A 72,089-nucleotide genomic window follows, 5' to 3' on the forward strand; every position below is an offset into this window, starting at 1 on the left:
ATGGGAATACATAAATATAATATAATAGATAAAATGTATTGAGGGTTGGATTTAACAAAGATGATAACAAGATTTATTATGTTATCTATATAATCCAACAAATGCTATTTCTGTGATGGAGAAGTAAAATCATAAACAAAAGTCAGTATTCATTCTAAAAATCAAAATGTCTCAGTAGTCGCAATTTAGCAGAGGGCCTGGAAGTTCCCTGGAGAATCACTAGCACTATGCCAAAGTTCTAAGGAGCTGGTACTAAAATATACAGAAGATAGCAAAACATAATCAGAAGGAAAAGCAGCTAAAATGTTGCCCTCCTCTCTTCCAATTATTTTCCACCTGGAACAGCACATTTGGTTTGTGCTTCCCATTTCAGTGGGAATTTTTTCTACCTTCTGCTAATGTACCCTATAAGTCATCTCTGGAAATGCACCACGTACACTCCCAGAGGCATGACTAACTATTCCTAGACCTCTCTTCATCCAGTCAAGTTGTTGGTCAGATAGTGCAGTTTACTTTATCTGTACGTTTTACTCACAGTCTCCTCACCATATAAACTGTAGCTGAGCATGACCTTAGTTGAATGGAAGACGGATGAATGGCCCATAGCTCAACAAAATTGTCCCCAGGAATCTCTCAAATTCACAGCCTCTTTTTATACATGTGTATGCACATACATACATATACATAAAAATCCTCACTGCATAAATATGAGCTGTTCAGTCTGTGTAAATTGAACGTTATACTTCTTTTCGTGTTATAATGATCACCATTATTTTCACTCTGACCCTAAATCTTATTTAAATGCATCTTGAAATTTTTTAATTCTATTGCTACTTCTCAACTATTAATTTAAAACTTGTCAGCTTTCACTGTCACTAGCAAACTCTCTAGATGAATTTTCTTTAGATCCGCACTCTTAAAAGTACTTAACATAACTGATTTTTATTATATTTTTATCATATTTGTTAGGAATGTTCCTAACATGAGCCCTCTGCCGAAGCAAAAATCCCAATTAAGTCAAATGACAACAAGCCAAATTAAAGGAGGTCCAGGTTTAATGCGATTTCTGCTCTCTCAGGTCACCCGGGGTGGGGGGATAAAGGGGGAAACCACTAACTCAACCACAGGGGGGAAAAGAAAAGACCACAAAGAGACTTTCCTGGGAGCAGTTTAAATAGACTGGGGGAGTGGTCAAGATTTGGCAGGTTGCCTTGCCCCTCCTCCGAGGGAGGGGCCAAGGTTTTGGCGGGCACAGGGACAGGGGCGGAGCCTACAAAGATGGAGGCCAGAGACTGGGACTTACAATATTATATTTTAGTCTGGAGTATGGCCATATGTGCGCCACATTGAGCATATCTGGTACAGGTGCAGATCAGAAGGGAGTTTTGGATTACCTGTTACTGAAGTCACCGATGGTGATGAGCTGCTAGGTGGATCCTGCGAACTGAACTAAGATCCTCAGAAAGAATATAAATCCTTGAACAGCTATTTAACATAGTCGATAAATTAAAATTATCTTTTTATTCTTCTCTCATACAATACATCCCAACCACAGCTTCCCTTCCCTGACCTCCTTCAATCACACCCCCACACACTCACACCTTCTTTATACCCTAAATCCCTACTTCTCCTTCGTGTCCCTTCAGAAGAGAACAGATCGTGGAAAATAGCAACCAAACTTGGCATAACAAAACACAATAAGACAAGGCAATTACCTTCATATTAGGACTGGACCAAACAACCCAGTAAGAGAAAATAGGTCCACTACAGGTGAAATAGTCAGGACCACACCCACTTCCATTGTTAGGAGTCTGACAAAAATTACAAGTTAAAGAACAATAGTATGTATACAGAGGGCATGGTGCAGACACATGCAGGCTCCATGACTGCTGCTTTCATTTCTAAGACCCCGTGATCCCTGCTTAATTGATTCTGGGGGCCATGTTCTCCTGGTGTCCTTGACCCCCCCCCCCACTCATACAATCCTTCTTGCCCCCTCTTCCTTAGGGCTCCCAAGCTCCACCTAATGTTTGTCTGTGAATCTCTGTATCTGTTCTCATCAGTTGCTGGAGAAAGCCTCTCTTATGATGGAGAATTCTTAACCCCTAAGATAATATTTTCTTAGAACCATTTGAGAAAGGAGACAAAACATGACATTAAGTTTCCGACTCCTAGCTTTTTTTCTCTTTAGATACATTTTTTTAATTAGCCAAGAGTTTATGTGTTCATTTCTTGGATTTTAAGTACTTTTCTATGACTTTGTTGCTCTATGCTGTTGGGTTTTTTTCATTTGTTGTCTTCTGTAGTATTTAATAACTATACAACTGTACCCAGTCATCTTAGAGGGTTTCTCCTCTCAATTGATTTTGCAGAGGCCTGACTATTCCTTTAGTTTCCTGTTGTTATAAACTTTAATTAGGTTGAATTAGTGCAGAGCACTAATGGTCTCCCACCAGCATGACATTATAAACTGTGCAATGTTTAAATAAAGTTTGATGTATTTACAGCCTCAAATATTTATCACTTCTTTATATAAAAAGCCTTTTAGAATTTTTCTTGCAGATTATTCATTGCTATCTATAATCATTCTACCTTATCTACACGAAAATCGTTGCTCCTATCTGTGACTCAGAAGTCATTGGATAACATCTTCCCACCTTACCCAACACTTTTTCCTCAGGTAAACACCTTGCTAAGTTCAGTTCCTATGCACTCACTATTCTGAGATTAAAAGTGAATGACATCATGTGGTATTCAGTTTTCACAAGAAAAGTTAGTGCATCTGCTTACAGAAACCATGTATGGATTTTCATAACAGCTTTCTTTACAGTAATATAAAATGTAAATAAGTAAATATGTATCAATCAGTGAAAGGATATAAATATGATGTAATCTTTCTGGAATTAAAGTCTTATCAAGATATTAGAGGCTGTCCTCTGATCTCTATGTGAAGTCATAACACACACACACACACACATACACACACATGCATATATACACATATTAAACAGTTAACTAATTTTACATATGATAGGAACCAGACATGGTAGGTTAGAGCTGAAACTCCACCATAGTTGAATACAGTCATGTTAAGAATTACATAATGGAGTGTTTCTCTGGTGTAGGAGGTCCTTTTGTCTATGTGTTGCTTTTATCAGTTAATGAATAAAGAAACTGGCTTAGCATGATAAGGTAGAACAGAGTTAGGCAGGGACAACTAATATGAATGCTGGGAGGAAGAAGACAGAGTCAAGGAGAATCCATGGAGCCACCAGATACTGATCCTGGGAATTTTACCTAGTAAGCCACAGCCTCATGGCAATACACAGATTAATAGAAGTGGGTTAAATTAATATGTAAGAGTTATTCAATAAGAAGCTAGAAATAATAGACCAAGCAATGATTTAATGAATACAGATTCTGCTTGATTATTTTGGGTCTCAGCTAGCTGGCAGGATGGGAACCAAGAAGTGGGCCCTCTTTGCAACAAATTGGTCCCAATGTAGTGGACTAAATCCATGTAAAACCTGAGAGGGCTTAGAAAGAAACTTTAGACACACACACACACACAAAACAAAGTTTAGCCACTTTTTTTTTCAGCTGGCAGCTTGCCACAGAGAGGTTTTCCTGATTCAGCAGTAGCAGGGAAAAAAGGCATGCAGTTTTGAAATGCCAGCTTATTGATCCATGCTGCCAATATAAACTCCTTCAGGCAGGAGGACTGGCTACAGAGCATTTGAATGGAGTTTATGAGCAGACTGTTGGAACTTGCTTAATGGTGGCATGAACTGGCTGTGGGCCTGGGCAGGCTCTTCCATATTATTTCTAGGAGTTTTTAAGAAGCTCTTGGCATTTTGAGAAGTGCTCCTGGACAATAAAGGATTAAAGATTCACAATAGGACAGATTCAGACATAAAAACCTCTAAATGGGTCACAGTGATGGATAAATGTGTGAAGGCTTGGAAGAGGGAAGAAAAAGAGTATAGAAAGTTGAAAAAAAGGGTAAGTCTTCAAAGAGACAGAGTGCAGACAGTCATAGATTAAAGAAGTAAAGATAATAAAATAAATATTAAAAAGTAATGGAGTACAAACAAGCCATACAAAAATGAAATATGCACAAAGAGTCTGGATAATGTATATTATTGTGACTATGAAAGAGGTAAATACAGAGAGACATTTCGTTATATGGGCTGTTAAGATAAACCAGCATATATATTATTAAGGTATTTTGACTTTAAAATTTGAGTCTAAGGATATATTGCTTTGAAAAAAAGACTCTTTTTTCTCCATAAAAGATGAGAACCTGTGGATTGCTCCTAGGCTGGTGTGGTTTGATGGAACAAGAAACTGTGAAAGGTCACTATGAATAACCTCAAAAAAATCACTTTGCCCAACTGCCGACTGAGATGAACCTAGCACACAGGATACACCATGAATGACCTGATTAACAGCAACCCCAATCAGCAGAAGCTGTATGAACAGAACTATGTTCATATTCCCAAATATTGTTTATAATTGTTCATTTACACTTAAAGGGGGATATTGTATAGAAATGAATAATTTTCATTGGTATGAATCTTGGTTTATTGATACAAATTTAAGATCAATTTTGTTATATGTATATGTATTTCTTATCTTCATTAAGGTCTTTGTGTAGTTTATTTAAAAATATAATGTGTATTTAAGAAATATAAGTTAAAAATACTCATCTGTAATAGTCAAGCTTTTAGTCATGTTAGTTAGATTTTTCTAGGTGTATAGAGTTATATTTCAGTTAGATAGGTATTCTTCGAATCTTTCAGAGACCTTCAGACTATAGCATTTACAATTTTGCTTTTAATAACTTAGGGCCTTTCATGACAATGAAACACATTTGCTCCTGGCAGAATTAATTACTTTGAGAGGAAGATGAACATTGAAGAAACTCCTTAGCCATTTGGGCAAGAAACTGCTCTTGCCAGGACTGCTTAATGGACATGCAAGTCCCACAGAGAAATGACTGCTGAACTTGCCTAAAGGTGAGATGGTCCTTCAGGGTTCCTGCTTCATGGAAGAGTCTGATAGACATTCTTCAGGATACAGAAGAAAATGACTAACAAACTGCCAATATAGGTGGAACTGTCTTTGAAATTTCTTGCTTCATGGAAAAGTCTGCTGGGTATTATGGGCCTGTAGGCTGAAGACAGATGCCCCAACTGTACAGAAGGACTTTGGGTGATTATACAGGCAGCAAGATGTCTGTGTAATTTCTAGAGTGTTGGAAGTTGCTTACAATGCACATCCTGTTAACTGAGGTAATATTATATCCTTCTGGAGTCTTTGATGTAGCTGAAGAATTATAGCTATAGTTTTTCTTAGTTATGATAAAAGATAAAGTAGGTATAAATATTGTAACTGCAATTCTTGTTTGATACCTGTTTTGTTATATATAGTTTTACTATGTTAAAGTTAAAACCTTCCATTTTGTTTAAATAGAAAAGAAAAATGGTGTGGGAGGTCTATGTGTTACTTTTATTGGTTAACAAATAACAAAATTGGCTAGGCATGATAAGGTAGAACAGAGTTACGTGGGGAAACCTAAACAGAATGCTGGGAGGGAGAAGACAGAATCAGGGAGAAGCCATGGAGTCACCAGAGATAGATGCTGTGAATTTTACCCAGTAAGCCTCATGGCGATATACAGATTTATAAAAATGGGTTAAATTAATATGTAAGAGTTAGCCAATAAAAAGCTAGAGCTAATAGGCCAAGTATTGATTTAATGAATACAGTTTCTGTGTGATATTTTTCAGGTCTAAGCCAGCAGGGCAGCTAGGAACCAATAAGTAGAGCCTCCCTGGGACACTACTCAGAAGTGAAAAACAATAACATTTTGAAATTTTCAGGCAAATGGACAGAATTAGAAAAAAATCCTGAGTGGGGTAACCCAGACTCCAAAAAACAAATATAATATATACTCATGCATGAGTAGATTTTAGACATAAAGAAAAGAACAACCAGACACAGGCCACAATCCCAGAGAACCTAGGTAAAAAAGAGAACCCCAAGAGAAACATACATGAATCTGCCTGGAAGAAGAAAAAAAGACAAGATCTCCTGAGTAAATTGGAAGCATGGGCGCAGAGCAGAAGGTAGAAGAAGAGAGGGGAAGATGAAAGGGGAGTAGGGAAAAATGTATACCACAGTCCTATCCATACAATTAAAAAAAAGAAATGCCACAAAAACCATGGTGAGCTTACACAGAAGAAAGTAAAAGAATCTAATATCAATCAGTGAGGCAGTGGCTAGAACTCAGAAGTAAAACAGTTGTGTTTCATAAGTAAGACACTGAGCTGATTTCCCAGCATCCAAAAATAATCAAACTGATGGAGAACAGACACAGGAAGAAATTCCTATTAAGACAGAAATTTTCATTATTTTTACTATCTTTTTATAGGCTTTGTATTCACCAAAGATTATATACTATATATAAAGTTTATTCTTAAAATCACAAAATTTTATAAATCAGGAAGAGGGTCATGTGAAATGTGTGACTGTGTTATCAAAATGAAAAATCTAGACTACTGTTCAAAGTGACTTCATTTTCCTCCCACTGGCATTAGTCCCACACAAAGCATTCACTTTCAAGTATTACTTTTTTCATTTTGTTTCATTTTATAACCTAACCCTTTATAGTTATTAGGACAATAATGAGTCATGCAGACTCAAACAGTTTCTAAAGTGAGTAATATATAATGGAGACAATTAACTACCTGAGCAATCACCCAAAGACTCATTAGCAATCTTGAAGCAACCAACCTCAGCTAAGGCCTAGCATAATTGACAGACCATTTTCAGAGGCAGGAAATTTTTCAGAACCATCTTACCCTGTCTTAGCAAGATTTGAAAGACATTTTTATTGTGTCCTGATATCTATTTTTGGATATATATATATATATATATATATATATATATATATATATATATATGGGGAAAAATTCAAGAAGTTCTCATTATAAAGTTGAGTCTATCACCTTGGGGATAATTGCTATTACTTTCTCCTCCCAAAATTAGCACATGCCCTTTGCCAGTGTTCATTGTTTTTCATAACTTTTTTATTTCATCAGCAGTAAAAGGCACTATAATCCTTAATGAGTCTATACCTGCTAATTGACAAAGGCTCAATTTACCTTTTACAATTATTTCAGAGACCTTTTCCACGTATGTTTTTAATTTTTTGCTTGGTTTATATAGTTAAAAAGATCCTTTCTAAGATAATATCATCCCTCTGCATTAAAATTGCCATAGGAGAAATTCTGGAAGGCAATATCACTAGAATACAATTAAGATTTGGCTTCACCCTACCCACATGTGCCTGCTGTAATTTCTCTTCAACAATTGTCAATACCTTTTCTGCTTCAGCTGTTCTCTGGGACTATTTAAGTCCTTATCACCATCTAAAGTTTTATGCAAATGAACGATTAGATCAGGTGTTATCCCAAAAGCTGGTCATAGACTAGTGATGTCTTCTAATAATCTTTGAAAGTCATTAAGAGTCCACAACTGGTCTCTCTTAATTTGTGCCCTTTCTGTTCTAATTTTTTGCAAACCTATTCTGTAACCTTCATAATTAACATAATCTCCTCTTTGAATATTTTCAGGAGCAATTTGTAATCCACATTTAGGCAAAACTTTCTTTACTTCTTCAAACATCCTTTCTGCATTCAAATCAGATAACAAAATTTTATCCATGTAATGGTAGATTATAAACTTAGGAAATTGCTTATGTATTATTTCCAATGGCTGACTGACAAAGAATTGGCACAGGGTGGGGCTATTGATCATTCCCTATGGGAGGACAGTTCATTGATATCTCCTAGTAGGCTGGGAATTATTGTAAGTAGGCACCATGATGGCAAACTTTTCTCTATCCTTTTCTTTGAAGGTATAGTGAAGAAACAGTCCTTTTAATCAATCACAATGAAAGGCCATCTCTTTAGTAACAGAGAAGGCAGAGGAATTCCTGATTCTAGAGGGCACATAGATTGAATAACCTTGTTGACAGCTCTCAGATCTGTCACCATTCTCCATTTTCCAGATTACTTTTTAACAGCAAATAAAGGAGAATTCCAAGGGCTGGTAGATTCTTCACTATGGAGAGCATCTAGTTGCTTTTGTACCAGCTGTTTTATAGATCTTTGTCTATAATATCTTCTAATATTTTCCCAAAAATATAAGGGTTTGGGACCGCAAAAACCCTCATAATAGTGTAAGTAAGGAGGTTATTGAGACCTTGAAAGATTAAATTGTTTATAATAAATCTTACCTGTGGTTTAGTTTGTGGGACCCTGTCCTCCCTGATCCTTGAGGCCAAAACACTGGATGCAAATAATGTTTATGCTAACCAGCTAAGCTTCCTGCTAATTCTGTCCTTGGTTCTGTTTCAGCCTGGTACATTAGCCTGAGGGATCTATTTTACTTTAAAATGGTAATTTCTCAACCTGCCTCAAAGAAGCTCAGGCGCCAAGGCCCATTTAACCTGTCTGACATTGCCTTGAACCCTCGACCACCTGCCTGGGGAAAAACTCCCACAGAGGCCAGTTTCCCCAGCCCCCTCTGGGTGGGAGGAGTTTTCCTTTACTGGGGCCAAAGGTATTTTAACCCTGGATTTAGTTGAATAAAAGGGCATTCTCTTCTTGAGGATGACTGGAACTCTGTATCTGTGTGTGTGCGTCTTGTGCTTTAACCCCTAGGACAATATGGAACACGTGGGATGTGGGTGGCATGAAAGGACGACCCCTACATTAGTTAGCTGAAGTAAGTGCAATAACTGTTACCTCTCAGTAGGCGTTGTGCACTGGGAACCATGTGCTGGTTTAAATCTGATTTTTATCATTCAATGCTAAAAAATATGCTCAGATTAAAAACAGTTGCTTAATATAAATCAGACTGTGTGCTCCCCAGATGTTCCTGATTGGTCAGCGGTCACACAAACATTAGAATAGCAAATGAAGACAAATTGTTAGAAGTTGTGGAACAGCTGGCTTGGCCTGGGGAAGCCTGCATCTCTCCTGAGTTTCCATAGTGAGTGCTGGTGGAAGGCAAGCAGTGGGGTGATCAGGAACTTGAAGCTGCTCCGAAGCATTTAATGAGAAAATATAATGAACCCCAGCCAATCCATAGAAGAAAAGCTGCTGCATAAGAATTCTATATCCAAATGAACTGTTGGCTCCAGGCACAGGCCACAGCTGAGGTGGGTAAGACAGAACTCATGTCAAGCTGGCGGAGCTCCAAGCCTGGCAGAGGACATGCAGGCACTCAGAACTGGGGATGCTAAACCAAATGCTTGGGTGCCAGGTGATGCCAGAAATCACAAAATAATCCCACACTAGTTCACAATTATGAATATTAAAGATTTATTTATTCAAGGAAGACTTACAGATCACTGTTCTAGGTAATAGTCCTCTGCACAAATGGGGAACAGGAGCAGAATCTAGAAGTCAGAAGCAAGAACTGGAAGCAAGAGAGAGAGAGCATGTTTTACAGAGGCATTTATAGTATAAGAGACCATGCCCAAGTGGGCCGATATCTCAAAGGCTATTGGCTGAAAGAGCAGAAGATGCTCCCACAGCATCATATCTTAAAATATATTGGCTGAAGGAGTTGAATGTGCTGTAGGAATATATCTCAGCAGTGCTATGCCTACCATTTGAGAATTTATCACTTATTTCCCTTCCCAGACATTTTGAAAGGCAATCTAGGTAGAGGCAGGACTAACATTCAGGGGGAAGTCTGGGAACAAGCTTCCTTATCTCCCAATTTACAAATGCTCTTTGAGCTAAAAATGGCATGGTAGACCAATCCTTCCTCCAGAAATCCCTGCATTCCTGTTGTAGTATTCTGAGTACCACACTAGATTGAGGAAGGTAAACTACTCTGGTTGCCTTTTGGCTGTTAGGATTTCTAGTACCTGTATGAGGTAGATGTTCCTTCCTTTGCCTTGTTTCCTGCTACGCTATTTTCTCTTTTTTTCTTCATTTGTGGGGGCTTTTATAATTCTGAACAATATATATATATATATATATATGTGTGTGTGTGTGTGTGTTTATATGTATGTGTGTGTGTGTATATATATATATATATTTCACATCAAAAGCTTGTCCTTTATGTATGAAATGTTTTGCTGTGTAGATTTTTGTATAGTTATATTTTAGTAAACTTCTTCAATGATTTTTCTCATTTGAGGTTGTTATGGTCCTCAGCATTTAATTTTTATATTGTAAACATTTATAATCATTATCAACAGGAAAGTTAACAGGGATAATCACACTTTTCAATGAGTTTGGATAACTGTATTTACCAAAGAACCTAGCTTGTCCATCTATCCCAGAGTAGAGAGGAAAGCTTGGCTCATGGGCCAAATCTAATTCAAATAAAATTTGATATTATTCATGAGCAAATATTTTTATATGTCTCAAAGCTTTAAGAAGAAGAAAACAAACATTAAATTTAAATTTTAGTGTTCAGAAATAGAACTTTACCAGCTGGACTGGGACTGAACGAGCATGTGATCAAACCAGATTCTCTGAATGTGGCTGACATGGGGGGTGACTCCCCCCAAGGTCCAAATGAAGACTGAGAAGCCATTGACAATGGCACTGGGTCTTGTTTCGTCTGCATGGACTGGCTTTTTAGGATCCTGGCCTGTTTGAATGTTCACCTTCCTGGACCTGGAGGGAGGGGGGAGGAACTTGGATTTCCCACAGGACAGGAAACCCTGACTGCTCTTGGGAATGGTGAGGGAGGAGGAGAGGGAGTGGGGGGAGCAGGAGGGTATTGGGAGGAGGGGAGGAAGTGGAAAGAGTGTTTTTGGATACTTGAATAAACAAGTCTAATGGAAAAAAAAAGAAATAGAATTTTACTCAACACAGTCACACACCTTCATTTCAATATCATTTGAAGCCATTACCTCTAAAAGTTGAGAACTGATTGACTGCAGCAGAGACTTTGTGATCTCTACAACCTAAAGTATCTTCTAACTGGCTCTTTTTGGAATAGTGTGAGCTAATTCCTGGCATATACCTTCTCAGTGTTTTCTCTAAACATATGTAGTTGAAGACAAAAATTATGAAGACTATTTTCATATATCCATTCCTGGTATAATTTGTATCAAACAGAATGTACAAATGGTTCTGATGAGGCTAAAACCTAATAACACTTTCAAAGTAGAAAGCATTGTGTGTTGAAAATGCACTTAATATCACTATATTACAGAATATCAAAAGATAGACTGACATATCTTAAACATGCTCCAGAATTTGCATTGATTTATATTTGGGAAAGAATCTTCTAACACTGAGATTATTTTGTATTAAACCATTAACTGTGTCAAGGAAGCAATTGCATTCCATATCCACATGAATCAGAGAACAAAGCAAGGGTAAAGAGTCAATGTTTGCACTTGTGATCATGTGACTAGGATCTGCAGCTAGCTGCTGCTGCCTAGCAACACAAAGAACATTGTGACATTATTAGTCCAGGATGATACAAAAATTCAATGTTTGAAATAAAAATTCTACTAAATGAACATTGCCTTTGAAACGCGTAAAAATCAAACCATCAAAGGGCCTCTCTCATGTGTAAGGTTCATTTGACAGACATGAAAGTCAATGGCTTTTATCATCTGTCATTTTTTCTGTTTTTCTATTATGAATGTAATCACAACACATGAGTTTATGTTTTTATTCCTACAGCACAAAAATGATTTTATACTCTCATGCATAATACGTGAGAGATATCACTGCTGTAAAATCTCATTACTATTTGTGTTTTCATCTTTTTGGTGAATGCACAATGATATCTCCCTGTGATGAAAAATAACTTTTCCTTGTGAATACTGATACACAGAATAGCTTAATACTTTGTTAAACCTTGTATATTCTTTATCTAAAGCAGTATTTTATTTATTTCAGTTGTCTTTTATATTTTATTGTATTAATTGCTTGCAATAAATTGCAGAAGTACTTTATCGGGCACTTTGGTTTTGCATTTATGTGTATACATATTTTCATCCCATATCACATTTTATCCTTTAAAGATGATGTCTTTCAATGATTTGAAGTGCTAAATCCTATAGATCATGCTTATTATTTCCATGTATTCTGCTTAATAAAAGTTTCCTTCCTCCCAGACACAGTAATATGCTCTCCTATTTTTTCTTTAATCGACTTCTAATTTTGTGTGGTGGTAGAAGTGGTGGTGGTGGTAGAGGTGGTGGTGGTGGTGATGGGATGGTGGTGGGTATGTATGTGTGTGCAAGTGCATGCACATACGCATTGTTAGTGAGTGGGATCAGGTTCAGCTTTTATAGTGAGAATTCATCCAGTCACTTCCAAATATGAGAATGTCACTTCACCCTATGAACATGATGCACACCTTTCATTTATATATTTCCTTTCATTTTTCTCAAGGATGTTCTAGAATTTTCAGTGAAGAGGTTTTATTTATATATTAGGAAAAAATATTTTTAAGTAGTCTGTAATTTCATGCTGTCTGTTTTTTCACATTGCTGTGATGACATATTTAATCAAAACAATTTAATAGGGAAAGAATTTTTTCCATCTCACAGTTCACGGGACAATCCATCACTGTGGGAGTCAAATCAGCAGGAGCCCAAGGAAGCTAACAACATGACCACACTGCATCCATTACAAGAGACAGAGAGCAGCAAGAGAGTACATATTCATCTCCACTCTGTTCTCCACTGTATGCAGTCTGGACAGCCACCCAGGAGAAGAACAGGTCACAGATAAGGTGAGTTTTCCCATATCCGTTGGTGTAATCCCCCACAGGCATGCCCAAAGCTTATTTCTCAGATGTTGCTAGAGTCTGTCAAGATGACAAGTGACACTAGCCTTCACAGGTACCTTTTATTGTACTTGATTTCAATTTTTTTCACATATTTCAAACTTTAATCTTGCTAAATTCATTAGTTAATTTAAGTGGATTAGGGAGAAATGACTTTTAATGTTTCATGTATATAACAGTAGTAACTGTAAAATAGGGTAGTATTTATGTTTGCTTTCCCTTTGCTTTTCTTTTTGTTTTTTGTTTGTTTGGTTTGGTTTGGTTTTTTGTTTTTTAAGGCAGAAATTCTCTGTGTAGCTGACTGTCCTGGAAATCACTCTGTAGACCAGGCTGGCCTTGAACTCAGAAATCCACCTGCCTCTGCCTGCTAAGTGCTGAAATTAAAGGTGTGTGTGACCACAACCACTAGGCTCATTTACTCTTTATCATCAAGAAATTCCTGATATAATATTGACTATTATTAGAAAAGTGTATATGCTTACTTTTTCCCTAATACTCATAAAAATTTCAATGTTCTTATAACATTAAGCATATAGCTATTAGCTAGCATTTCATATTCTTCCTTTACTTGAAAAAATCCACCCTTTATTTCGTTATTATGGGGTCATGAATAAAGGAAATGCTTAATATTTGTTTACATTTAAAGGGGGACACAATGAATCTTGGATTATAGATACAAATTTCTGCTCTTAAGGTGTTGTTTGTGCAGCTCATTTAAAATGTAATGTATCAATAATGTATAGGTTATTAGATAGTCATCTATAATAGTCAAGTTTGTAGTCAAGTTAGTTAAGTTTTCTATATATAGAGAGAGAGATTTCAGTTATTTAATCTTCAAACCTTTCAAAGACTACAGAATATGGCTGTTAAAATGTTTTAAGAACTTAGGACTTTTCATGACATGCATCTGCTCCTGGCAGTTCCTATCTATTTCAACAGGATTAAGGGCATCAAAGAGGCTCCTTATGACATTGGTTAGCCATTTGGGCAAGAAACTGTTCTTGGCAGGACTGCTTGATGTTATACTGTATGAATTGGACATTCAGGATGCACAGAAAAATGACTGCTAAACTTACCTAAAGGTGAGACAGTCCTTCAGGATTCATGTTCCATAAAAGAGTCTGCCAGATACTCTGCAGGACACAAAAGAATGTGACTTACAAACTGCCAATATAGGTGGAACTGTCTTTGAAATTTGCTGCTTCATAGAAAATTCTACCAGATACCACGGTCTGTAGATGTGTGCCACAAAGACACAGAAGAACTTTGGGTGACTGTTCAGGCACTGAGATGTCTCTGTCAATTCTAGAATTTTGGAAGTTGCTTACAATGCACTTCCTATTTGCTTGGTAATATTATATCCTTCTGGGGTCTTTGATGGAGTGAAGAATAGATCATTTAAATTATAGTTGTCCTTAGTTATGATTAAAGATAAAGTAGATATAAATATTGCAACTATAATTCTTACTTAATACCTGTTTCGTTATATGTAATTTTACTATGTTATAGTTAAAACCTTCCTTTTTATTTGAATAGAAAGGGGGAAACAATTTAGGAAGTCCTTTTGTATATGTGTTGATTTTAATGGATATTGAATAAAGAAGCTGCTTTGGCATGTGGCAGGGCAGAGTAGATCTAAGCGGGAAACCTAAACTGAATGCTGGTGAAATGAAGGCAGAGTCAGGAGAAGTCATGTAGCCACCACTGGAGACAGACACACAAGAACCTTTCTGGTAGGCCACGAACTTCATGGTAAAATATAAAATAATGGAAATGGGTTCATTTAAGATAAAAGAGCTAGCTATCCATACACTTAAGTGATTGGACAAGCAGTGATTTAATTAGTACAGTTTCTGAGTGATTCTTCCAGGTCTCAGTGGCTGGGAACAAATGAGCAGCCTCAGACTACAAAAATTACCACAAATTCTTTAATATGAAAAGTAATTTATTAAGACAAGTGTGGGTTTCACATTGCCTAGGGATGCAATAAAAAAGGATTACAAGATTCTTAATAAACATCATTGACAGGGAGACAAATTTGTTTCTTAGTTTGAAAAATAACTTCACGGACAAATTATCTAATAGGTAGTAAAAATGTGCTATATGTTGTGTAATAATAACATACTGACAAAACTGTTAAAATTTTGATGGAAAAATGAACAAATAAGTCACAATGTTTTAAAAGATTTAAAAGATAACAGAAGTCTGATTTAGGTGTGATTTTAAAACCACCTGTACATATTTCTAACACAAGCATACATTTGAGAAAATGCATTGAACCCCAGAACATTCCTTTTAATCATAGAAAGTAGGTAGCTTGTTCTTTCTCACCATAAATAATATTCTAAGTACCAAATATATTGAGAATAAAATAGGATATTCCTCAAATTTGTAAAGAATAATGTGGGGCTTATATTTTAAAAAAATACTGAAGACAAATGCTTATTTTTGATTTTGATTAGAAAGAAAACTTGATCATCCAAATGATTTTTTATTTATATTATCGACAATGAATATGCTCAAAATACATGCTATACATGAAAGTATTATCTCAATACTATGTACAATTAATATATCTTATGAAATATTGATTAAAAACTTGACATTTATTATTGAATTATTATTAATATCCCCAAAACTCAAGGGATAAAGTCTTTCTGTTTTATACACCTCAGAGATTAAGAGGATGGCACTTCTATATTGCTAGCAGGAATGAACTTGATAATTATTTTTTCTTTAGGGTTCAACTACTCGCATGAGAAGCCCCTAAGGGGAACAGTGGTTCACAATCATCTCCTCAGGTACAAATAGATCCAAATGGAATTAGCACTTAATAATCGAAGATTGAGAGGCCATTAGATCAGTCTTCTTGCTCTTCTTAGTTGACTCCTCTTTTAATTCAGTCAAATCCATAAAATCTTACACCAGGTAAACTCCACTGTTTTTTCGGGTCACCATTGGAATCTATATTTTATGACCAAATTATCTGGTGTGTGTGTGTGTGTGTGTGTATGTGTTTTCATGCATATGCTTTATAAAACTAAAATTAAAATCATACATAACCAGCTACACTTACCCTGTTGATAATATTCAGGTGAGTCACAAAGTTCTACTTGGTTTGATAAAGTATTGTAGCTAAAATATAACTTTGGAAGATGGTTAAACAGTCTTATTATATAAACTGATGGAACTATTGTTTATATCCGTTGGGGAAGAAGGCACCATATGCTGCATGACAGAGGGCACAAAGTATAGTGCATAGAGAGCACTACTCCCAGGTACTCCATATCTGTCCTAACCCCAAAGTCTTTGCTTTCTCCCCTATATCAAGCCCATTTGTGTTAATAATTATTATAAACAGTGAAATTAACACATAGTGCAGTGCTTGGTGAGGTCAGAAATCCCTTTAACTAAATAGACATTGACATTAATGTACTTCTCCTACCCTTCCAGATAAAAATAGAGTCCATCCATAAACTAACACAAATATTCATAACTCTTAGCACACTTAATAAGCCGTGATACTCAATATCAGGAAGGACACCCTTCTCTACTGACAATGGAGAATTTGGAGTTAAAGTAATTTATTCATATTTGTTTTATGTACATTGATTGTTTAGCCATGAATGTTGGGTCCATTGGAGCTGGAGTTATAGACAGTTGTGAGCTGCCATGTGGTTCTGGAATCTGATTACAGGTCCTCTGGAAGAGCAATAGATGATCTCAACCACTGAGCTACTTGTCCAGTCTGGAATCTGGTGTTCCTAAAGATAATCTTAAAAAAATAGCAAATCATTTCTGACATATTTTTTTCTATCATTACCTTTCTCCCCTGATTTTAACTCTCATGTCAAATCACAGATGTTTTAAGAAAAAACTATTAAAGCATTTTCAGCCTTGGACACTATCCTGATCCTCATATTTCCTTTTCACAGGATTACTATGATCAGTGTTGCAAATATATTGAAAAAAATCAAATGATATTTTTACCTAATACCTTGTCAGGAAGAGAAAGTCTAAATCATGGTTGTCAGTGGCACAGGCCACATGAGAGTATGTTTTTAATACTTACAGAAGTGTTAAACTGGGAATGTGGTATTCATTCAAGCTTACTGTTTAAATTGGATGTGAGTGGAAGCCATACACAGAGAGACTCTGAAGGAAGAGGGAAAGAGAACAAGCCAGTGCAGGACATCCTTCTCCACTGTGCTGCATACTTTTTCTGGAGGCTTCCAGTTCTTTACAAAAAATGTCAAACTATCAGTAACTATTTTGAGAGTAAAAAAAAAAATGCCAAACTGCTACTCCAGACAACAGCCATTGGGAATAAGTCAAGATGGTAAATATGTAAAATGAATAGAAGAAAAAAGAGAAGAGGTTTGAAGCATCCTTACTGTCCATCAGAATTTATGTTAATAGCTGTTAAAAGCACTGTCAAAATAATATTGATAAGGAATGTCTCTATCCAGTCCCTAAGCCCCAAGTTTGTTCTGTTGATTCAGACAATCACATCCCCTCAGACATCTCGTTTGAATTCTAAACTCATATAGTTTCCTGCTCAAATATCCATTCAGTCTATGATAATCATCAAATTGAGTATGTTCAAAGCAGAAAAATTGCTCCCTAACCCCACCCTCCAAAAACATCTTTAATGTATGTTTATCCTGTATTTAGCAAGTGATGACTTCTTAAGCTCATACAAGTCATATATATCATCCACATCAAGTGAATCTCACCTCTTTTCTTGTTAACCATGTCTGCATTACCAATATACTGAAGTCACACCTTTCTGCATGACAAAACCTCTATGTGAGTCCATAGAAATATTCCGTGGCCCCTTAATGAATATTCTTGACAGAATAAGCAGAACCTGAGAGATCCTTGTGAAATGTCACAGAAAGTGAAATAGCACTGTAAACTTCCACACAGTGGCTATCACAAGCTGGAGTAGAATTTTTTTTAGCACATTTATGTCTTTATTTTTGTTTTGCCGAAGTCAGATTCTGGTATGCAGTCTCACTGCTGCCATGCCCCCATTTGTTCTCTCAAACACACCAGGAATGGCCTCTGGAAATCTTTGAATTGGATGTGCTCTCCAAAGCAAACTGTATCAAGATACTGCCATGGTCGTCTCCTTCACTTCATTTAGAACTCTATTCAACTTGAAGGCACACTGTAAAGCTCCAGTAATTGAAAGTGTCTTAGAATTGACAAGTAATCGATGGAACACAATGTGTACCCACATACAAAACTACTTTATATGAGCATTTGATTCTTTGCATGCTTGCCAAAGAAGTCCAGAAAAGAAGAGAACATTTTCAGAAAATAGGGGCATAATAAATAATGTGTGTTTAATGTAAATGAATACCAACTCCAATCCTATGAAAATTAATTTGAGAAAAGTCAGAAACACAAATGTAGCCATGAAACTATGAAGTTTAAAGAAGAACATATAGGGAAATAGATTCACTAAAGTTCTAAGCTGTTTAGGATGAAGATAGTTATAATTTTAAAAGAAAAAAGTGATGAATTACTTGTCATCAACAGTAGGTTTCATATCACTAAATATTTTAATCAAGAAAATTAATGAAGGAATTGTGGTAGGATTTACTATAATCCTGTTCAGTTAGATTGGTAATTCTAAAGTCTTTTATTCATGTAATTAAATACACCATTGTTTTCAAATGATTTGTTAGATTTAGAACTTTATTTTATCAAGATTAAAAATATATATTCTAATTTACTGAAAAAAAGAACTATACTCAAATCTCACTTCTTCCAGAGTCTTCCTCCACTAACCTTCTTAGATGTGGCCCAACGTTGTTTTAATTTTTTACAGTGGATTTCACTTCTCGATTCTAAATTACATGCTTCTGACTGTACTGATTTCCTCTACTAGAGGGTAGGATTTTTGACAGCATAATTTTGCCTCATTTGGTATTGCAACTATAGGTGTAGAAGCCTCTCAAGGGAAAGAGAGGACAAATGAATGGACAATTGCAAAAGTCACAAATTATAGAATTAGTCTTCCTTGTATATTAAAAAAACTGAAGTTTACACAAAAGAAGTGACAACTTCAAAATCATAAAGGGGAAGGTGATCACAGAAAAGGAGGTGACTAAGCCTGAAAGTAGATGCAATTCTATTTGACTTTAAACCTTGAGCCTATTACTAACATCATTACTAAAATATAATAGCATAAGAAAGTATAGAATGGATGTTATTAAAGAGTTCAAGGTAGACTTGTGGTATGTAAAAGACAAAACAAAAGAAATTTCATGAAATCACAAATTACCTGTGGCTGAGATGTTTTAGGTTGCTTGAAGAAAGATAAACTTTTGCCTGGTAATTGGATGGATATGAGAATAGGAATACTTTCACAATTAGAAAAGAGGAATCCTATAAAATATCAGCAAACTTTCCTTGTCAGAGATCAGTATTTTAGAATTGATAAAGAATAAGGCTTTTTACCTAATTGCTTAGTGATATTTCTCATAGCCCATTATCACTACAATGTTCTAGTGACCTGGACTTACACTTAGTAATTCAGATATATTTTATCTAATCTTTGAAATCAGAGGTCTGTTTTTACTTATTCATTTCAAAGGAGTAATGCTTCATTTCATATAATGTTCTGGAACTGAAGATGTTTGCATTCTCAGGTCACCATTGCTGTATAACAAGTTCCTAAGGTAGAACCCAAGGAACTTCTTGCCACGGGTTAAGTTCAGTATGGAAATGTATACACGTGTCTTCTCCACTACTGTTTTTTCCTACCTTAAGGTGATGTAAGGGTCAATGCAATCTTATTTAAACAAACACAAGCTTAATATGGTTTTAGTACTTAGCAAAGTGTCCAGTAAGCTAACATAATGTTGTGAGAGACCCCAAGAAAAACAGTATCAGAGGGAATTGCTGAGAATTATAACAATGAAATAATGAGCACAATGTAGAAGTTTCCATCCATTCTTGTCTCAGACTCAAAAGGAAACTGTTGTAACAGAGGTACATTGTTTTTTAAATAAAACATGCAAAGATATAGGAACTGAACTTAAGATTTCATAGATTTGAGAAATTTTATAAAAATACATGTAAAGTGGAAAAAATAATGATACTTTCAAACAACATTAACATTCTCTAGTTTCTACCTGTGAAACTGACCCCCCCCCCCGCCTCTCTCTTACATGTGTTGTTCTTCAGTCTTTTTTCACATGAAAAATGTTCACATGTGTGTCCTCAGCACACTGCCTGGCACACAAACACCAATTGTGCTGGTGTTTTTCTTTTCCCTTTCTCACTTTCCTTCAGCAAAAGACAACAACTCCTAGCTCACAGTCCTTTTTATCCCCCATTCTTCTCACATCTCTATGATCCATGAGTAGCAGCGAGAAAAACCTAATTCAAGACCAGAAACTCAGATTGCATATAGACAGATTAGAAGGAAGCAAAATCTTTGTGATTAGAACCAGGGACTGAATAAGCTAGGTAGAAGGGAAACTCAAGCAGCATCAGTAAGAAAAGTTCAGGTCCAAGACATCAGACACAACAGCCGATGGAGACCCAACCCACCAAATGAAAAACCATCTCTTAGTAGGTATGTGAATAACAGAGTTATTCTTCTTTTGCAGGGAAAGCTAGAGCTTCGTTGGTTGCAATACGACTTTCACACTTAAATGTCACATGAGGACAATAAAAGAGAAACCCAGTGGGTTTTACTTCTCAATGCATGGAATACAAATGAAGCAGAGTGAAGTGGAATCTTGATGGTAGGCGATACTCAAACAAGTACTACTAGATTGTTGAGTTTAGATTTTCAAAAATTGGTTCTGCTTAAAAAAAAAACATGTCTTTTGTCAAACTTAAAACTGATAAATACTGCCAACTGGTAATGTTTGCCTCTCTTCATTGAGTCATTCGACTCATGAAAGCTGGGAGAAGAATGAGTCCAGGAAATCACTCTACCTTATTTGTCCTTGAGGGGTTAACAGACAAGCCAGGGCTCCAGATTCCACTCTTTACCCTGTTTCTATTGATCTATGTGGTCTCCATTTCAGGAAACCTGGGGTTAGTCTTTTTAATCAGGATCAGCTCTCAGCTTCACACACCCATGTATTATTTTCTCAGTAACTTGTCATTCATAGACCTCTGCTATTCCTCTGTAATAATCCCAAAGATGTTGGTGAACTTTGTATCAGAGAAGAATTCCACAGCTTTTCCTGAGTGCATGACCCAACTCTTTCTGTTCTCTTTCTTCGGTATTGATGACTCCTACATGCTAACCGTCATGGCATATGATCGTTACATTGCTATTTGCAACCCCTTGCTCTACAATGTCATCATGTCTCACAGAGTCTGTGTGCTACTATCCACTGCTGTATATGCTATGGGGGCCTTTGGGGCCACTATCCATACCAGCTACATATCCAGCCGTTCCTTCTGTGGAACTAATATCATTCACCATTACTTCTGTGACATCCTCCCTCTTCTGAACATAGCTTGCTCAAGAGACTATACCAAGGAGTTTTGGGTGATGCTGCTGGTTGGATTTAATGTATTTGCAAGTGTATTTGCCATCTTCATCTCTTATGCCTTCATCCTTGCCAGCATCCTGAGAATACGCTCAGCAGATGGCAGATCCAAAGCCTTCAGTACCTGCAGTTCCCATCTTGCAGCTGTTGGTGTCTTCTATGGTTCCATCATCTTCATGTATTTGAAACCAGCTACAGGTGACACAACCCAGGAGAAAGTGGCTTCTGTCTTTTACACCACCGTGATTCCCATGCTTAATCCACTTATATACAGTCTTAGGAACAAAGATGTCAAAGAAGCCATAAGAAAACTTGTAAATGGTGGGTTACACGCTCAGTCTCTATAGAAAACATCTTAAAGCTAGCAATTTAAACATTCATTTTATCTTTTAAATTTTCTTGTGTAAGAATGCTATTTCAACCAGATGATTCATCTTAAATTAAAATGTTTGTGTGGTTTATTTTGGTGAGCTTCACTTCATCAGTTTAGTTTCCCTACTCCCAGCACAGTGGTTTTCACTCCCTTAGCCTACTTTATTACTTACTGGTAGACACATAAGTATACATATAAATGTATACGCATACATACATGTGTGTATATTTGTATTCTTACCAAGTACCACTAAGAAACGATAAGACAAATAAATACTTAGCAGTCTCATGTGAAAGAGCTAGGTATATTTTATAAATCCTAAAAATTATATTTATTGATTTGTGGAAAAAGGGGTGCCATGAAAGGGGCATCAGAGGACAAGATGAGAGAGTTGGCTCTCTCCTTTTCTTAGAGATTAAGTCTTCAGTCTTGGTGACAAGCATCATAACCCACTAAGCCTCCTCAATGGCCTACAACTGTATTTTAAATGACAAATATACAAACATATGAAGAATGAGGAATACATTTGTGAAAATGGAATGGAATTCACCAACAGTGAGGGGAGACAGGGTTCTGAATATATACTGAAAAGAAACTAAAATGTTCTCATGACTTTGATGAGGATTGCAAGAGAGGAATAATAACAGGAAACCGTTTAAATATTTTTGAGTTTGCAGCTGGAATGTTGGGATGGTAATTTTCAATGACACACAAAATTGTGAATGAGCCTTTTCTTATGAGGACTGTGATAGTTTGAATGTAATTTGCCTCATAATATTATAAGGAGTGACACTGTTAGGAAGTGTGGCTTTGTTAGAGTGGGCATGGCCTTGTTAGAGGAAGTGTGTCCCTGTGAGGGCAGACTTTGATATTTCCTATGCTCACAGTACTGTTCAGTGTGTCAGTTGATTTCCTGCTGCCTGTAAGATGTAGGACTCTCAGCTACTTAGCCAGCACTGTGTCTGCCTATAGACTGCCATACTCCCCTTCACGATAAGAATGGTCTGAACCTCTGAAACTGAAAGTGAGTCACCCCAATTAAATGTTTTCTTTGCAAGGGTTTTCATGATCATTGTGTCTTTTCACAGCAATAAAAACCCTAACTAAGACTAGGACACATTCAGTTAACAATTATGGTCATATCGTTACCAAAACTTCCACTTTAAGAAATAGCATGTATTTCATTTTTATTTATATATCAACATTTACTCTTGAAGAAAATATTTTTTCAGGAAACTCACAAACACTTCATAGATTTCACCTGAAATCTATGTTAGCATTAAGGAAACTACTGACTGTGGGTGTGATCAGGGCAAGCACAGGTATAACTGAACTCACACTCACATAATTCTGAGGGGTACATATTACCTAAGCAATTTCCATGTTTCACATAGACCTATTACTTAGCAATGAGATTGGAACCAACAATCAGATAAAGCCAAAGCAATGAGTCAGAGTTGGAAAAAGCAGGAAGATGTGAAGTAGAAATAATGTATTGTTTCCTCTTTTTATGCCATATCTGAAAGTATCAGAATACAATAATTCTACTGGTGTTAAAGGAGGCTGCTTGTTAGTTCCCGGCTGCCCAGACCTGAAATAATCACACAGAAACTATATTAGTTAAAACACTGCTTGGCCTATTAGCTTATGCTGATTTCTAGCTAGTTCTTACGTCTTAAATCAACCCATCTCTTTTAATCTGTGCATCAACACAAGGTGGCCTACCCACAGATTTCTGCTAGACCCTGGTGGGCGTCTTCCTCCTTCAGCAGTAACATGGCTTCTCTCTGACTCTGCCTTCTCTCTCTCTCTCTCTCTCTCTCTCTCTCTCTCTCTCTCTCTCTCTCTCTTTCTCCATCTCTGGTCAGATTTCCTCCTGGATTTACTCTCTTAAGCCATTGACTGAAAGCAGCTTCTTTATTAAGAAATGACAATAAAGCATATTCACAGCATACTGAGGGGAATCCCACAGCATAGTGGGATTTAGAAAAATCCATAGGAATATTTTCCAAAACAGCCCCATCAAATTTGGCAGGTTTCTATTTAGTCTCCTTGTGACCATTTCTTTAGGACATACAAAGAAGTTTTCTTGTTTATAGGATTTTAGAAGCAAAATAAATGAGACCAGCCAGCATAAACCTCCTTATTGAAGAGAGACTATGTACCTGCTTCACAACACTCATTTCAAATCTATTTTAACACTCTGATAAGAGGTAGAAGGTAAAATCTCTAATAGTCAAGGGCTTGTGTGAATTTTATATTCTGCCCCCAATTTCTAGAACAACAAAGATGCAAAGCTGCTTAAACACTGCCAGGTGAATGAATAAATGAACTTATGTGCATAAAGATATAAACAAAAATAAAATCAAAAGAGTTATTCGCACCCAATTTCTTGGATACATAGATTGCACTCCTTTGGGAATGAATCTGCTTGTATACCATCTGGTTCTTATGTTTTTATTATTATTATCCAAATGGTTTCTCTAGCTTCTTGAAGATTATCCCAAGGCTACAAGACAAGAAGGACACTAAAAAAAAAAAGGAGACTGTGTAACTCAGCTACTAGGTGTCATTAAGATTAATAACTTCTTAAAAAGACATAAAATAACTTATGTTACCCTATAAAAGATCTTTAATTAAAAATATCTTCACATTCTACCTAGCTGAATAATATTTCATTGTGTAAATGCACCATATATTCATTATCCATTCATCTGTTGATGGATATCTAGGTTTCCAATTTCTGGATGTCATGAGTAGATTAGCAATGAGAGTGAATGACACGGACCTTAGTTCTTCCTCCACCAGTGACTTCAACCATTCCTCCCAACTCTCTTCTCTTTTTCACTTCTCACTGACCCTAGACCCACAGTGTTTAAAAAAAATAGAAACAAATTAAAGGTTCAAAGTCCTTTAAAATATACAAAGTATGTAATCCTGAACTTAATAAAAATCAAAGACTACAAAGATATATTCTTATTCCAAGTGAGAAGAATCAGAGCCAAGTTACAAAAAAATTCCAAGACAAAAAACATCCAGCAATGTAAATCAAATCTTGTAGCCCAAAGATTAGTATCCTGGTCTCACTCATGGTCTTCTGTGTTCCAGAAGGCACGGGTGCACACAGTTTATCTCATAGACTCCTCCTGACTCAACTCCACACTTGCCACTGACGTTGGTGTTCACTCTACATGCCTGGCATCCCCCATACCCTGAGTTTCCACTGGAACTGAAGCTGTGCCTTCAAGAACAGGGGGTCCTCTCTTCAGGAAATCCAACAGTGCCACATGGTGCCAAGCCCCTTCTTCTCTTTTCATGTCTTCAATACCAGTATTAAGTGGGAGACTTTTTCACATTATTTTGTTCAGGCACCAGCTGCAGATAAAGCCTTAGCCTCATCCTGGACCACATCCTGTGAGCTGACAGTGAAGAAATATTTCCCAGAAGTTTGCCCAAATGGTGCAGGTCTCTTTTAACTGGAAATTTAGATCTGTTTTCCCATAATGGATCGAGTTAATCATTTTATCTGTCTTACAGAGTGAAAATGGTTTATGGCTTTGTTTTGGTTGTATTTTTTTATGTACCTTCAGTTTTGGTTAATTTCTTTTTGATCTAATTTTTTTCTATTTTTATTTTTTTCTTATTTTTTAAATTTTTTTCTTTTTATTGCTTCTCACTGAGCTCTACATTTTTCTCTGTTCCCCTCCCTGCCTCTCCCCTCCCCTCTTCAATCCTCCCCCAAAGTCCCCATGCTCCCAATTTACTCAGGAGATCTTGTCTTTTTCTGCTTCCCATTTCGACTTCCTATGTAAGTCTCTCTTAGTGTCCTCATTGTTGTCTAAGTTCTTTGGGATTGTGGTTTGTAGGCTGTTTTTTGGTTTTTTTTTGCTTTATGTTTAAAAACCACCTATGAGTGAGTACATGTGATAATTTTCTTTCTATGTCTGAGTTATCTCACTCAAAATAATGTATTCTAGCTCCATCCATTTGCCTGCAAAATTCATGATGTTGTTATTTTTTCTACTGTGTAGTACTCCATATAAAAAGCCAAGAGGAAAAGATACAGTTACAATGCAAAGTTAGCTCTACCTTTGCTATGCATATGATACTAATTTAAATTAAGTTCAATATGCGTGATGACATATGATTGTAATATGATCACTAAAGAGGTTGAAGCAAGTTAATTGCATAAGTTCAAGGCCAACCTGGCTGTGTAATAAGAACCTGTCTCAAACAAAACAAAAATAAGTGCACAAAGAAATAGTAATAGTTATAATTTTATTTTCTTATGGAATTTTGTTTCCATCCTTATTGTTTTATTTCTTTTTATTGACGTGTGCAAATATTAATATTTCTAAATTAAATGTATTTTATGGGTTGTTATACCTTATTTAAATACTACTATGAGTCTGTAAAGCTAGACAAATAATATTATCTTATATCTAAATATTTATACAGTTTCCAAGGTCTTACTACACAAATAATCCAGACGTGAAATTTTCATATTGTTTGAGCAACAACTTCTGGATAGGACTAATATAATAATAAACTTCTACATCAAAAAGTACTTAACAGGACTGGAGAGACAGAGCTGCAGAAAAGGGCACTTGTTTGTAAGACTAACAACATGAAATCAATCCCTAGAAACCCAACCCTGAATCCATATAGTGGAAGGAGAGGACCAACTCACTCAAGATAGCCTCCACATGTATTCATGTGCATACACACATGCGCACGTACACACACACACACACACACACACTAATAACAACAACAACAATAATAATAAATGTAAAGAATTTTAAAAGTAACCATAGATGATATTGTTAGATACTACTGAATTCCTCTATGTCACTTGTAACAACTTGTATAATGAACTAACTGTATATAAGAGCATTTTTACTTACAGTCTTATTAATGTTTTATTTTTTATTACACAATGAAATACCTCGGATCCTTTTTCTTCACTTAATTAAAATATAAACTCTGGAGAGAATTATGGCACAGCATTTGAAGACTCTTCACAGAAAACATAAGCAAGCAGAAAGGGAAGAATAGCACAACGGGGACCAGAGTCAGTTACAATGAGTGCTTATGTTACAGCTGGTACTGTTTTCATCTTAATAACTAATTAAATAGATAAGGTTTTTCACTGGTCTGGAATATAGTACAGCTTTATCAGAACTCTATCTACAGTCATTTATAGATAATCCCCTTGCTTTTTGTCATTTATCATTTGCTAATTTATTGGGTGACCTTTTAAGATTTAGTGTGCAAGCATATTTTTCTGTGTGGTGTGGTTATAAACTCCATTTTTCTTCTTTATCAAACAATAATTTGACTGGTAGTCTTCTGCATTAAAAGACACCTTGTTTTCTCAGATAATTTAGATTCAGTTTATATATTTCAATTCTATATAATGTGATTGTAATTTTGGATGTCATATTCCACTACATTTCTATATTTGATGCCTTTTCTAAAATTTTGAAATGCTTGCATTTTAATATCAATTAATTCTTATTTATCCTGTAGTTTTTCTATTTTCAAATATTTACTAATTACTTTTGTCTTTTAAAAAATAATTGTTAGCATTAAATAGCCTCAGTGTACTACAATCCTGCTATAATAACATAAGCTCAATATAAACTTCTCTTCTTAGTAGTTATGAGCAGGAATCAGGACAATATACAAAGTACTAGAATCATATCAGGACCATAAAGTAAATGAATGTAGAAATCAAGTTTATTTCAAATGGACCACAAACATAACTAAAACTAAATTGAAGATATCTAAACTCATTCTATCTGGATCAGTCCAATACTAAAAACAAACCTCTAATGTATGAATTCATGTATGTGAAATGGAAGTAAACATTAATGTGTCCTTAAAAACAAGAAAGGAATACAAAAGGGGGTAAAAATGTGTGTTGATAATGAAAGAGAGGAACTCAAAAAGAGGTCTCCCGGGAGAGGGTGCATCAAGTAGTTGCCCATGGACAAAAGGTCAGTCCTGAAAACATATAACTAATATTATATGAATCAAATGGTTAAATTTAAGAAAATGCTTGTATATATAAATATACACAGGATTATATGAATATACATATACATGTTATATATTTTTGCAATAGAATTAGTTGATAAGGAGACCATGAAGCTGAAGAAGAGCAGGAAGGTTTGAAGGGAGGAAAGGGAAAAAATAAATGTTCTAATTATATTATAATTTCAAAAATTTAAGCAATAGAAATATGGGGTTCAATCAAAATAATATCTACTCATTATAAAGTATGCCACGAACAACTTTTAAGATCATACAAAAATAAAGGCAACTTCTAACAGATGATAGAGACAAACTGTAAAGAGATATTATACATAAAGCTTATTCCCCAGGAGTGTGCATCCCTTGTGTCAAGACCTTTCTCAAAGCCACCTTTACCTCCTTGTTTCTCAAAGAATATATCAAAGGATTAAGGGAAGGAGTAACGATATTATTCAACACTTGAACCACTGAATCGAGCCAAGGACTGGAGGCAGGTCTGAGGTAAATGAGGACCACAGGGCCATAAAAGAGCAGGATGGATGTCAGGTGGGCACTGCAGGTGGAGAAGGCTCTGCGCCTGCCTTCAGAAGAACGGATTTTCAATATGGAGATAACTATGCGAGAGTATGAAGTGAGAATAAGGAGGAAGCACACCAATGCAACAAGACCTACATTGATGAAACTCACAGCCCGCGCCATATATGTGTCGCCACAGGCCAGGGGCAACACCACAGGGATGTCACAGAAAAAATTGTCCACTTCATTGGGTCCACAGTAGGGTAACTTGAAGATTAGAAACGTGAGAACAGATGCATGCAGACAGCTCCCCATCCAGGTAGCCACTGTCATGGAGACACACACCCATGAACTCATGATGACTGTGTATCTCAGAGGGTGACAGATGGCTGCAAAGCGGTCGTAAGCCATCACAGTATACAGGAAGCATTCAGCACAGCCCAGGAAATGATAGAAGAAGAGCTGGGAGGCACATCCCTGGTAAGAGATGGTGTGGCTGTGTCCAGTGAGGTAGAGCATCATCTTTGGGGAACTCACCGAAGGGAACAAAATGTCAAGCACTGACAGGTTTCCCAAGAAGAAGTACATGGGCGTGTGAAGGTTGGAAGAGGTGAGGATGGCCAGGAGAATGAGTAGGTTTCCTGGGAGTGTGAGCAGGTAGAAGGCCAGAAAGAGAACAAAGAGCATCTTTTCCAGCCCAGCTGTATGTGGGATTCCCATCAGGAAGAATTCAGTTACTAAAGTGCAATTCCTCATTTCAAGTTTACTTACTTCTGAAAGACAAAAGGATGGACCTACTTAGCTGAACTTCCCAAAGAAATTAAAGCCTTTGCAGATCACACTGGGACCCTTTGTATTAGAAAGAACTTTCAATATGAGATTTCAACTAATTTGTCTAATTAATATTCAATAACAAATTGGCCATTTATTTATTTTTAACTTTCCCCTAAAACATAAAGAGGTCAACTTGAATTAAGGATATAATACGAAATTGACAGTATAGAATAGCAGTTCTCAACCTTCCTAACGCTGTGTCTTTTTAACTCTGTTTCTCCTTTGTGGTGAGCCCCAATCATTAAATTATATCCATTGCTACTTCATACCTGTAATTTTGATACTGTTATGAATCATAATATAAGTATCTGGTATGCAGGATATCTGAAATGTGACCATTGGGAAGGGTTGCTTGGCTTTTTTCAGGTTGAGTACCACTGGTATAGAGTAACAGTCACAATTGCATACATCAGAGTTCAAATGTCACATCAACTCCTTATTCTGAATCCAGACAGTTTCATCAAATATCTCTGATTTTAATTTTATTCTCTGTGGGGAAATTATTAGTTTAAATTTATTGAAGGTACAAAGCTCTAATGTGCATAAAATATCTAAGCAATTTTGTCCAGACACATAGTATTTTCTTAAATAATTCAAACTTCTAATACTCTGAATAATGAGACTCCAACTAAGTCATAATCACAGTGACTAGGAGCTACTGAACCTCTGTCTTCGGAGTCAGTACAACTGACAACTGGAATCCATCTGGTGGGCACATGAAAGAACAGAAGACAAAACATAATACACAGTGTAGGGAAAAGCTATTTACAGTTGCCACTGTTATGAATTGATTGAATACAGAGTTTGTATTCCCAAAAGCCATGATCCAAGCTATGGCTGTGTGCTATCCACATGAGTGTTTGTAAGACACTTTGTCATCATTCATATCATAAGTAGTACATAAAGTGACATGAATATCCAAACTCAAGTCGAGCTAAGTAAGCACAGGCTCTTACTCTTTCAAAGAAACACATACCACAGAAGAGAGGAAGCTAAGAGAAGAATGTGTTCCAGTAAACCAGCACTTACACACCAATGCAGATTATGGAAAAAATGGGGCTAAAACCCAAGGCCACATCTGCCCTCTGTGGTTGGAAGGGATGAAACAGAACAGCCTTGCTATGAAGCTGAGAAAAGCAGGAGGCTGCATCTTTTTAGCCTAAGACCCAGCGATGATGCCTAGAATCTGTGATGCAGGACATGCCCTGAGTGTAAGAGCTTCAGTTAGCCAGCCACTGAGGAGGAATAGATGTTTCCTTTGGGTCTTTTATGGGACTCGTTTCCACAGTGACCCTGACCAGAAAGAGTAGAACAGAGAGATCAGTTAGCTATGAAGATCTTTGCTTTTGTTCCTTCACTCCTTCTCATTTCTGCATTGCTTTTTGTGCTCCCTAGGGTAGGATGTACTCACTTAGTGGTTTTCAAACCTGCCACTTGGGTAAAACAACTTTATTGCAAATACTGAGTTTTCCCTGGAGGAATGCCATCCCTTGAGTTCAAATGCGAGCAATTACTCAGTTCTTTAGGGATCCAGATTAGAAAAAAGTGGAAAACATCTAAAATTGTACTGGTTTCAAGAGGAAGAAAAAAAAACTATAACCTATCGTGTAACATTTTGTTGTTGTTTCAGTGAGAAATATTCCCATGAATTCATACATCCACATAGTGGGTCCCCAGTTTGTGATGTTTTGTGTGGAGATCTTAATATCTTTGGGAGATGTAGGCTATCTGGAAAAAGTCTACTCACTGGGAGAAGATTTTGAATTGTTATAGCCTCAATCTACTTCCTGTCTTCCCTCTTCTTTTGTTTTCTGTGTGGGAACGAAATGTGTGGGAATGAAATCCCCAGCCATTATGGACTTGATCCCTTGGGAACTGTAAGCCAAAATACAGCCTTTTCTTCCCTAATTTACTTTTTACTAGAGTATTATCGCTACATCATAAAAGCTACTAGTGCACTTTATTCTGCAAAAATGTTTTCTATAATATACCATTATTAATATTTCTTTAAATGCTTGGATTTATATCTTATTTCTTACCAGGAAACTTTTTGTTTTTTCCTTAAGACAACTATTAATGTTTATTTAGGTATATTTTAATCATTTAATGGACTTTACGGATACTCTGATCAAACTATGAAATAGATGTACAACTGTTAGGTGGATAACTAACTGCCTTCTGATTGGATATGAGTCCTACTTCGCAAGAAGGTATCAGGCCAGGTTCCTTAAACCTAGCCAAAAATTCATGGCTGGGAGGAACATAAGCCCCAAGTGGGAACCTACTGCTGTTCTTTGCCAATATGTAAAAATGCTTGCTAAATCTGTGTTTCTGTCCACAGATTTCTAATATTTGCAACCTTGTTCAGGTCTCTTTTTGCAGTAGACAGTGGCTAATGATAAATGAATAAATTGTGAAAGCACTGAGAAAAATTGATTGTGAGTGATCAGATATAGAAGGAACATTGTTATCAATCTCCCCCCAACTCCTTGAATTCAGAGAACATCATGGAAGAAGAAGCAGAATGGATGGAACAGCCAGTGGATGTCAAAGCATACTGAAATTCTGTCTTCTGGACATCACATGGATGTTAGATACATGAACTCATGACAGTGTGATTACCCACATAAGACCTGTACAAAATAAAACCACTTAAAACTAAAGCATGAATGGGGAAAGGGCTCCCAAGATCCCATAACTAGCTAAGAAGCTGGTGAGGGCAATTGAGAGCTGGTACAGAAGGAGATATGTGGCTCAAACCTCATTTCAGTATTTGCAAAGTGGTTAGAAGAGCAAATGGTATCCAGAAGAACACATAGATGGCTTACTCTATATGTGTCTTACTCTAAGTGTTTCTGTGGTAAATCAAGGCAATCAAAAAAGATAGGTATAATCACAAAAGTAGTTGATTAAATGTTAAAAGAATAAGTTCTGAAATATTTCAAAAATAAAAAGTAAGTTTTGTTTATACTTTAATGTCTATTCATTATAATTCTGATGCATTTAAGGAATTATGAGTGGTTATATATAATAGGAACTCTGGCTCTATATTTTTTACACTGCAATTTTTAAAAATTTAATCTCCCAATTTATAGACACAGATTGAAGATTATCACCTTTGGTGACACATAAAGAAAGAATCACAGCAGATGCTGTCATTGCTAGCCAAAGGACATATCGTCAACACAAACATTTTATAAGGAGGAGAAAGACAGAGTAAAGGAATTAACCACCTGAGTGCTGTCAGAAAAAAATGCAAAGGAATAGGATTGGCTCAGAGTACTGAGATTGGATTTCAGAGGTCGTTTAAATCAGGGTAATAGACACTTGGGGTTCTCAAATGAACCTTCTGTACAGATTTCCCCATACACATACTGGTCTTCAAGGTTGGATAAGTCTTTGAATTTTGGCTTGAAATTAATTAGCTGTTGCAATCATGTGTAAAGCCATCCAGCAAGAATGTCTTGAGCAACATCTTACACTATCACATGTCTGACAAACTGGTCTGTGAATTGTTTCTTAGATAGTTGTCATTTTTGGGTATTGTTTTCACAAATGTTGCAGTTTTTAAAATCAACTTTGAATGGTTAAAATATTGTGGTGTGGATTCTAGTATTTCAAGAAAAGGGAGCAGACGGATGCCAAGACTGTTTAATCACAGTAATCTTTTAGTTTACGAATCCTAAGAATATTTATGACCTTTAGACAACCACAGAATTGGCTAATTTCTTGAGTTAAAAGTGAAATAGTATTTAACTTGCTGGAAAACATTGTGTCCATTTAAAGAATTAGAGGGAATTGCCTAGAATAGGAAACTGATTGTTACCCATGAAATTTCCAGTAACAAAAACAAGAAATACGTGTGTCTGATGACAAAACTACACTATTACGTAGCCCTTGAACATGGACCCAGTGTTGCAGGAATGCATTGGGCTGTCTGAGGTCCCTGAGGTGGTGTTTGAAAATGAGCCCTATCCACATTCTCACGGTCTGGCTTCTGAATTAAATTGATTTCTTTACCAGCAACATCTGTGTCATGATAGTAGCTTTCGAGTGGAGATTAGTCATACCAGGATCCTCTGTCAATTCCCCATGCTTCCTGGGAGTGCCTGAGTACTTTATTATGCATATTTTAATTTTTATAATACCAGTCACAGTTCATAACAAGCAAATAAACACCTTGGACTTTAAGCACCTTATCAGACAATAGCCAAAATTCTTCAGGCTATTTGAACGTGGCATCTCCTATACATGGATTCTTTTTTTATTCTAAATTTGGTGATATTCATCCAAATTGATAGGATAGAGATGCATTTACTTATTTCAATCCAGTTTTCAAATTCCATACCATATTAATGGTGATTAGCTTAACTGAGTGACCAAAGGGACACTAAGAAGAATATAGAAAGATATAATAGTTGAAAGGAGTGATGCGAGGAATTGAAGAGAGCATAAGATACTCCATAGTATCTAGAAAGGTACAGCTTCATAAAATAATATATAAGCTGATTACCCCAATGCGTACATGTAAAAATGAAAAGAATTCAGTCAAAAGTGGATTTCACAGTAGAAGTCGCAAGGCAGGAAGATTCATTGTTTTGGCAAATTACAGTTAAAAACACTGGATAAATATGAAAAGTCTTTTTTACATGGTTAAATCCACGTATTAGCTGAAATAAACCCTACCTGTGAGGATGCCCACCAACCAAGCAGAATAGCTTTGGTCATCTCACTAATTTGGCAACAGTTCTGATGAAAGAAAACCTGGGTCAACTTTAAAGAATGATTGCTTCTATTCCTTATACCCCAAAGGTTGCATTGCTTGACTTAACACCTTTCTCAGGGCTAATTTCACTTCCTTGTTTCTCAAAGAGTAAATCAGAGGATTTAAGGAAGGGGTGACAACATTATTAAACACCTGGACAACAGAATCCAGCCAGGGGCTAGAAGCAGGTCGGAGATAAACAACAATCACAGGACCATAGAACAATAGAATGGATGTGAAGTGGGCACTGCAGGTGGAGAAGGCTCTGCGCCTGCCTTCTGAGGAACGGATTTTCAAAATGGAGATAACGATACGAGTGTAGGAAGTGAGAACAAGGAGAAAACATGTAAGGGCAACAATGCCAACATTGGTAAAACTCACAGTCTGTGCTAGAGAGGTGTCTGCACATGCCAGGGACAGTACTACAGGAATGTCACAGAAGAAACTGTCCACCTCATTGGGTCCACAGTAGGGTAACTTAAAGATAAGAAAAGTGAGGATGCTCCCATGTACAAAGCCCCCCAGCCATGAGCCCACTGTGAAGAGGGTACACACCTTGTAGTTCATGATAATCGTGTATCTCATAGGGTAGCAAATAGCCACAAAGCGATCATAGGCCATCACTGTGTACAGGAAACACTCAGTACACCCCAGGGTGTGATAGAAGAAAATCTGTGAAGCACAGCCCTGATATGAAATAGTGCAACTCTGCCACGTTAAGCAGTCCATCATCTTAGGAGAATTCACAGAAGGGAAGAATATGTCAAACACTGCCAGGTTCCCCAGGAAGAAATACATGGGGGTGTGGAGGTTGGGGGAAGCCAAGATGGTGAGGAAGATGAGCAGGTTCCCCAGCAAGGCAGAGACATAGAAGATCAGGAACAGGAAAAAGAGCATGTTCTCTAGCCCTTCGCTGTTGGAAATTCCCAGCAGGATGAACTCTGTCACAAAGGTGTAGTTCCTCATGTTCATGACACAGGTAGTCCTGGAAAAGTAAAGCGATGTTGCCCATGAGTAAGTGAGAACAGCTTCCTGACCAAGGGATTCCTATCTAAGGCAGTGACTGAACAAAGAGGAAAAAGAGAACCAGTGATGAATCAACTCTTGGCATTCAGTTAAGTGGTGTATCACATTGGTCTCTATTTCTTCACATGTTAGGTGGGGAAAAGTGATTGCTTCTTACCACCAGTCTGTTTCTTCACATTTGGCTTATAATAATAAACAAAACAGCTGTTACATTTCAGAGCACCCATTTTTCTTATGGAACCTGTGTTACCACATGATGGCCAAGCTGTGCTTGAATTGCACATAACATGATTGCTCCAATATGAGCATGCAAAATGTGAAAATGAAAAGAAGATAAGACTCTTCTTTTTAATGTTTGCCTGAAAAATATACTTTCCACTCTTCATTAATCATAGTTAGAATTGCATGTTGTTTTTATTTAGAATCTACACACACACACACACACACACACACACACACACACACATGCAGAGGCAGAATGTGAACTCAGTTTAGAAGTAGAAGCTTTACAATGATAGAAACACTTTCTACATTCCCATGATCTATCTTCTCAGTCAAATTTTATTTCTATACTAAAAATCTCACAAACGGGAATTTCAATATCATTAGTGCTTTTTAACATTATTAATTAGGATACTAATCAGTAATTAAAAATCACCAAAAATTCTTCTTCTGTTTTGTGTTGCACTTATCTTAACCTTCTATGGATGGCCAGCAGCTAATTTTGTTCTACTCTACCTAACATTTATTCTTGAAAGCAGTTTTATCCATTCACACTGCTTAATAGATTGCAGATGTGTGCTATTTGAGTTTTGACCAAATAAAATCCTTGCTATACAAAAGCATAATTGATGGAAAAAATGAAGAGAAATAAAAGAAGGTTTTAGACCATCATTGTCCTTAGTGTAGGAGCCAGGTCCTGTCTGAATTGAGTCTTACTCAAACCATATGATTAGATTAAAATCCCCGCAAAGTTATAGACAGGATGCAAAAATTCTATGTTTTAGCTATTAGACATTGACTTTGGACCTTAGCAATAAATGTAGTTTCACACACTCATTTTCTGTCAGTCTGCCAGAATTATAAAGATAAATGGAAGTCCCATGTCTTAAATACACAGAGAAATGTAAATGTGGCTTCTGATCATTGCCTTCTTCCACCAGTGTATGCCTCTGGATCCTGAGTAACTTCTTGGCTCGGAACCTCACCTACACTAAGGAAAATGGATTATTTTCAGCCTCTAATGATTGTGACCTGAGTGAGATAAAAGTATAATGCTGTGGTTTGTGTTGGTCCTTTAGTGGCAAATACATAATGAAGTTAGGTTAACAAGTTACCCTCCAGCAAGTAACCCTGCATACATACAATAACATACATATAACATACAATAATATAATCATACAATAACAACGAAAGCCTTGCAGGTAAGATGAAAATCTCATTTAAAACAGCTTATAAAGAACTGTAGCACAGTTAATATTATTCCATTTGTTATATATTTATTTAACCATAGGTATTTATGGAGCCTGTGATTAAAGACAAAAGAAGACACATTGTTCTTGGGGAGTGGGGGAGACATTGTTTTCCTCTCACTTAAACAATGTGCTTTGTGAAGGAGCATTTAGTTGGTTAGAAGTGCTCAAACGCTCTCTTACTCACAGACTTCCTGTGTGTGACCCAGTAACAAGATTCACATTGCAGAGCTGCACAGATGGCTGGCCCTCACCTGCCCTAAGGAAAGTAGAGAGTTCACAGCTCTTTTGGATGTCTATTCAGAATCCTGGCTCTCTGCAGTCAGAACTCAACACCATACTTTATGTATGAATATCCTAAGAAAGGACATGATACCAGGAAAACTCCCTGGAATTGTGTCTTCCTTAACCATGAAGATTCCAAATTCCTACCATAGAAGATTTCAGATTAGAATTTACATGACCGCCTCCCAGGGAGACAGAAGAGGAAATCGCTCTTCTGAGAGGAGTGTGAAAATTGACCTTTGTTTCAACAAGAAACAAATTCTAAAATTTCACACTGACTTTTGTGAATATCCCAATTTCACTTTCACTACATTCTCTTATATTTAGGTATGGAGATAAAATGTCATGTGACAGAATAAACATATTGCCCGTTAAAGGAAGTACTCGTGGATAAGATGAAGAAAGACAGCAATAGGGATATTTTATGACACAGGGATAATTTCTTATACCTTGCTAAGTGAAAACTAGGACCCTATCTCCCTGATGGTATTCATTTCCTCCCTAAGTCCTTCTGACAAACACACACACACACACAAAAACACACAAACATGCATATACAAACAACCTATACTTTTTCCTTTCATTGCTTTCTCATTGTTGATTTAATAATGGATCGATGAACTCAAACCTTTGTAATGGGTACCAGCTTTAACACTCTGGGGGTTGAAGCATAAATGTTGCTTGGCTTCAGATGATGGTGACCAAACTCAGTAACCACAGACTTTTCATTTAAAAAAAATAGATGAAAAACCTATCTTTAGTTCTATGACTTTATATTTTAGAACATAATGAACACAGAAGAATGGAAGAGAGAAAGGCATGCCCAAGAGTGAAAAGAAGAAGCCAGAGCTTTACCCACATACCAGCAGCCAGAAACCACAGCTAATGCAAGCAAACAGATATCTTGAAAGTTTCTAGTCAAAAAGTTAGAACAAAAGACTCTATTGTGCAGAAAGTGTCCTGATGTAGAGACAAGATGCTTTACCCTCTCCTCTTGAATCTACGACTCAGTTCTGCTATTAATTTTACCTTCAAATAATGAATTTATAATGTTTTATAACTAGAAGGATTAATGGAACTTGTCTCTTTTGGGACAATATCTCCAGTGACCTAAGATGTATGAATAAGCAAAGGGAATAATTAAAGGCTTAAATTTCTTTTCTTATACCCTTTGCCCTTTCCTGGTCCCTCCCTCATTAATGTACTCACTATAGAAGTAGTATGACAATTTGTAACTTATTTAGTAAATACATAAAACACAGGAAAAACTGAATTTTCTTTTTTCTTATCAGTTTTGTGACTTTGAAGTGATTTTCTCAACCATCCCACAACAGTTTTGAAGTGTACTTATGTATTACCAATCGTATTACATATGTATGCAGCTTTTGTCTTTTATTTAACATAATTTTAATTCACTTTTTTCAAAGTACTTTCAAAATCATTCCAAAGCTATAACTTACTTTTAGTAGTTGCATTTAATCTACACAATAAATGTGTGTGTGTGTGTTTGTGCATGCATGCTCCACTTAACTATCTTCAACTTCTGGATAGTTATTTATGTTTCTTGAACATGTTTATAATATGTACTAAAGTAAAAAAAATAGAAAACAAAAAGATAGATGGATACATAAACATGTATTGTTATATGAAATACCTTTTAATTTCTGAGTTATCCACATTTAAGACTATATTAAGATGAGTTTGCCAAAGTAGAAATATATTAAATATAAATACTACAATGTGGAAGAACACTATCAAATTTCTTTGTTAGCACCAGTGTCTATGAGAGCAAATTTGACAAATGCTATATATAAATTTATCTAAAAATGTCAAAAGATTTTATAATAAGTTGAAAAAGCATCCACATTCTTCACCAAAATATCACACAAATGATTTTTAGGCGACATAAAAAAATTCTCCTCTGAAACCTCTTGAGCCAGCCCCTCACAGTTAAAAATCACCTATACAACCACTGTCTTCCACGCTCCTTCTGGGACGGCCCCTTAAGCAGCATTTAAAACATTTCACTGTTTCCCTAGCCCAAAGTACTAATTCCAAATTCTACCAAACAAAAAACATGGCCAGACCTATCAAAACAATACCCCAGGCCAATATCTGTCTTAGTTAGTGTTTTAATTGCTGTGGAGAAACACCATGACCATGACAGCCCTTATAAAGGGAAACATTTAGTTGGGGCGGCATACATTTTCAGAGGTTTAATCCATTATCATCATGGTACAACAGGAAGGTGTGCAGGCAGACATAGAACTGGAGAAGTAGACAAGGGTCTTACATCTTAGTTTTCAGACAGCAGGAAGGGGTCTTAGTTTCACACTGAGTAAAGTTTGGGCAAAGGAGGCCTCAAAATCCACCCACACATTGACACACTTTCTCCCACAAATCGACACCTATTCCAATAAAGCTATAGCTCCTAACAGTGCCACTCCCTTTAGGAGGCATTTTCTTTCAACACACCAAAATACCAAAAACTATTTTGACAAATTGCCAATTTAATCTATGGTGAAATATTTTCACTAACTAAGGATAAATGGAATAATCTCGAAAGTTTCAAAGAACTAAACAAGACCCAAAATTCCCACAAGCTGATGTCATATTTAATAGTAACAAAGTGGTTATTTCATCTCTAGAATTAGGAACCAAGTTAATACTCTCACCTTTTCTACTCAATGTTAAACAATTTCTGCATAAGACAATTCAGTATAAAAAAAAGTAAGAGATGAATTTTAAATAAAAGTAAATTGAGTTTGCAGACAATGTGATTATCCATACAGATCTGGGATTTAGCTGAAAATATTTCAATGATTAGTATTCAGTCTTGCAAAGTTGTTTACATTGTTGATACAAGAAAATTAATTGTAATCATGTGATTATCAAAGAGTAACATTCTAAGTAATATCAAAATAGAAAATAACAATAAAACTGGGCTGGACCTGAACACTGATATTATACATCTTAAAAGAAAAATGTGCATGCACTCCTTAGAGTGCTAAAAGGTGAGTTTACTAATGATTGACCTGTGAGTTGAATAAAATCCTAACAAAAACTTTAGCAGGTTTACTGTGGAAAATAGCAACCTAGTTCTAAAATTCTTATGGAAATCCAAAGGTTTTACAATGCCAAAATGTTTGGGGAAAAAAACGATGTTTCTAAAGGTGAAACAGTTACAGCAAAGGTGCATGAAGCTCACTCTCTCCGCTGTCTGTTAGTATTAATAGAGTCACCAGAACACAGGGCAGGCTCACATGTGCCTTTTCCCAAATATACAAACAAAACAACAACTACTAATACAGAGTCATTAATGATATTTGAAGTTCTGGCTTGTTCATTACACAAATGTCATGGATTTTAGTGAATCATGCCCCTGAAATATGCGTGGTTCTTTTTTTTCTTTTTCTTTATTTAATTTATTTATTTATTTTTGTTTTTTTGAGACAGGGTTTCTCTGTGTAACAGCTTCATCTGTCCTGTAAGTAGATCTTGTAGATCAGGCTGGCCTTGAACTCACAGAGATCTGCCTCCCAAGTGCTGGGAATAAAGGTGTGCACCACCCCTGCCTGGCTTCTTTTCTTATTCTTAACAAAACAAATTCCAACAAATGTTGCTAATGATCTCTTCTTCTTGAGGAAAGTTTCCAACTGTTTCTCCATTCACGTGAGTGACCTTACCAACTGTGAACAGCAAACAGATAGGCAGCAAGAAATGCAGCATGACCAGAAAGAACACTCATGATGGGATTCACCTTTAAAAAAAAAAAAAACAACACCATTTTATATATACATAATTTCACACCTGCATGACCTAAAAAGAAAAAAAAAGGAATGAGTGGCATCCATAATTGTATGTAAAGAAGGATGGGAGCTTAAAATTTGAAATAAAATAAAATTTAATACTGACAGAGTTTGAAAACTATTAAGTGTGAGCTAAATTGCCAATAATGATCAAGTTAGCCTTTCAAGAGATTATGTGTTCCTAATTCAGAAAAGGAAGGAAGGAAGGAAGGAAGGAAGGAAGGAAGGAAGGAAGGAAGGAAGGAAGGAAGGAAGGAAGGAAGAAGGAAAAGAGGGAGGAAAAAAGGGGGGATCAACTCTATTCCTTCCTGCCTAAGGAATAAGGAGAGTGTGTGTTGAACATGACCTGAGCTGCAGCATAAAGCTACCCTTTTGCAGGCTTCAAACATAATATGGGTTCGGAGGCCAGCAACTATCTCCACACCTTATGTCTTGTAGCTGATCTCTGCTACCAGAGAAGTGTCTGTGGCAAGGCTCAAACTTATACACTGCATATACACCGCAGCAACTGCGTAATAGTTAAAGACTGTTCCGTGGAAAGATACCAACACGCTGTTGACATCAACAGCAGTAACCATGAGCATTTGTTGGCCACACCCACACAGCTATCATCATCATCATCATCATCAGAGTAATCGTCATCATCATCTTCTCCACCGCCACCATCATCATCAACATCCATTACAACTGTTTGAATCTTCTCAATTCTGTCCCCGGTTTTTATCACTGCAGGAAGTAACATGGTCATTGGAAGGTATAACGAGTTTCTTGGGGCTCAGTAGCGCCCTCTCCCAGATACAGCTTCACTTTCTTAAGGAGACCAAACAGAAGAGCAAAATTTGTCAACAAAGAATAAAAATCATTTCCCCTACAAATTCAGAAATTAGAATCTCTCTAGACACTTTTCCTTTTCCAAGTCATGGACAGATCCTTATAAAAAATTATTCATGGGAGCACTCACAAATTTGTTATTATTTTTAATTTTTTATGTGTATTGGTGTTTTGCCTGTCTGAATGCCTGAGCATCACGTCCATGATGTGACTGCAGAGGCCAGAAAATGGTATAAGATCCCCTGAAACCAAAATTACAGATGGCTGCCAATTGTCATTGCATGCTGAGAATCTAATCCAAGTCCTTTAGAAGGTCAACTATTGCACTAAACCACAGGATCATCTCACAGCATTTTTTTAAAAACTTAACTAAAAGTAGTCATTTTTACTTCAGTAAGAATGATTTTTTTTCTAGTTTCATCTGTGTGTCTTCAAATTTACTGATGTCATTGTTTTTAGTGGCTGAGTAGTACTTCACTGTGTAAATGCACCACAATTTCTTTATCCATGCTTTGGTTGAGTGGTATTTAGACTGTTTCCAGGACCTAGCTATTATGAATAAAACTACCATGAACATAGTTAAGCAAGTGTCCTTGTGGTATGACTGAGTGTCCTTTAGGTATATGTCCAAGAGTGGTATAGCTGGGTCTTGAGGTAGATTGAGTCTCAGTTTTCTGGAAAACTGTCATGTTGATTTGCAAAGTGGTTGTGCAAGTTTGCACTCCCACTAGCAGTGGAGGAGTGTTCCACTTGCTCCACATTCTCTCCAGCATGAGCAGTCACTTGTGTTTTTTGTCTTAGCTGTTCTGACAGGTGTAAGATGGAATCTCAGAGTCATTTTGATTTGCATTTCCATAATGGCTAAGGATGTTGAAAATTTCTGTAAGTGATTGTCAGCCATTTGAGATTCTACTGTCGAGAATTCTCTGATTAGGTCTGTATCCCATTTTTAATTTGATTGTTCACTTTTGATGTCTAATTTCTTTAGTTCTTTATATATTTTGGATATCACCATCTGTTGGAAATGAAGTTGGTGAAGCTCTTTGCCCATTCTGTAGGCTGCTGTTTTGTCCTGTGTCCTTTCCCTTACTGAAGCTTTTCATTTTCATGAGGTACCACTTATTAATTAATTGTCAATCTTAATGTCTTTTCTACTGGGGTTCTATTTAGGAAGTTGTCTCCCATGCCAATGCATTTAAGGCTATATCCAAATACTAATTCACAAGTGGATGTTAGTTGTAAAGTAAAGGGTAATCACACTACAATCCACAGACTCAAAGAAGCTAGATAGCAAGGAGAGAACAAGGGGGGAGTAGCAAGGATCTCCCTGGGAAGGGAAAAGGGAAGAGATCTCCCGAGCGTACTAAAGGCAGGTGGGAATGGGAACTTGAGATATCTGGTTGTGGCTTGATGGAAGGAGAGGTAACTAATAGGGATGACTGGAAAGGGGAGGACATTTCGGGGTTAATTCAGAAACCTGACGCAAGGGAAACTTCCACTAATCTACAAGAATGACCTCAGCTAAGAGTCCTAGAAATAGTGGATATGCAGTCTGAACTGGCCATCTCCTGTGACTAGACTGATGACTACCCCAACTGTCATCAGAGAGCCTTCACCCAGTATGAAAACCAATGAAAACAAATGCAGAGAATGACAGCCTAACACTGGGCTGAGCTTGGGGAATCCTGTTGAAGAGAGGGAGGAAGGATTATAAGAGCCAGAGGGGTCAAGGACATCACAAGAAATCCCTGAGAAACAACTACTCTGGCTCATTGGAACTCACAGAGTCTGAACAACAATCAAGAAGTCTGCATGGGACCAACCTAGTTCCTCTACAAATATGTGTAGCTTGGTCTACTTGTGGGACTCCTAACAATGGGAGCAAAGGCTGTCCCCGATGCTTTGGCTGGCTCTTGGAAACCTATCCCTCATCCTGGATTGCCTTGCCAAGCCTTTATACAAGGGGAGGTGTTTAGTCTTACTTCAATTTGATATGCCATTTTTGTTTATACCCGTGAGAGACCTGCCCTTTTATGAATAGAGAGAAAGGACTGAATTTACGGGGTAGGGAGGTATAGGTGAAGTGGAGGGAGGGAGGGAATGAGGAGAGATGAGGAAGAGGAAGCTGCAGTCAGGATGTAAAATAAATAAATACATTAAATAAAGATATAAACGAATAGAATTTTATAAAAATAATTTTTAAAGTATTTGTAATGATTATAGTGAATGAATTCTTTAGGATAGCAAGTTCAGCCTCTTCATGTTCACTGTGAGAAACCAAAGCCAAGTAGGTGAATTTTCTTGTAATGAAGACACAGTCTTGTAAGAAGTTCCACCCCTGAAGCACTGGGGTCTTGCTGATGTCTAAACCAGGATTTCTTACATTGTATTGAATGGGCTAATGACATTTTCATTCTTTCCTGCTCCTCATCTAAGGTACAGTGAAGACACTGATATGGCTTTCCCTCTGTATAGAATTTAAGAGTCAGGAGAAACATTCCATATGTATAAGGGGAGTTTGGGGTATTTTCAGAGGGTTCGGCACATCTTTCAGACGGAGAGTTTTTATTGCCATCAAAGTATAAATAAACCAAAACAAAAGCACATAGACACACTACTTACACTAGTCACTAGGGGGAGCTCTGCTTGTACTAAGTTATCTTCTGGAAGTAACTCAACATTCTGAATTGAAAATCTAGAAAAAAAACTTTTAAAACTGATTGTTGTCCCGTTTGAACCTTCTACATTCTTATAATAAAAGCAACCCAAAATTTAAGCAAAGATTTTTAACAACTGAACAGGAGAAAGAAATGAGAAAAACTCAAGCCAACTAGTAAATAAAATTTCACTGTTCTTATGATAAAGAAAGGAGACACGCTGGAAGAGATGGATGTGTTAATGGCCCTGGTTTGACCATTAACACAACACAGCTGTGAAGTTTCCAATGAGACTCTTCTCCAAAGGCTTGCTCATTTGAACACTTGGTCCATAATGTGTGTCGCTGTCTGTGGATGTTTGGGAGGTGGGCTGTGCCACTAAAACAGGGATGAGAGTTTCAGGGCTCATCCCATTTCTAGTCTGCTCTTTCTGCTTTGTACTTGTGGTTCCAAATAAGAAATCACAGCCTCTGTTCCTGCTACCATCCCTCCCCACCATGACACACTCATCCCTCTGGAACCATAACACAAATAAACTCTTTCTTCCCTAACTGCATTTGTCATGTTGTTTTATCACAGCAACAGAAAAACAACACAGCATCTATACTCATACTGCCCTGACCCCATAGAATTGTGCAATCTTTTACCTATCTACTCAAATCTATAAGCTATAAAAAAAAGAGTAATTGTGTCTAATTCTTTGTATAATCAAATATATTCATTTAGCGCTCCTTTTGTTTCACAATCGAAATTTGTTTGTATGTATTTAAGGGTTTTTAGGCCAATTTATCATTACAGTAAAGTTACTTCAGTAGAGAGCTCTCTTTCTCCAGACAGCAAGAATCCTCAACAAGAAGCCATTGCAATATACTGCAATGATACTCAAGAAGCAACAGTGGCACACTGCAAGAATACTCAAGAACTCACTGGGACACACTAAAAGAACACTCGATACAAGCCACTGTGATAAACTAAGTATTTTAAAGTGTTTAACAACCATTTACATCAGGGATCAGTTCTTTTGTGTTAAATTTACCATACCTTGTTCCACCCGAATCTGCGCCTCCCTCACCCGGTACGGATTGCGTGCCTTTAGTACCTCTTACGAGCTTGGGCGAAGACCTGGGGATTAAACAAGAGACACACACACACAAAGAGACCTGGGTCATTCGTCAAGAGCCGAATGCCAATTTTATTTAGCTTCTGCAAGGTTAATATACTTTGCCCCAGTCAGACGGGGAAGCCAGGTGCGAACAACCTGGCAAATTCCTCTCAGGCAGGGGGTGGTGGGCAGAGGGCAGCAACAGACAGTTAAGAGGGGAATTAGGAGCCGTGGGAACTCTTCTGGGCAGGTGGGAAGTTACCATTCCAAAGGTTTAACAAAGCCTACAGCTAGATCACCAGGCTAAAAGCGGAGCTAGCACAGGAATTAGCAGGAAGCTTGGCTGGCTAACATAAACAGTCCTTGCATTTTGCGCCTCTAGGAGCAAGGGGGAAACTGGGGATCCTACAATACCTGGCATGATGTCTATCAAGCAGACCTAAAGTCCAATTAGACAGTTGTTTGTTACTGTCAAGATGTAAATACCACAACACTGCACCTTTAGGGATGACTCGCCATACTGGTTGATCATTGATGTGGTTCATAGGTGTTTATTGCTCTTCTCCCTTGAAAGCTTGCACAACATCTTCTGATACTGTCAAAGCTACTCTTCAGGGAGGATATTTGTGCAGTCAGATCAACTTGTTTCTTTTGAGATAGATGTCAAACATGTCTGGTCTCTTCAACAAAAGGCTCTTACCTTCAACCTCTGGGAGGTGACCAAAGGCAATGACATATAATGATTGGGGAGTTGATGGACTGCAATAACTCTAAAGAAAATTTATCATTCATAGAACAGGGATTTACACAGTTCTCAATCTAAGTGGGGTAACCTCATTTGTGTGTGTGTATTTATATATTGTACACAATTTTAGATAAATATGTTTTTCCCTTTGGCTTTTCCAAACACCCTTAGTGTCATAATGTTTTTAATGTGTCATTTCATTCGTTTTGAAAGACCCCCGATTAGGGGAGACTCTCACTCGAGCCTCGGGATGACGCGAACCCCACCCCCCAGTATCTCATGAGAGACCATCCTTGCTGCAATCACATGAGGTTTAATGACAAGACGACAAGACAACAAGACGGAGACCAGTGCACTGGGGCTGGGACTCATAACCCACACAGGGGAAGAGTTCGACCTCGAGTGACTGGGAGAAGTAGTTTTTATAGGAAGAAACCACACAGCCCAGTAATCCGAAAAGGGGGTCAGGGAGGATGTCACAGAAAACTCTGAAAATTCCAGTGATGATTACAAAGGGGCAACTCCCTGCCTCTCAAGATCATTCTCAGGGTCGTAAACAGCTAGTTCCTTTACCAATGATAATTACTAGGGGGTGATAATTACTAGGGGGAATCTCTCTGTTTCTCAAGATTACAATCTACCTTTATCTTCAGCTAGTTCCTGAAACCCTGAAATTGGTTAATCCTAGATTTCTGATTCTTCTCTTCCTGCTAGATTTTTGGCTCTGTTTTCCTGCTAGGGGGATCTGGATTTATCCAGGTCTTTCAGTTTCAAAAGTGTGATTTAACTCATTTTCCATGGCCAACTTGGAACAGAGTCTAAGCACATTAAACTGGCTCCAAAGAGGCTGAAAGTGAGGTCATAAAACTCCAACATACGGACTTCCTCTTTTGCTCATTTTCTAGGATCCTTCCTTCCTAAACATTGCAGTTGATATTGAATTCTAGGTTGTACAGCATTTGTCCTTCATTTTCATTCTCTGTCTGTCGTGGCTTTCTTTCTACAGGCTACATGCAAGTCTCTCAAATCCTATGCCCTCTTTCACAAGCACTAGGCCTTATACACAGCAGGCATCCAATAAACATCTGTCTCCTCTAACGGCTGATGACAAAGTGATTAATAAACAGCAAAAAACAATTGGAATGGTAGGTAGCAAAAGTTTTCTACAAATGAAAAAAAACTGATAAAATCTAAAATATGTGATTTTTCACAAAGTCAGAATGCTGTGTTTATTTGTTTACTTTTTTGGATAAAGTCTGAGAAACTCAGGGTGGCTTTATACTCACTGTCTAGACAGGGCCCACCTTGGATGTCTCCATCTTCTTGCCTACACTACCTATGTGTTGGAATCACAAGCATATGATACCATGTCCAGTAAAGAAAAGTATAACTTTTAAATCAAGAAATTCATTTAAAACATGTGTTAACATAGCAAATAGCCCTAAATAGAAATGTGTCCAATAGGGAAGCATTCATGTAAAGTAGAACTGTGGTGATTCGAAATGTGACTACAGTTTTTGATGTCCCTTCACAATATGGGACATAGTTCCTCCCCACCTGAGGATTTTTTATACCTCATGTGTCTACTCTCCATGACAACAAGAGTGACTGTATATGACCCTGAAAACAAGGTAATAAAAGCTTCTGCTTAAATCTTCCTGGAGCACACTATGGGGAAAGCAGTTTCCAACATGAGAGTGTGAGTAGATGAAGGTGGGTAATTGGAAATGCCCACCCAGAGGGTGAAGGGCAGAGGCCTCCTCACAAGAGGCCTGCCCTGAGCCACTATGCACATTCAAGCCTCATCAGAAGACAGCTGCTCAGTTCACAAGGTAGCAGCAATACCCTGGTAGATCCCGGCTAAAAACTCCATCTAAGCCACCTCCAGTGTCCCTGACCATCTTTGGCCACCTAAAATATTAAAATCTGCTCTAAACTGCCAGGTTCTATAAAAAAAAATGGTTGGAGCAGAATAAGCATCAAACATCATAGTATTTATAATGTATAGAATATATTATAATTTATTGTATATTAATTTATTATATATTTATTATTTTATTTAATTTATTATATAATATAATAATATAATTTAGTAAGTATGCTGCCTTGCTCCTCGTTAGAGCAATTGGGTGGAGTTATTTAAAGCTAATCAATCAATTTGCATCAGAGAAAATGAGTAAATATTATTTCAAAGTGACAATGACGTGAAGTGACGGTCACGGAGAATGCCTCTCTCTTAGATATTACCTAAAATCTTTCCCTGCCCTGCTTTCCATGGTGCTGTTGCTATGCCAGCTTCCCTGTACTCAGCTCTCTTGTAAATACACAGCTACTGTGAAGATTATACTAGATACTACACAAAAGTAATGAGGAAAACGAATGATATATAGAGAAAGGTTAACTAAAAACTTCCTTCATTACATGAAACTGGTGATTCTGCAGTTCTCCTAATGAGGACAGGCTATTATAAGAAATGATGAAGGTTTAGTTACAGGTGCACAAACACCAACAGTGAATAACTCCTTGTTCACAGTCTCTCCAATTGTAAGATGCGTGTTCATAGAATCTATCATTTATGACACTGTGATTAATTTAATCAATAAATGAAAAATACTTCAAACACTGTCTTGTACAAATTAAGAGGGATTTCAATGCCAATTGTTATTCTAAGTGTTTGAGTTGATGGATCTAAAATAAAAACTATGATTTTGAAATTAATGTAATGTGAAACTCTAAATGATGAATCAATCCCAAAATAAAGAATAAATGTTGATATTATTTTTATTTTAGCTAGTTACACATATAGTGCTTTTCCAGAATGAAGAATGTCTAGAATGTGTACAAAATCTGGCTCAAAAACATTTTACAAATTTACGGTCTCTGTTTTGACACTTTGAAACATAGTTCAATGGCCACTTTCTCTCTTGAGAGATAAAAGTCCATAAACAAAACACGATTTCTCTGGATGCAAAGGAAAGGAGGGAACGAAGCTAGAAAGAAAGAAAAAGCAATGTTTAGGTTCCATTAAATACATGAAGTAGAAAGAGGTACATATTGTGGTGATAGCCAATTCGCATGGTTCAAACAGGCACAGAGTACATGGAGCAGAAAAAACAATGGTTTAGCAGACCAAAAATGGAGAAAGTACAGGCATAATTTGAAGAGCATTGCTGAAGTACAAATCTGAAACTCAGTACATCCACACAAATTCATTGACTTAACTGTTAAGACTCTTCTGAAGGAAGAGACATATAGGCAGTGGGCCTGAAGCAGCTCCAAACAAATTCAGAAAGGAATTTCTCCTACTCCTTATCCCCTAAAGGCTGTGCCACTTGGTTCCATACCTTCTTCAGGGCTAATTTCACATCCTTGTTTCTCAAAGTATAAATCAAAGGATTCAAGGAGGGGGGTATAACATTGTTAAACACCTGTACAACAGAATCCAGCCAGGGGCTAGAAGCAGGTCGGAGATAAACAAGAATCACAGGACCATAGACCAAGATGATGGATGTCAGGTGGGCACTGCAGGTGGAGAAGGCTCTGTGTCTGCCTTCTGAGGAACGGATTTTCAAGATGGAGATGACAATCCGAGTGTAGGAAATGAGAATGAGAAGAAAACACATGAGGGCAAGAATGCCGACATTGGTAAAACCCACAGTCTGTGCTAGAGAGGTGTCTGCACATGCCAGGGACAGTACTACAGGAATGTCACAGAAGAAACTGTCCACCTCATTGGGTCCACAGTAGGGTAACTTAAAGATAAGAAAAGTGAGGATGCTCCCATGTACAAAGCCCCCCAACCACGTGCCCACTGTGAGGCAGGTACACACCCTGTGGTTCATGATGACTGTGTATCTCATAGGATGACAAATTGCCACAAAGCGATCATAGGCCATCACTGTATATAGGAAGCATTCAGTGCCACCCAAAGTGTGATAAAAGAAGACCTGGGAGACACAGCCCTGGTATGAGATAGTGCAATTCTGCCATGTTAGGCAGTCCATCATCTTAGGAGAATTCACAGAAGGGAAGAATATGTCAAACACTGCCAGGTTCCCCAGGAAGAAATACATGGGGGTGTGGAGGTTGGGGGAAGCCAGGATGGTGAGGAAGATGAGCAGGTTCCCCAGCAAGGCAGAGACATAGAAGACCAGGAACAGGACAAAGAGCATGTTCTCTAGCCCTTCGCTGTTGGAAATTCCCAGCAGGATGAACTCTGTCACAAAGGTGTAGTTCCTCATGTTCATGACACAGATAGTCCTGGAAACGTCAAACAATATTGTCCATGAGAAAGTGAGAACAGCTTCCTGACCAAGGGATTCCTATCTAAGGCAGTGGCTGGAATCTCAATAAAGTCAATGAGGGTAAAGAGGACCAGAGATGAATTTGCCCTTGCCATTCAGTTACGTGTTGTGCCGCCTTTGGCTTCAGTATCCTCATGTGTTAAATTATATAAGGGAATAGCTCATCTTTGTATTTTAAACTGTCTTAAAGTCATCAACACCTGTCACCAGTTCTGTTTACTGTCTTCAAATCTGGCCTAACATCAAATAAACTGGCATAATTCAGATCTTACTATCTTATCACGGAAAACATTGTTCCCAGAGACAATCCCATACTAACATCAGACAACTCAATCTGTAATTAGACTAGTTACTCAAGTATGTGTGCATAAAACTTCAAGTTAAAACATGAACCCACACTTCCCTTCTTAAGATAGCTTCAATTTTTATTTGAGGATTTCATCCCTTAGCCTTGTGCATACATCATTCCCAGTTCTAATCTCCCCCTCCAGCTCTTTCTGTGTCTGTCCACTATCTTGTAGTTTTGCTTTTAGTTGTTATATATTGTTATGTCCTCAGGTCTTTCACTGAATTCATATTTCTACATTAGCCTTCCCAGTAGCTGGGGCAACAGACATGTGCTCCCTAGGAACCTAGTCTTTAGAGAGCCTTAAGGGATTTAGCCTTTAGGACTCCCATACAGTATTCTACTAAAGATGCCACAAATAGCCATGGCTGGGGGAGGGGGGAGTAGTAATCTGAGAGTGGAGAAGTCTACACACAGCAAGAATCATCTGTCTGGGTTTCTTTATTCCTCTCTCGATCCTTATTCTTTCTTGCTCTCTCTAGTTCTACGTTGTTCTGAGTCCTACATCATTCTTCCTTGTCCTTAGTTCTACCCATTACAAGTGTTCCCACTCATATATATCCTTAAAACCAGCAATTCTCCAGTATACTCCTTAACGGAGAAAGTTAATTAAGAAAGAAATTAAATCACCGTGGATTTCTAGAGGAGAAGGAGAGTGTGCTCTATACTACATTTTTAGGTACTATAGAGCTAAAACGTTTATTTTTAGCGCATCACTTTTTCCTCCCCCAGCATGCATAGAATCAGATAACCAAGCAACCTACGTAAACAGTCAGGTAGAAGCCATGGCTCTGGATCAGATAGCACACACACCAGTTCCTAAGGGCCTAGGTCTGGAGTTAGACTTACTGCTCTAAGTGAAGAAGAGATACAGGCCTCTAAATTATCAGTCCCTGAGCTATGTTATTATCAGTTGTTCTCGTCGTGGGGTGAAACCAGAACAGCAGCTTGGGCAGGTAGTAATTCGATGTCCTAGGAGATCTGTTAAAGTCTTAAATGTGATGCTCTTTGCCTATACCCTAAACTGATCAAATGCCTACTGATAAAGATAATTGCAGAAAGGCAGATCTCTGCACTTACCTAGGAGAAAGGAATGAAGTCCTGGTGGTGGGAAACTGTTTTCACTAAACAGTTCTGAATTGTGGGAATTAATCCCTAAATATGTAACAGAAAGTGAGTCAGCTACAGTGAAAAATCAATAGCAAAAGACAGACACTTAGTCACAAAGCAATAACACACACAAAAAAGTCTTGCATTTAGGTTTAGCCTTTACCAGATCCCCTGGTTCTGATAAGTCACCTGTGAAAAATATGGCTGAGAAATTACTGTATAATGTTATGACTTGGAGCACCAGTCTACTTAGGTATTTGGTAAACTGAAACATCAAAACTGTGTGTTTGTTGGGTCTGATTATTATTGAAGGTCATAGGATAAGGTGCACAAGGTCAGGAAAAATACTATTTCCCTCAGATTCTACACATTAGTTGTCAGTATGCCAGCAGAAGAGAAGGTCACCGTATGTGCTAAAAGTTCAGAAACTCTCTTTAACTTGACCCTTTCTATTTCTAATTCAATGCTCAAATTCACAATATGGAATGGCATGGGTATCTCCTGCACATTGCATTGGGCAGGAGCAATTACCAAATTAAACATTCCATCACTTCACTAAATCCTCATCTCCTGAAGTCTGATTCAATACTGCACCCCCATGCACACCCTTCTCAAGAAAGAATCCTATGTCCTTCCACTGGAAACACACCCCAGACCTGCTCTCCCTGAGCTTGAGAGAGTCAATTGAAAATGTACTGGGTATCCATCTCGGATGACTCAAACCTGCTAGGCTATCACGGAGAAACAGAAGAGTTTGGCATTTTCTACAAAGAGGGTAATCAAGTCTGACTTAGAAAGGTTGTAAGTTTCACTCTCACCATAGTCACCGAGTTGAACTTGTTCTCTTGGTGTTTTTGGCTATAAACAGACTTATGTAAGATGAGTATGTTCTGTAAGATGAGCACATGCATAAGGATACCTACTTATGTAAGATGAATAGAAGTTAACAGGAGAAATGATTTCTAATTTTATAATTAAAAACTCAGACTCTCAAACAAAAAATCTACCTTATCTCCTTCTTTATCTCCCACTTTTCCCTATTAGCCATTCTACACACACACACACCACTTTATTCCCAACATATCTGCCTTCTATGCTTTGCCTGTGAGGGTTTGATAATCATTATACAATCTGTCCACCTGTAAGAGTTCTCTGTGGTACTCTGAGAGGAGATAAGGTTCTCATCCTTCCATTGTTTACATAGGTCTAATGACCAGCCACATGCTGTGTTCCTGTATTACAGAGGAGAATAAAGAAAGAGCCATGTAAACAAAGCAAGAGTAATAAGAAGAAACAGGAAGAACTCTAACCACGTACCAGCTTACTGCAAACAAATAGATATGTTCTTCCTATGGCTGTTAAGGTAGAAAAATATGTTTCTAATCAAAAGCTTTATTTTGTATAAGATAAAATAGCACAGAGGCAAGAGGTTAAATCTTCTCCTCTTGAACCCAAGACATTGATTATACATAAACCTGCTATTAATATGATCTCAAATGTCTGACTTTATAATGCCTTCAAGTTGCAGAGTATTATAGTACATAATTTCTTTTGAGACAATGTCCCCAAGGGCTCCATCCCTAGATGAAAGAAGCTTGAAGGAACAAAGGGCATAATTATAGGCTTCCATCTTTTGCCTTATGCTGTTTCCATTCCCCTTTTCCTAATTTTATAATCTGATACATTAATCATGGAAGACTATGAAAATGATTTTTTCTTTTACAGAAATATACAATGAGTTAGTATATAGTCATCCTACCACCAATAACACAGCAGAACTCATCTAATTATACTTCAGTTGTTGACAAAAGTTTCTGTCCCACCAGGTCACACATCCATTTAGTCCCAAATAATCACAAAGAGGTCTACATTAATTATAAATTGATTGGTCTATTATCTCAGGCTTCTTCTTAACTCTTATAACTTATATTAGTCCATAATTCTTATCTGTATTAGCCACGTGGCTTGGTACCTTTTTCGGCAAGGCAGTCACATCTTGGGTCCTCTGTATCTGGGAAACGACTGCAGACTGAAACTTCCCTCTTCCCAGAATTCTCATTGCCCTGTCCCACCTACACTTTCTGCCTGGCTACTGCCCAATCAACATTTTATTAAAAATAATACAAGGAACAGAATAAAAGATCATTGTCCCATAGTACTTTGCCCTTTTTGAAATAAGAAAACAAGAACTCTGAATCTAATATCTTTTGTTTAGATTTTCTTTTGACCATTATCCATAACAACTTGTAACCAATATTCTAAACAAAGGCAAACATCCATAATCCATTTTTGGAAATGTGGGCATAATTTTCTAGGCAACTTACTGCTGATATGGGGCACTGATAATCTTATGGGGACCTAAAGAAAATTTAGAATTGTGATCAAGTCCTGACTGGAATATCCTGTGAGGCTTGATCATCTCAGGCAGCAGTCTTGAATCTATTCTGGATGTAGAACTCAGACATCTGGGTCATCTGCTCCTACCAGAAATTTCTCAGGGGGTCTTCCTTGATCACAACTTATTTTTCTTAATCCAGAATGAATGCACAGCCCCTCAGATCCTGTGGAAACAAAAACAAAACTTCTTCTCCAAAGTAACATATCTTTTGACTTCAATTTTGAAGTCAAAGTATTTCCAAAATACCTATCTTGGATTAATTCAGAGGATTTATAAACAAATGTCTTTTAGCAGCTGTTGCTCCTTCCTCAGCCATCAAACAATTCAAAGACAACACAAAAATATACAGTATCCAGACACTCTGTGTATTTTATATCTTTATGTGCCTTTATCTTAAACTTCATTTCTTTTATTTTTAATTTTTGGATTTTTGAGATTAGGTTTCTCTTTGTATTTGGCTGTCCTGGAATTCACTCTGTAGACCAGGCTGTTCTTGAACTCTCAGATATCTGCCTACCTCTGCCTCCCAAGTGTTGAGATTAGAGGTGTGTGTGCCACCACACCCAACTACTCTCTTTCTTATTTTAAGGACTTTATCCTTTTTCTTTGTCTTCCAAGCCTACATATATTTTTAAACACACTGCAAACCATTTAGAGGTTTTCTTTGCTTTTGAATCTATCTTTACTGTTTATCTCTCTTTTTCTGACTACACAAGTCTTTAATTTGCTAGGAACTATGGCTTTCTGAGATTCCAGGCTTATGGTAGAGCAATCAGCCAGAGCTATGTTATTAACGCAACTCAATGGCATTTCAAGGTCCCTACTACCACCAAAAAGCGTGTGGTCAGGTTTTCATCAATACCATATAAGTGTTTCGTGACAGAACCTCTTAAAAGAGCTGCAAGGTTTTACAGCTTAAGCTGAATCAGGAGGCCTTTCTTAAATGAGAGCACTTGCCTCTAGTAGTAAGAGCCCACATGAGAAAGTGCTGCTATCAAGAAGCCATGCTTAACTCTATTCTTTTTCTATCTAGAATAGCTTCCCAAGCTCTCTCAAGCTTTATGTGGATGCAGTAGTCTACACGTTGGACACCATTTGTTGACCAAGAGGTTTTTCTGTCCCACCCAGTCCTACAACCATTAAGTCCAAAGAATCACACAAAGGTCTACATTAGGTATGAACTGATTGGTCCATTAGCTCAGGCTTCTTATTAACTAATTTTTATAACTTACATTAGCCCACAATTCTTGTCTGTGTTGTCTATGTGGCTTGGTACCTTTTTCGGTGAGGCAGTCACATCTTGCGTCCTCTACACCTGTGTCACAACTACAGACTAAAACTTTCCTCTTTCCAGATTTTTTATTGTCCTGCCCCACTTATGTTTCCTGCCTGGCTACTGGACAATCAGAATTTTATTAAAAATAATATAAGTGACAGGATAAAAGACCATTGTCCTACAGCATTCAATAATATTATTCAACATTTTACCATGAAAAAATGAGTATTTATTATTAAATAGATTAAGGAAAACATGTGCTAGTGAGGATACTCAAAAGACAAAAAGAAAAAGAAAAACATTGTACATTGCTGGAAATAAAAATTAGTACAACTGTTACAAAAAAAGTGGTTTGGAGGGTTATCATAAATTAATAATAGGATTACCATATGATCTGGCAATCTCATTCATAGGTGCAGACACAAAGGAAGAAAAGTCTATGTCAAAAATATATCTGCACTCCCATGTCCAATGTACAACTAGTAACAAAAGAATCACCATATAATATCAAATAGGAAATATATATATACATATATACACATATACATATATATATACATACATATATACATATATACAATGGACTAGTTATTGTTGATAAAAAATAATAATGTATGTGACTCCATGGAAGGAAGTGAAGATCATTATGTTAGGTGAAATAAGCCAGTCACTAAGAGATAAGTATTGCCTGGGTTCACTCATACGTGAGGCCTTCAGATGTCAGTCTCAAGGAGTACAATGTCATTTGCAATTAACCAAAAGACAGGAGAAGGTATAAGAAAAAAGTCATCAGTAAAGTCTAAATTATAGTTAGAGAGCAAGACAGTCTGGTGTATTAGTGCACTAAAGTAAGACAACTGAATAAAAAAAAATAATCGCTTAACATTTCAAAGAGCTAGTAGAAAATAATCTGCAAGTTTCCATCATGAAGAAAATAGATATGCTCACTATGATTAAATATTATGTAACATATACATGCAACAAAACATTGCATAGTACTCCATTAATATGAAACTTTGTATTTTGTGTACCAGTTACAAACACTTTTAAACTTAAAAATGGAATTTGCTCATAATTAATAAAAGTAGTAGGTCTGTATATCTACTTTTTTGCTGATTTCCACATAATAAGCTCATATGCTTATTAAAACTATTGGCTGGCTTGCCTTTAAAATAATGAAGGTATAAAATGTCACAAGGGCTTCAAAATTTAAATCTAAACAGCGCTTTTATAATCATTGTCTTGGGTAGGGGAAGAAAAGATGCAGAATGTACCTCCCTGTCCCAATTTTGAATTATTAATTACCATATTTCAATAATCCTTCTTCTAATCACATTGTTAAAGACACTTTCATTTTTTACTTGCACCTTTATTACCTATTGCTTTTATTTTTAAACAGAAAATAGATTCCAAAAATATAAATAATTAGTTTCAAGTGGTTATATCAAAAGTCAGTCATAGTAATTAGATTTGAATATTATCTTATATGAGTTTAAATTTATGCTCAACTCTAAGGAAATAGAAAATATCTTGAGTCTTAACTTTGAAAGTAGTAACATGCTTAGTCATTAATTCTTATCCATTTTATTATCATTTAACTTTGTTTTCTAAAAGGGTGATTATTTTTAATACTATATCTATTTAGCAAAATAATAATAGTGAGGGTTTTTTTTTGTAGGAGCTATAAGCTGTCTGTCCATGGGTTCTTGGCCTAAAAATGTTTCCAAGTATGGATTTCATATTATGGAATATAATTTTAATCCAATCAGTGATTGATTATTCCCACCATGTTCATTCCACTATTGCTTTAGTGGTCATATCTTTCCGTGGAAGCAATTTTTGTGGTTCACAGTGTTCATAGCTGAGTAAAATTATTACTTTGGCCCCCCCATACATCCAGCACTATGAAAGCTAACCAGTAAGGAAGAAACTTCCAGGACAGTATCAGTTGGATTTCTCGACGCCCTATGACTCAAGTACACATTGTCTTCAGCAAGAGAGTTTTACTGACAACTTTTGAAGGCAACCAAAAGTATTTGTAGTAGCCTGAATTCTTTGGGGATCTATGGGACCTCGCTGGTCAACAATTCCAAAGGATATGACCTATTCTTAAGACTGAATTTTTAATTTGTTAATCTGTGGGGTCAAGTATGAGTATAATTGTTCTCTTCTATGGGAACTCTATTTTCACCTTTTATATGTATCAATGTTCCATATATGTAGAATCTCCTCCAATAGTAGATCTCTTTAAGAACCTCTTCTTTATGTAGAAAAAAATGACAAGTATTTCAAAAATCTTTGCTAACATATAGTTTACAATACCATAAAACTAATCTATTTTAAACATAGAAATGGGATTGGAAGATACCTTGGCATTATCTACAAGTTTGATTGGGAAACCTTGCCTCGGTGACTATGGTTGAAGATCCATCAAGAAAAATTCCCAACATCAACATGCAGTCTCCACATGAAAACACATACTTGGGGGCCTGGGTGGGGGGCAGCTATGATAAGCTAAGTATGGACAGGTCACCCAAAGGAAGTTCTTTATTTCCACTCATTATCACCTGCCAGTGTAGAACTCCGGACCTTGATAAATTTAATAAGAGGCCCTAGTCTCAGTAGTTTACCCTGAGGCAATGCATGACTGCAAGAGAAACTGCAAACTGAGTTACCCAACCCCCCCCCCCCCCCCCCCCCCCCGCCCAAGAACAGACTATTCAAAGGAAATGCCTAACATTCCAACCACTGTAGATAGGATCACCTGCCAGTGCACCTCACCAGGACACCCCTAGACAAATGTCAGCCAATCAGGGATCCTGAACCTCAGAGACCCCTCACTCCCACCTTTACTGCTATAAAAACCCAATTCTTATTGAGCTCAGGGCTCTCTGGTTATTCCAATATGTTGGATATGCGAAGAGACTGTGTTTGCAAACTTGATTAAAATAAAGGCTCTTTGCTTTTACATATGGGACTCGGTTTCTTTGTTGGCTTTTGTGGAGACTTTGCAGATTTAGGCATAACATATGCACCACACACACATGCAAATGGAAAGAAGAAACATGTAGAATTCACAAAACTGAATTTATAATCAGTGTATACTTAGAAATATATACAACCTAACTGGAAAAACATTTTCTTCACACTAACAAAGGTCACTCCCATTAACAATCCTTCACACATCCAGCTTTAGGTAATCATCAACATAATCTGACCTTCTTTGTACTGCCAACTCCTAAATAATGACATAGAGACCTTTTATCAAATATGAAATCTTGGCCTTATTTTAGGCTTGTTCTCAACAACTAGCTCTTAAAACTTAATCTACATTTTGCCATATGGCTCATTACCTCTCCTCAGGACCAAACATCAGACTTTCTCCAAGTCTGGCTCATAAATCCCCCATGCCAGATTCTTCCCAGAGTTCCTATTTCTGCCTGGAAGACCCACTTATCTTCTCCTGCCTAGCTACTGGCCATTCAGTTCTTTATTAAACCAATCGAAAGGTGCCTTAGGTAGGCAAGGAAAGACAGAGATGCATCTTTACATGGTATGATCAAATACCCCACAACACAATTATTCATTCTCAACCTCTACACACTATATGTGCTTCTTTGAGCTGACTTCTTTAACCTTGGTTTTGCATATGCTGTTTTGCTCTTGACGATGAATAATTTCCGTTTCTGTTTCCTAGACCATATGCTAACACTGTAATTCCATTTCTAGGTCCCAAGAAGACTCTTGGTACAAACTTAGAACCATTTGCTAATTTCAAAATCATTAACAATATCTAGTCAGAAAAAATTATTTTGGATTGTTGTATTATATATTAAACATTACATGAGTGATTGCAGAAAAAACGCATGCATATCATTAATTATCCAGTTCCATCTAATCATCTCAATTTCTTCCCTCTGGATCACTATAAAAAAACAACACTGAGTTAGGAAAAATCATCCCAACACTAATACAATTCGTAATTTATAAACATCTCTTTTTCAGTTGCTTTATTATAATTATAATTATGTTTCAAAATTTTCCTCTAAGCAATTCTAAGAAACTAATTCAGACATAATAATTGCTGCCCCAAACAGGTTTATGTAATTTCACACAGACAGAGAGAGAGAGAGAGAGAGAGAGAGAGAGAGAGAGACAAGCAACTATGTTTATCTGTTTTGTCTTTACTATTTCCCAGAAACAGAGTTGTTGGCAAAACCTTGAGCCATTAAATAATGTGGCCCAACAGCTGGAAATAGTATAACTTGTTGCAATTTTGTTTCTCAGGCTCAAATCCTTCACACATTAAGCAATTCTCCTCTGCAAATGTTTTATTTGTCAGTCAGCCAAAATGAAGCAGAGTTATAGCCCAAGATCATTGCTTACCAAGACTTCTTTGTAGTTCACGCTAAGAATTAATGACTATGTCACTTGTGAATTATATAGATTGAAACAAATAATGAATTAACAAAGATAAATATGATTCTGTGCTCCCAAGCACACATATGTTAGTGAGGCCCTATAATTTATTTTGTGCAAACATGAAATGTAGAATTGATTTCTGGGAGACTTCTTTGAGTATATAGTTAAGGACTAATGAAATGGATTATTATATTCAAATATTACCTTCCTAATCTGTTTTCAGTTTAGTCTTTCCTTCACCATCTTAGTGTGCTTTCCATGAGGCAGCATGCACAGGGCCTGCATGGGGTTGCACCAGGTCCTCTGCATACACATTACTATTTTCAGTTTAGTGCTTTTATGAAACTTCTCGGCGTGTGAAAGACTGGGGCTCTGATTCTTATGCCTTCTTCTAGTCTTTTTTCCTTCTATTGGTTGTCTTTGTCTAATTTTGATGTGATGGGTTTTTTTATCTTAGTATTTTTTTTATGTGCTAGTGTTTTCTGTTAGAAGGCTGTTCTTTCCTAAGGAGAGACAGAAAGGGAGTGGGGCCCAAATGACCAGGGAGGTGGAGAGAAACAAACAGGAGTGGGAGGAGGAAATCTCTTATTCAGGATATATTATATGAGAAAATAGTCTGTTCTCAAAAAAAATTGGGGAAAAAGAAAAATACCTGTTATCATGCATCTCTCCCCAGAACAATAGCTGTGTACTCTCTGTGCACTAACAACTTATTTTTATTATTAGCAATTTTTGAAGAATAATTTATAAGCAATAAAATTTACCTACTTTAAATGGAAAGTTGAATCATGTTTAGAAGATTTATAGTTTCCTGCAAACATTGCCCAGCCCCTGAGCATTTACAACACCATCAACCTTCTTGATACCTGCTAGCAGTCAGTTCTTATTCCCACTATCTTCCCCCAAAAACAGTAGCCTGCCGGGCAGTGATGGCGCACGCCTTTAATTCCAGCACTCATGATGCAGGAGCAGGTGGATCTCTGTGAGTTCCAGGTCAACCTGGTCTGCAAGAACTAGTTCCAGGACAGACTCCAAAGCTACAGAGAAACCCTATCTCAAAAAAAAAAAAAGCAGTAGCCTGCCTAAGTCAACAACAGGCATCCGTATAAGCCAAATAGTATAGCACCAGTTGAACAGAGGCTTTGAGATTGTCATGGCATTACCAAGATTCATCTTGATATAGATAAAGCATAAAAATGAGGTATCTTTAGCTGCTAAATAAACTACATTTTAAGACAATATCCAGCTTCATGTATCTGGAGATGATGGTAAAACACACAATCTGTGCTAGAAAGGTGGCTGCACATGCCATGAACCACACCAGGAATGTCACAGAAGAAACTACCCATCTCATTGGGACATAACAGGGACATAATAGGGCAATTTAAAGATAAGAAATGTAAGGATGCTCCCTTGTACGAAGTTCTCCAGCCAAGTGCCCACTATGAAGCAGGTACTCACCCTATAGTTCATGATGACTATGTAACATATACATAACAAATAACCACAATTTGATCATAGACCACCACCGCATATAGGAAACAGTATCAAATAACCTTTTCCTTCTTCATTGCCATACCCTATTCCCCAACATGGGGGAGACATCCTGCTGGACCAGAGGCTTCAAGGCCAACAGAATTCCAGGCCAGCCACCTGCCTGCAGACCTCCTTTACTCTCTTGGTGTACCCCTCAAAAATCACTGTCTACAATCTCCCTGACTCCTCATTATCCTGAAACTTTCTCCAACTCAGGCAGAGACTCTTTGTTGGATAAGAGGTCAAGCAGTCCACCAGGACTCAAGCCCCTGATAGGACAGAGATTCCATGCTCAACCACGGGCAACACTAGCCAGAAGATCAGAAAGGAAACAGAAACCAAAAAATAAAACACCCATTCAACAAAGACAAAGGCAGAAATCAGAACCTAGATCTATAATCACGACAACCCAGATGCCTAACTACCAGTGCAGGAACCCAATCAACACCAGAAAGGTGTTATCAACAATATGATATCAACAGAGCCTGACTATTCTACCATAGCAAGCCCTGAATATTCTAACACAACTGAAGCATAAGACAAAGACCCTTGTGGTTCTCCTGCTTCCTCAGGATCTTTGGTCTCTGGTCTGCGAGGGTGAAGGGAGCAAAAGCTGAGAACAGGGTGCAGAAGACTGTGAATACAATGGACACAATGCTCCTGGAGCCAACTTCAGGGAGCCAACTCAACTTTATTCCAGAGTACAGGAAATACATAGGATTGGGAACAGCAGCTGAGGAATCACCTAATTTGCATTAAACAGCATCCTTTTTCCTAACATAAAGTTGTGTTAATGGCAACATGTCCCTATGAAAATAGCTAGAGCAAGTTATTTAATTTCCATGTGGTCAACATGGGAGAGCATTTGCAGGGAGCTATGTCAGGGGTCAGGCATCCAGGCTTTAAGACACTTATCAGTAAAGACAATCCTCAGTGTCTAGAGACATTCTCCAGAATAGGGCAGGTAGGGAACAGGCCCTCTCACTAGGGAAGGAATCCCTCATGTTACTGAGCTTGTGCTGCCAGGCCATGATAGTCTGCAACCTCTGACCAGCAAGACCTTCCAACAGACCTTAAAACCAACTTTATGAAGATTATAGAGGTCTTTTTAAAAGAAGTGAATAAATCCCTTAAAGAAATAGAAGAAAAGGCAAACAAAGAATTGAAGGAAATGAATAAATCCCTTAAAGAAAGTCAAGGAAAACATAAACAGTTGAAGGAAACAAACATGATTTTTAAAAAAATAAAATGAAGAGCTGGAAGACTCAGTTCTATAACAGATGCTACAGCTCTACTTCTTAATGCAGAACATCATCCTGAGGGAAATTCCTGATGGGAAAACATGTCAAATACTTCCAAGTTCCCCAGGAAGAAACACAGGGGATGTGGGGGTAGGGGAAAGACAGGATGGTGAGGAAAATGAGCAGGTTCCCCAACAAGGCAAAGACCTAATTTTGGAACAGGATGAAAAAGCATATTTTCTAATCCTTCACAGTTAGAAATTCTCACCAGGATGAATTCTGTCACAAAGATGTAGTTTCTCATGCTCATGGGACATCAACCATGGAGAAGTAAAACTGTGTTGTTCATGAGTAACTGAGACCATCGTCCTGACCAATGAACTCCTATCTAAGGCAGTGACTGCAAATGGAATAAGGCAAATGAGGGAAAGGGGGCCAGTACTGCTTCACATTTAGCCTCAGTTTCCTCAAACAGTAAGCTAGATGGCAGAGTAGTTTGTAGCTAGTAAATATAATAATCACCTGTCACCACATGCTAGTATCTCTAAATCAGGCTTATCAGGAATTATGCCTACTACTTAATTTCCATGAGTTTTTTTTTTTTTTTGGTCAGATGACAACTAAAGTTCAATATCAGACTATCAGACAACTCACAGTTTGTTCATATTTAAACAGCTACTCAGAAATAGGATTTAAATTTAACACACACATATGTGTGTGTATGTATGCATAATTTCTAAATATTGCGATATATTTATATAAATGTATATTTAACTACTTTTGAAAATATTCTCTTCATTCCTCATCATTTATAGTTAATAGAAAAGTATGCAATTTGTCAATTTTTTCTTATAATCCTCCCACACAAATACCAAAAGAGAATAGAGTCGAGGAGGAGCACTGTTCATAGGGATAGAAGTACCTTAGACACCATCAGATGCTCTATCCACAAGTTTTGCTTGGATGCTATAGATCTCATTAGTCAAAAATACAGCAGCATTAATATTACTTAAATGTAGCAAGCAGTATAAGTACTAGATAATCCTAAAGACTAACTTGAATTATGATTTCTGATCCAATTTATTCTCAGTTTTATCTTAATCCTTCATGTAATACCCCAAAAGATAAATGACCTTCTTTTTTTGTAATCGGGTTTTCTGCAAGAAATAATTGGATCAGTCTATTCACATTGTGTTGTAAATTGTTACTCTGATCATTTCCTGCTTTATTTCACTTTGACCTGGATAATAGCTTTTTCTCTGGATAAAAATCTCAGTGTAATTACTAGCAAGTTTGAAGAAGTGGTGAAAGAAGAAATTCTTACACATGTCAAATTCCAAGATCTACTAGTAAGTCCTCACTGAGGACACAATGGAGTGGAGGCATGCTGGGGATAAAACTGTATATGTGTGTATTAAGGGAGGTGTGTGTGTGTGTGTGTGTGTGTGTGTGTGTGTGTATGTGTGTGTGTCTGTGTGTGCATACACGCACACACACATACACACACACACTTGTGTTCACAAAACAGGAATCTAGAGGGAAGGATGAAGACATGGATTAAAAAATATTCTTTGTTTGGAAATCCAGTCTTTAAGTTTTTAAAAATTAGAAATTATCTTACCCTGTAACCCATTTTCTACTACAGGAGAGTTTTCTTCAATAGGCATATACATGCTTATGCATTTCTATTTTCTCATTAGTTCCTCAAGTCCCATATGTAGAAGATTTGTTTTCAGCCAATGACACTATGCAGAGGTGGATGTTTTAGAAGGCAGTGCCTACTTTCAAGGAAGAGATCACTAAGGGTGTTCCCAGGAAGGGTATATTAATACCTGAATCACTCTTTTGCCTTCCTGCCATTTGAGGCAAGCAGTCACATTGCTATTTCTGACCACAGAGATCAGTCATGCCACAATCACAAAGCAATGAAATCAAATGACCGTCAAATAAAATGTCTGAAATAATAAACAAAAGTAAATCTTTCCTCATTTGCAGTTTATCATCTTAGCTATTTTGTCTCAGCAACAGAACATTAATACAATATATCAGCTTATAAGTGTCTTCAAAATACAATGTCAAGTAACAGAAACTGTGTGTTTTAATGTTGCCTTATGATACCACTTAATTAAATTTCAAAAATACACATTTTAACTATATGAAATAGCAAAGCCTTGAAAAGTGTTTGGGAATCATGATAAAGAAATCATAAGAATGGATGAACAAAGACAAGTGAGATCAAAATGGAAATGAAAACAAAGTGAAAATGAGATGTCCAATGATAGTTGGCAATGTATAACATTCTAATGTCAATGATAATTACAAGAGTGTTTAGTTCATAATAACTGTGAACTATGTAGGTATCCTTATAAAATTTTATGCATATGCTTTTATGTGATTATTTAAAGCAAATGACAAAAATAGGTATGCTATAGCTTTTATATCCTGGTCCACACATTAACAGGGTTATATTTAACCAACCAACCCACAGAAATAATAAACTGTTGACTGAGCTTTATGTACTGCACAGTTCCCATAGTCATTAAATCCCCAAAAAAGTCACACAGAGGTCTATATTAATTATAAACTGATTGGCCTAGTATCTCAGGTTTCTTATTAACTCTTATAACTTACATTAGACCATAATTCTTGTCTGTGTTAGCCACGTGGCTTGGTACCTTTTTAGGCAAGGCAGTCACATCTTACTATCTTTCTTCCTCCATGACTGGGTCACAACTGCAGACTGCACTTCCTTTTTCCCAGAATTCTCATTGCCCCACCTCTACTTCCTGTCTGGCTGCTGACCAATTAGCGTTTATTTAAAATATAAGTGACAGGGTACAGACCATTGCCCCACAGCAATAAACTGGACCAAATACACACAAACAAGTGCTTTCAGATATGAGATAAGTGCAGATCACTGAAATTTCTAAGGAAGGAATATTTAGAATCTGAACAGTTTTGTTTTGGGAAATTTTCTGGATTGTGGTCTCAGAGGTCTCAGACAGAGAACAAGCAGACATCATGATCAGTTAATTAAAAAAGGAATCTGATGCAATATCTGAAATCAGTGAATTTAGCGGAACTGATATAGTACTGAGATAAAACATTTATCATCCTTCTACATATAAAAATTTTCACTTAAAATATCAAGTCAGGAAATACTTAATGATAAATCTGGGAAGCTGAGCTGGGTATGAGTACTTGAAATCACAAGTAATAATGAGAAACATGAAAGACATGTGTGGTATCCAAGAATCAGATATGGTGCTTCCAAAATGTCAGTTCCCCCACAATTACTCTATACGTTCAATGTAATGCCAACTAAAACCTAAACAGATCTTTCTGTAGAAATTAGAAAGTGGATTCAAAATTAACAAGGAGTGCAAAGAACATTGAACAGCAAAAGCTGTTGTTTAAAAAAAATAAATATTCAAGGAGAAACACAGGCAGAGCAAGCCCAATGATGAATATGGTTGCTAAATACATGCATATAGAACCCTGCCCTTATCTAGTCATTTGAAGAACATCAGAGGAGGACACCATCACATGGGAATGGTCTGTGGGTATGAAACATTACCTTATACAAAATCTTTAAGTGAAGAATTATACATAATTTTAATTTTATTTATTATTGTCATCATTGTTGTGTATGTATAATGCATGCGATGCTGTGCACACATCATGGTGGACTTGCGGACATCAGAGGATAATTTTGGAGTCCAGTTCTTTCCACTGTGTTTGCCAAGGTTCTTCAACAAGTACATTACCTACTGAGTCATCTCACCTGCCTGAGTGCAGAACTCTTACTGATGCTGGAAGTTCAAGTTTGTGTATCACATAGATTCTTGCCATAATCTAAAGTCGAGCCTAAAATAATTGAAATTCCTTTCTTTTTATTAGAAAGATCAAACTCATCCAATGCCATCATTGAGATCCTCTGGCTAGAAAACCTATACAGAACAAGATGTACATCTCTCATGAGAATCAAATATCAAAACTGTGTGCGTTTTCTAAAGTAATATTGAGATATACTAAGTAGAACCAAAATGTCAATGATTATTAAAATAAGTATTCTAAAATATGTGATGGGTTATGTAGATCAAATTTGTCTTCATTTAAATAGACACCCAGGCGGAGCTCTCCTGATTCCAGTCCCAGCCTTTATCCAGGTACACCTTCCTCTCTTCCCCCCCCCCTCCCCTCTGGAGACGCAAGATCTCCCCAGAGCTGCTCCCTTGCACGCTGGGCCTGGACTGTGGGCTCAGTCCGGCAGGGGCAGCTCCGGTGCTTTGAGAGCCTGTCTGAGGACAGGCAAGCCCTGTCTCAGCTCAATCACATTCCTGGCCAGCAAGAGAGAGTGAACTTCTAGCAGACTTCCATTGGAGGAGGGGTGAGTTTTCTCCTGGCCAGAGGGCTTCCTCTAGGAGGAATTCAGCCTTTCCCTGCTCCCCTCGACAATCTGGTCACCAGGCAGAGGCGACTACTCCCTGAGGAGCTCTCCTGATTCCAGTCCCAGCCTTTATCCAGGTACACCTTCCTCTCTTTCCCCCCTCCCCTCTGGAGACACAAGATCTCCCCAGAGCTGCTCCCTTGCACGCTGGGCCTGGACTGTGGGCTCAGTCCGGCAGGGGCAGCTCCGGTGCTTTGAGAGCCTGCCTGAGGAAAGGCAAGCCCTGTCTCAGCTCAATCACATTCCTGGCCAGCAAGAGAGAGTGAACTTCTAGCAGACTTCCATTGGAGGAGGGGTGAGTTTTCTCCTGGCCAGAGGGCTTCCTCTAGGAGGAATTCAGCCTTTCCCCGCTCCCCTCGACAATCTGGTCACCAGGCAGAGGCGACTCCTACTTGTGGAGCTCTCCCGAATCCCGTCCCAGCCTTTATCCAGGTACACCTTCCTCTCTTCCCCCCTTACCTCTGGGGCCACAAGATCTCCCCAGAGCAACTCCCTTGCTCGCTGGGCCTGGGTTGTGAGTACAACCCGGTAGTAGGGAGTGCCTGTGTTTCAATAGACTGCCTGAGGAAAGGTAGGCCTTCTGTCAGTGAATTCCCTGCCCAACAAGGGAACCTGACCTGGTACTAGAAGATCCAGTAGAGAGCATTTGAAGGAAGAGATGGGCAGACACCAAGGCAAGAACTCCTCCAACAATCTAAAAAACAACATGAAAACGCCAGAACCCAATGACCCTACAATAGAAGGGCTTGAACCTCTTAATTCAGAAGAAGCGGGAAAAAATGCCATTATGAAAGCAATAGAGTCCCTTAAACAGGATATGAATAACTCCCTTAAAGAACTGGATGAGAAGTATAACAAAAAGATTGAAGAAATGAGTAAAGAAATGGATGAAAATATAAAAAAAACATCGAAGAAATGAGTAAATCCATGAATGATATATTGGTAAACCAAGAAAAAACAATCAAACAGGTAATGGAAACAGTTCAAGAATTGAAAACTGAAATGGAGGCAGTGAGGAAAACACAATCCGAGGGCCGGCTGGATATGGAAAATCTAGGTAAACGAACAGAGACTACAGAATCAAGCATAACCAATAGGATACAAGAGATGGAAGAATGAATCTCAGAGTCTGAAGATACCATAGAGAAAATAAATGCTCTGATCAAAGAAAACAGCAAATCCAATAAATTCTCATCACAAAACATTCAAGAAATCTGGGACACAATAAAAAAACCAAATCTAAGAATAATAGGGATTGAAGAAGGAGAAGAACTGCAGATCAAAGGACCAGAAAATATATTCAACAAAATTATAGAAGAAAACTTTCCCAATCTAAAGAATGATATTCCTATGAAGGTTCAAGAAGCATACAGAACACCGAATAGGCTTGATCAAAAAAAAACATCCCCTCACCATATAATAATCAAAACACAAAACATACAGATTAAAGAAAGAATATTAAGAGCTGCAAAGGAAAAAGGGCAAGTAACTTATAAAGGTAAACCTATCAGACTCACACCGGACTTCTCTATGGAAACCATGAAAGCCAGAAGGTCCTGGATAGAGGTACTGCAGAAACTAAGAGACCATGGATGCAAGCCCAGACTAATATACCCAGCCAAGCTATCATTCACTATCAATGGAGAAAACAAAATATTCCAGGATAAGAACAAATTTAAACAATTCGCAGCCACAAACCCAGCCTTACAGAAAGTAATAGAAGGAAAATTGCAACCAAAGGAGTCCAACATTGCCAGCAATGCTTACAATAACTCAGACATCTAGCGACCCTTCACGAGCTTAACTCAAAGAAGGGACACATACAAACTCTATTAATCAAACAAACAAAAAATAATAATAACCGGAGTCAACAACCACTGGTCATTAATATCACTTAATATTAATGGACTCAATTCACCTATAAAAAGGCACAGACTAAGAGACTGGATACGAAAACAGGATCCAACATTCTGCTGTTTACAAGAAACACACCTCAACCACAAAGACAGACATTTACTCAGAGTAAAGGGTTGGGAAAAGGTTTTTCAAGCAAACGGACCTAAGAAACAAGCAGGCGTGGCCATTCTAATCTCCAACAAAATTGACTTCAAACTAAAATCAATCAGAAGAGATGGAGATGGACATTTTATACTCATAACAGGAACAATTCATCAGGAGGAAGTCTCAATCCTGAATATCTACGCCCCTAATATAAAGCCTCCTACTTATGTAAAAGAAACACTTCTAGAAATCAAGGCAGTCATCAAACCACACACACTAATAGTAGGAGACTTCAACACTCCTCTCTCACCAATGGACAGGTCAATCAGACAGAAACCTAACAGAGAATTAAGAGAATTATTGGAGGTATTGAATCAAATGGACTTAACAGACATCTATAGAACATTCCACCCAAATAGGAAAGAATATACCTTCTTCTCTGCAGCTCATGGAACCTTCTCGAAAATTGACCACATACTGGGTAACAAAGCAAACTTCCACAGATACAAAAAAATATTAATAACCACCTGTGTCTTGTCAGACCACCATGGATTAAAGTTAGAATTCAAGAACAGTGCTACCCCCAGGAAGCCAACAAATTCATGGAAGTTGAACAGTCAACTACTGAATCACCCCTGGGTCAAGGAAGAAATAAAGAAAGAAATTAAAGTCTTCCTTGAATTTAATGAAAATAAAATACTCAAACCTATGTCCCATACTCAAACCTATGGGACACTATGAAAGCAGTGCTAAGAGGAAAGTTCATAGCACTAAGTGCCCAATTAAAGAAAACGGAGAAAGCACACATTGGAGACTTAACAGCACACTTGAAAGATCTAGAAAAAAAAGAAGCTGATTCACCCAGGAGGAGTAGAAGACTGGAAATGATCTAACTGAAGGCTGAAATCAACAAAATAGAAACACAGAAAACAATCCAAAGAATCAATGAAGCAAAAAGCTGGTTCTTGGAGAAAATCAGCAAGATCGACAAACTCCTATCCAAATTATTCAAACGGCAGAGAGAGATCATGCAAATTAATAAGATCAGAAATGAAAAGGGGGACATAACCACAGACACAGAGGAAATTCAGAGAATCATTAGATCTTACTACGAAAATTTATATGCCACAAAGCTGGAAAATGTAAAAGAAATGGACATTTATTTAGATAAGTACCATATACCAAAGTTGAACCAAGAACAGGTGAACAATCTAAATAGACCTGTTAGTCGCGAAGAATTAGAAGCTGTTATCAAAAATCTCCCTACCAAAAAAAGCCCAGGACCAGATGGTTTCAATGCAGAATTCTACCGGAACTTCCAGGAAGAGCTAATACCTATACTCCTTAATGTATTTCACAATATAGAAACAGAAGAATCACTGCCAAACTCTTTTTATGAAGCTACAGTTACCCTGATACCAAAACCACACAAAGACACAACCAGGAAAGAGAATTACAGACCAATATCACTCATGAACATTGACGCAAAATACTCAATAAAATACTGGCAAACCGAATCCAAGAATACATTAGAAAAATTATCCATTTTGATCAAGTGGGCTTCATCCCAGAGATGCAGGGCTGGTTCAACATACGCAAATCTATCAATGTAATCCATCATATAAATAAACTGAAAGAAAAAACCACATGATCATTTCATTGGATGCTGAAAAAGCATTTGACAAAATTCAACACCCATTTATGATAAAGGTGTTGGAGAGACTGGGGATACAAGGATCATACCTAAATATAATAAAAGCAATATACAGCAAACCGTAAGCTAACATCAAATTGAATGGAGAGAAACTCAAAGCCTTTCCACTAAAATCAGGAACACGACAAGGCTGTCCACTCTCACCATTCCTCTTCAATATAGTGCTTGAAGTTCTAGCAATAGCAATAAGACAACATAAGGGGATCAAGGGGATTCAAATTGGAAAAGATGAAGTTAAACTTTCGTTATTTGCAGACGATATGATAGTGTACATCAGCGACCCCAAAAACTCTACCAAAGAACTCCTACAGTTGATAAACACCTTTAGTAATGTGGCAGGATACAAGATCAACTCCAAAAAATCGGTAGCCCTCCTATACACAAAGGATAAAGAAGCAGAGAGGGAAATCAGAGAAACATCACCTTTCATGATAGCCACAAATAGCATAAAATATCTTGGGGTAACTCTAACCAAGGAAGTGAAAGATCTATTTGACAAGAACTTTAAGTCTTTGAAGAAAGACATTGAGGAGGATACCAGAAAATGGAAAGACCTTCCCTGCTCTTGGATAGGGAGAATCAACATAGTAAAAATGGCAATTCTACCAAAAGCAATCTATAGATTCAATGCAATTCCCATCAAAATCCCATCAAACTTCTTCACAGACCTTGAGAGAACAATAATCAAGTTTATATGGCAAAACAAAAAACCCAGGATAGCCAAAACAATCTTATACAATAAAGGAACCTCTGGAGGCATTACCATCCCTGACTTCAAACTGTATTACAGAGCAACAGTATTGAAAACAGCTTGGTATTGGCATAACAACAGAGAAGTCGACCTATGGAATCGAATAGAAGACCCGGGTATTAACCCACAAACTTATGAACACCTGATTTTTGACAAGGGAGCTAAAGCTATACAATGGAAGAAAGATAGCATCTTTAACAAATGGTGCTGGCATAACTGGATGTCAACCTGTAGAAGAATGAAAATAGATCCATATCTATCACCATGCACAAAACTCAAGTCCAAATGGTTTAATGACCTCAATATTAATCTGACCACTGTGAACCTGATAGAAGAGAAAGTGGGAAGTAGTCTACAAGACATAGGCACAGGAGACCACTTCCTAAGCAGAACCCCAGGAGCGCAGACAATAAGAGAAACAATAAATAAATGGGACCTACTGAAACTGAAAAGCTTCTCTAAAGCAAAGGACACTGTCAGTAAGACAAAAAGGCTACCTTCTTACTGGGAAAAGATCTTCACAAACCCTGCAACAGATAAAGGTCTGATCTCCAAAATATACAAAGAACTCAAGAAACTAGACACTAAAACTCTAATTAACCCAATTAAAAAATGGGGGTACTGAACTGAACAGAGAATTCACAACAGATGAACTTCGAAGGGCTAAAAAGCACTTAAGGTCATGCTCAACCTCCTTAGCGATCAGGGAAAT

General features: G+C 37.3%; 4 protein-coding genes across 4 annotated transcripts; 1 reads left to right on the top strand and 3 right to left on the bottom strand.

The window, feature by feature from the left end:
- Positions 1–20,785: 20,785 nt before the first annotated feature.
- On the top strand, positions 20,786–21,721 carry LOC148122322 (olfactory receptor 8A1-like). Its single transcript, XM_087905932.1, has one exon. It carries the CDS (start codon positions 20,786–20,788, stop codon positions 21,719–21,721), a length of 936 nt encoding a protein of 311 aa, XP_087762058.1.
- A 6,404-nt stretch (positions 21,722–28,125) lies between these two features.
- Positions 28,126–29,058, bottom strand: LOC125389060 (olfactory receptor 10D3-like). The gene has a single exon (XM_048417468.2). The coding sequence runs from the start codon at positions 29,056–29,058 to the stop codon at positions 28,126–28,128; it is 933 nt and encodes a 310-aa protein (XP_048273425.2).
- A 4,870-nt stretch (positions 29,059–33,928) lies between these two features.
- Positions 33,929–34,873, bottom strand: LOC125389083 (putative olfactory receptor 10D4). The gene has a single exon (XM_048417499.3). It carries the CDS (start codon positions 34,871–34,873, stop codon positions 33,929–33,931), a length of 945 nt encoding a protein of 314 aa, XP_048273456.3.
- Positions 34,874–49,130: 14,257 nt separating this feature from the next.
- On the bottom strand, positions 49,131–50,075 carry LOC148122323 (putative olfactory receptor 10D4). Its single transcript, XM_087905062.1, has one exon. It carries the CDS (start codon positions 50,073–50,075, stop codon positions 49,131–49,133), a length of 945 nt encoding a protein of 314 aa, XP_087761188.1.
- Positions 50,076–72,089: the final 22,014 nt, after the last annotated feature.

This window comes from Myodes glareolus, chromosome 4 (assembly GCF_982192425.1).
Source record: "Myodes glareolus chromosome 4, mMyoGla1.1, whole genome shotgun sequence".
NCBI lineage: Eukaryota > Metazoa > Chordata > Mammalia > Rodentia > Cricetidae > Myodes > Myodes glareolus.

What these genes read in the sequence shown, in the direction of transcription:
- LOC125389083 (XM_048417499.3), bottom strand. Translation starts at nt 34,873, where the DNA reads ATGAACATGAGGAACTACACCTTTGTGACAGAGTTCATCCTGCTGGGA.
- LOC125389060 (XM_048417468.2), bottom strand. Translation starts at nt 29,058, where the DNA reads ATGAGGAATTGCACTTTAGTAACTGAATTCTTCCTGATGGGAATCCCA.
- LOC148122322 (XM_087905932.1), top strand. Translation starts at nt 20,786, where the DNA reads ATGAGTCCAGGAAATCACTCTACCTTATTTGTCCTTGAGGGGTTAACA.
- LOC148122323 (XM_087905062.1), bottom strand. Translation starts at nt 50,075, where the DNA reads ATGAACATGAGGAACTACACCTTTGTGACAGAGTTCATCCTGCTGGGA.